Source organism: Capra hircus, chromosome 11 (genome assembly GCF_001704415.2).
Source record: "Capra hircus breed San Clemente chromosome 11, ASM170441v1, whole genome shotgun sequence".
NCBI lineage: Eukaryota > Metazoa > Chordata > Mammalia > Artiodactyla > Bovidae > Capra > Capra hircus.
The window spans coordinates 30,544,952-30,617,040 of NC_030818.1; the positions used below are offsets into that span (position 1 = coordinate 30,544,952).

The 72,089-nt window shown below is 43.6% G+C and overlaps 1 protein-coding gene across 1 annotated transcript; it reads right to left on the reverse strand.

Moving 5' to 3' along the window:
- Positions 321-59,501, reverse strand: LHCGR (lutropin-choriogonadotropic hormone receptor). The gene is given in 11 exon segments (NM_001314279.1): positions 321-1,473; positions 7,501-7,581; positions 11,344-11,529; positions 15,381-15,455; positions 21,093-21,161; positions 31,215-31,292; positions 31,381-31,455; positions 33,367-33,441; positions 36,406-36,480; positions 38,699-38,770; positions 59,338-59,501. Coding segments are annotated over 11 exon segments (2,103 nt in total).

The following is a 72,089-nucleotide window of genomic DNA, read 5'->3' on the forward strand; positions in this document are numbered from 1 at the left end:
TAAAAATTACTGCAAGGATGAAATGAGAAAAAAATTACAGTCATGCAAAACACCATCTCATTTTTGAAATAGTAGATACAGCAGACATAAAATTAATCTGTCAAAATTTCTGTAAGAGTTTCTAAACACTGTGCCAGTGACAAATAGTTTTTAGACCGCCCGTGGTCATGGACCACATTTTGAGCTAGGTGGAGCCTTTTTTTGCCTGATGTGCCTAACACATAATTTCCTGAAACCAACTCTTTGTTAATATTACTGGTAGAGAGAATTTTTTTTACATATTTAAGTATAATTCAGTAATGTGCTTACTGATACCACAGTTAACACTCCTTACAGCAAGTCTTGTCCAGGACAGCTGAATATTGACATTGTAATGTAGTCAACTTGAAGGTGGACCGGGAGGGCTTATTTGATCCAGTGAAGCCATTTTTGCAGTTGGAGATATAAGCTGAAAAATCCTTCCTCCTATAAAGTTCAGCTCGATATTTACAGCAGCCAAATTTGCTCAGCAACAGAAAGAAATCCCTTCGGAATGCCTTCGTGAAAATTGCATACAGAAACGGATTGGCGCATGAATTGACGGGATAAAAGAGAACCAGTAGAACCTTTGAGTTGGTTACTGTAATAAGGGGCACTTTGAAGGCAGCTGAGATGGCAAAGAAAGAGATTGGTGCCATGCAGGTGAAATCGGTGAAGATGAGGACCGCCATTTTCTTAGCAATCTTTGTATCTTTGTTGGTGGCCATCAGCTCTGGATTTTGAACTGCAAAATAAATTTTAATGTAGCAAGCACAAATGATGATGAAGGCCATCACGTTGAGAATCAGGATGGTTAAGATGTAGACCTGTGAGAGAGTGGTTTCCACATCCATGGGGAGGCAAATGCTGACCTTCATGTAACTGCTGACACCCATAAGAGGCAGCATGGCGATGAGAGTAGAAAAGAGCCATCCTCCGAGCATGACTGGGATGGCGTGTTTCAGCCGCAGCTTTTGGTCCGGTTGAATAGCATAGGTGATGGTGTGCCATCTTTCCAGTGTGATGACTGTGAGGGTGTAGACAGAGAGTTCACTTGCAAAAACAGTGAAAAAGCCAGCCGCACTGCATCCACTCCCTGTCTGCCAGTCTATGGCATGGTTATAATACTGGCCTTTGGTTTGGGCATCAACTGAGGCAATGAGTAGCAGGTAGAGCCCCATGCAAAAGTCTGCAAAGGAGAGATTGCACATGAGAAAGCGGGGCACTGTCAGTTTATAACGACTGGTCAGGAGAACAAAGAGGACAGTCACATTTCCCGTGATGGCTAGGATATTAATCAGCCAAATCAGGACTCTAAGGAAGTCATAGCCCATAATGTCTTCACAGGGATTGAAAGCATCTGGTTCAGGAGCACATTGGAGTGTCTTGGGTAAGCAGAAACCATAGTCATAATCCCAGCCACTCAGTTCACTCTCAGCAAAGATGGCGGAATAACTGTAAGAAGAATATTGTGACTCAGTGTAAACTTACGAGATTTCCTGTGATTCTGGGTATTGAAAAAAATTCAGAAATCGTCCCTAGTGGTTTTTTGTGTTCTTTTTTTAAGGAGAGCAAACTAAAGGAAACAAAGTCAAAACAGCCTCAATCTTATATTTATTTGTTATCTGAGAACTCTGAATTGGTGTAGGAGTTCCTTAAGAAGGGAATGAAAAGCCATTTAGATTTTTTTTTTAATGCAGATTTTACATGGTGATGCTAGGGTTTAATGAAGCTGTTTACAGAGCATTCTTTTCTTTGGAAAACAAATTTAGAGACATAGTCTATGCTTGCTCAATCTAAAAAAACGTTCTTGACATTTTCTTAGCTATTTATCTCCTTTAGTTGCTAACCAAACTGCTATCAAGCTGTTTGTCTGCAGTAGAACACAAATGGGATTGAAAGGCTCAAACTGTTGAAGATGATCAGCTTTGGGAGGGACATGCTGGCTAATTAAGTAGCCCAGTTGAGAAATGGAACCAAGGTTAGGTTACTCAGAAGAAATTTAGGAGCAGAGGAAGAACAGAGTCACGAATAATAGAAAGAAATGGCTGAAAATAGACAATTCTTAGGATATGAGTTGGATTCAAAGAGTGGACTGACTGAAGAGGGACTGTGTCCCTAGTGAAGGAATGGTCCCGCTCCGGCCCTCCCTTTCTCCCAGCCCCACTGCTACTGCTTTAGTTCAGATTTTCATTCTTTCTAATGGGACAGTACATTAGTTTTCTTCTCTGCATCCTTCCCCCAATTTTAGCCCTCTCTTAGTCCATCTGTATATTCCTACTGGAATGGCCTGTCTTACACACAATACATTAATTCAAACATTTCTTAGTTTCTCATTGGCTATGGGGTAAACTCCAGACTCCTTGTGAAGACCTCTGAGTCTCTCCTTGATCTGCATTCTGTCTCCTTTCCTAACCTCGTCTCTAAGAAGCTGTGTGTGCGTGCGCGCATGCGTGCCCAGTCGTGTCTGACTCTTTGCGACCCCATAGACTGTAGCCCACCAAGCTCCTCTGTCCGTGGAATTTTCCAGGCCAGAATACTGGAGTGGGCTGCCATTTCCTATTCCAGGGGATTTTCTTAAACCAGGGATCAAACCTGCACCTCTTCTGCCTTCTGCATTGGCAGACCTGTTCTGTACGTGTAGCTTACCTGGGAAGCCCTTAAGAAGCAGTACTTCTGTCCCTCTGGAGCAAGACTGCCTGGGTCCCAGCTTTTACACAGCTTTTACCAGCTGTGAAAACTGGTTCCAGCTTTTGCCAGCTGCGAGAGTTATTTAACATCTCTGTTCTTCAGTTCTTCATTTGCTGAATAAGGATAGCAATCACACACCCCTCACTGGATTGTGCTAAAGGATTAAATGCATTAAAACACGTACAATTTTTGGGATAATGCCTGATACCTAGTAAGTACTTGGTGACTGTTAGAGATCCTTATAATTATCTCTTGCAAATCCTTTGTGCCACCCTTTCATCACATGAAAAGACTTGTGCCTCTCAGAACAGGTTTTGCTGTTTTTTCCCTTTGTCTTTGAATGTGTTGTGTTTTCTTCCCCCTTCTCCCTCATTTCTCTGGAGAATTCCTCCTCATCTTTAAAGATAGTCATCTCTATGAAGCCTTTCTAGATGCTACACCTCTAAGGAGTTTATCACCCCTCCTCTAAGCTGCATTTACTATTGTAATTCTCAAACTAACATGGCCATCATGTGATGATACGTGCTTATTTAATAGTATATGAAACTATTCTTTAATAACCATGAAGGCAGGGGACTACGTCTTGTTTACGTCTCAGTGCCTCACACAGTTTTGTCCCAGAGTTTTCATTCAGTAAATGTCGTGGAATGAATACACCAGGGTGATGCTGGCTTGGGAAGGAATCGTGAGGCTACAGGAACAGTGAATGATGCAGTGTGATGCATGTGTGTGCTGTGCTCAGTCATGTCTGATTCTGTGCCCCCACGGACTGTATAGCCCACCAGGCTCCTCTGTCCATGGGATTTTCCAGGCAAGAATACTAGAGTGGGTTTCCATTTCCTTCTCCAGGGGATCTTCCCAACCCAAAGACTGAACCCACATCTCCTGCCTTGGCAGGCGGATTCTTTACCACCTGGGAAGCCCCATGATGCATGTAGGCTTAACAAATTTTCTCTTTGCCCACAGTCAGCTAATATAATCTTGAAAGGTGGAGAAATGGACATGATTTTTCTGTCGGGGCTGTTACAAATATATATTTCACCCCAGAGTTTCTCATACATTAAAAGAGCATTTTTCTCTACTCTCAAAACTTTACTTCTCATTTTCTGTAGAAGGGAGTGTGTACCTAATACTGTTACTGGATAAAATGATATATTTGAGCAACACAATTACCTAAGGGAAAGAACATAGATTTCCAAAACACGGGAAAAAGAAATCTATGACCTGGGACACCAAAAAATGTGCTAGAATGTCATAGAAACCAAACTGAAACTGGAAAATTACTACTGCCACTCACAGGAGACTGCATAGCAAACTCACTTGTTTGATTATTAAATATATCTAGCATATTTGCTTGTACTTATCCCGTGCACATCAGTATAACTGCCTAAGTTTTAAATCTTTAAAGAGATAATGGTGGTTATCAGAACGATGAAGGACCTGGGAAAAACCCTTCACTTTATTGGTAAGGAGACCAAGATTAAAGGAGGTAAGTGCCTTGCCCCAGGCCCCTCAGCACTGGCCACTAGTGGCAGGAGGAGGTCTTCATATGCCTAGTCCAGGGGACTTTCTTCTACTTCACAATCTCTCAGGGTTTTTTAGAGTGTGGACCTTGGGCCACTTCCATCGGAATCACTAGAGTGTTCATTACAATGCAGATTCCTTGGCTTCACTTCAGATCCAGAATCAAACTCTCTAGGGACAGAGCCCAGGAATCTGCATTGTAAGCAAGTTCTCTGGATGATTCCTACGAAATAATAACCTTTATTACATCACATGAGAACTTTCCAACTATTGTTGCCTTAGTTTCCTTTACTACATTCCCCTTATCAAAATAACTCCAGCTGCGACTAGAACCACTGATTTAAAGGCATTAACAATTCTGCCATGGTTTCTAAATAAACTCCCATCACTAAGAGATCAAACAGGTTTCCTTTTCCACTCCCCTAGTCCCTCGCTCTTTCTTTTCTTGCCCTACTGGGCATATGTCTAGGTTTTCCTCCCTGGTGATTTGTCTTCGGATTGAATAGCTATCTGCTGCTACTTACATTTGTGCCCTGGGATGACTCCTGAGGGCATCAACATGCTTATTGACAAAACCCTGCATGGCGCTGTCTTTAGTACTGAAGCTGTGCAGAGAGTGTGAATGGACTTGGGTGGGCTTAACAATATTGAGTCAGAGGAAGGAGAAACAGTAGCACCACTGCTCCAGCAACAATCAATAGATGGAAAAAAGACAGGGGTTGTAGGAGGACAGTGGGGCCAACCATAGCAGTAAGGGTACCATAATATCTTAGGGAGAGCAGATAAGACTCTGGCTGGCTCTAGAATTTCTGAACTCCAGGGACTCAGGAATAGCAATCTGGTGGAAAGGGAAGGAAGGGGATTTATCACAAGAAATGTTTTCACAGGAAGCACATTCTTTTTACTTAGATTATGTGTTAGTTTTAGGTAGTTTTGGGGGATGCTGAAGACTGCTGCTGCTGCTGCTAAGTCGCGTCAGTCGTGTCCGACTCTGTGCAACCCCATAGACGGCAGCCCACCAGGCTCCCCCGGCCCTGGGATTCTCCAGGCAAGAACACTGGAGTGAGTTGCCATGTCTTTCTCCAATGCATGAAAGGAAAAGTGAAAGTGAAGCCACTCAGTCGTGTCCGACTTCGCTACCCTGTGGACTGCAGCCTACCAGGCTCTTTGGTCCATCAGATTTTCCAGGCAAGAGTACTGGAGTGGGATGCCACTGCCTTCTCCAATGCTGAAGACTAGAGAACTTGCAGTGTTAGCATAGCAGACTCAAGATTGGATGCTTACTTTGGAAGGTGTGGAGTGGTAGGGGCTGATGGTTATTGAGACTGAGCTAAAGTCTCCCCTCCCCCTAAAACACCCCTTGATGGTACCACAGACTATACCCAAAAGTGGTTTCCTACTGATGAAAAAAAACCATATGATTGCAAAAGTGTTAGGTGGAAGGTGACAATGGAGAGAGTGTTAAGAGAGAAGAGTGGGAAGGGTGAGGAAAGGGAATGCTGGAGGATAGATGGTGTCAGACCTAAATGCAAGGGAAAAGTAAAGAAGAATAGAGACTATAATACAAGGTACCCTAGCTGTCACAGTCTTAAAAAACTCCCTTTACTCTCATGCTTCTGAGAGCCAAATGATGTTTCTATTGTCCCTTACAGTTGAGGAAAAACGTCTCAGAAAAGATAAGTATTGTCAAGGGAAACCTAATGTTACAGGAACATTAGTGCCAAGAATTCATATCCAAGTCTGAGGCGCTCCAGAGCCCAGGGTCCTTCCATCATACCACCCTGTGCCTCTATATATCTTGCAGATTGATAGGAAAAAGAGAGAAAAGACACAAAGATGTAGAAGAGAGAATGCAGATTGGTAGGGTGCCTTAGAAGGGCATCTGGTTTGGCTTTGTAGCCTGAGGGGCATGGGGGGGGATGGGAGTGGAAGGGAAGTGATAACACTTGCAAATCACAGCAAATGTGGCATCGGGACACTTTTGAGGTGCGCACCTTTACCGCTGCACCAAAGTGTCATGCCTTTGGGTGAAATTTCCCCCAACGGAAACATCATATCAAGTTATAATTTATAGCCTTTTCTGTTTTAATGTGGCTTGACTTACTGAGCCTCATTCTAGTATCAGTGGGCTTCCCTGGTGGCTCAGATGGTAAAGGGTTTGCCTGTAATGCGGGAGACCTGGGTTCGATCCCTGGAGAAGGAAATGGCAACCCACTCCGGTACTCTTGCTTGGAAAATTCCATGGATGGAGGAGAGAGTCAGACATGACCGAACAACTTCACTGGCTCCTTTACAGTTGAAGGTATATGAAATGCCAGGGCAGTAGAAAAATGTTTGTGTTTTTTTTTTTTTTTTTTAAATCAGGGGCTTCCCTGGTGGCTCAGTGGTTAAGAATCTGCCTTCCAATGCAGGGGACACAGGTTTGATCCCTTTCTGGGAAGATCCCTCATGCCACAGAGGAACTAAGCCCGTGTGCCACAACTATTGAGCCTGTGCTCCGGAGCCTGGGCGCTGCAACTGCTGAGCCCATGCGCCATAACTACTGAAGCTGGTGCATCTGAGCGCCCGCACCCTGCAACAGGAGAAGCCACCACAGTGAGAAGCCTGCCCGCTACGAGAAGGGTAGGCCCCGTTCATTACAACTAGAGAAAGCCCGAGTAGCAGCGAAGACCCAGGACAGCCCAAAGTAAATAAATCTTTTAAAAAATATCAGTCAGTAGAAGAGAAATGGAGCTCCCATCCAATATGTGTCAGCGATAGTGTAAGTCTAAATAATTTTAAGCTCTAGAGCAGATGATCAAGGTGGCCTAAGTCTCTCCGAAGGGAAGTGGCTGCTTCTAGAAGCTGTCTACGATCAGTTAATCTTTGTGGAATGCTGACCCCATGACTAGTGAAAAATCCTTACAAATGAGGCTATCATTAAACAAGGCCTTAGTGACATCAGAATACCTGCAAATAAAAATTTAATTTTGGAAGAGAATTTAATATGACTGTAAAATGAATATGTAGGTATGTTTTTACAAGTATTTTTGTAACCAGTTGAAGAGATAATTGATCACCTGGAATGCCTTGTTAAAAACACACACACACACACACACACACACACACACACGCACACACGCCCCATTTTAAAGCTATTAAAATATGCTTTGCAAACATGGCCCCAACCAAGACTTTTATCAAAAGAAAATCGTTGGCACTGATAATGATAAGGTGCCCACAGAATGAGACATGGCTTCCCGAGTTCCCTTACATGCAAATACTTACAGTGTTTCATTATTTGGTCTCCTTGCTGTGCTTTCACATTGTTTGGAAAAGTTTTTAAAAATGGAAAATGAAAAATTCTGCCTGAAAGAGGTAAAAAAAAAAAAAAAAAAAAAACTAGTTGAGCTTTTGGTCTTTAAACCTGATCATGTCTGTTTATGCTTTGTTCATCCAAATTCTTTCCCTATTACAGCAGCGTCGTGTTCTGTACCATTGTCCTAACTGAAACACTTCCAGGGGAGAGAGTCAAGGCTTCTGAGTTGTCATTAGAGTGCTTCCAGCTTAGATAAAATGCTTCTGAATGCTAAGTGTTTTGTGTAGGCTCTAGAGATGAAAAAACTTAAATTTGTCGCATTGAATCATGGATTTTTCAGTGCTCATTATAAGATAACTTTGTGGTATATTAAGGTTTTCTACTCACCACTCTCCTCCCCACATCGGCCTTGATGAACAAATAATCATTCAGAGTTCATGGCTTTGAATTATAACTGGGAATCTCTTTTGTAAAGATTTGAAGATTCTGGACCTGGCTTTAAAATGATGTGAATTTTCAGCCTTTTTGGCTTATGTGCAGAGATATAATGTGGTCGCTCCCTATTCCTCCATCTTTCCCTCTAAGAAATTTAGCCTGTGGAAAGGGGTAAATGTCAAGAAATTAAAAGAAGGCTATACTTATATTCCTAAGATGAAACCACAGAGAGGCACAAAGGAAAACTGGATGCAGAAACAGAGAAGAAGAGCAGGCTGTGCGAATTCCAGCCTTTCCTGAGGAGGAAAGAGAAATGAGGTAATTCAAGATGGATATTTCTATTTATTATTCTTCAACATTAACAGGGCTTCTCAAATGGCGCTAGTGGTAAAGAACCCTCCTGCCAATTTGATCCCTGGGTTGGGAAGATCCCCTAGAGGACAGCATGATAACCCACTTCAGTAGTCTTGCCTGGAAAAGGCCGTGGACAGAGGAGCCTACAATTGTAGCCTATAGGTGGGCTACAGTCCACAGGCTGACACAGTCGGACAGGACTGAAGCGACTTAGCATGTTAGCAATATTAACAAGACAATCCCTTGTAGGAATGACTTTGTGTAAAAGCAGGATGCTGGAGAATATGTAAGGACTATTCAGAAATTACTGGACTGACTTTCAGAAATTACTCAGCTTATTATTTCGCTTGTGAAAGAAAGCGGGAGTGAGAAAGAGAGATTGTGTGTGTGTTTGATGCTGACTCTGCATCTGATACTTAGAGATACTCCACATGAACCAGTCTACAATGAACAGGAAATGTGGTTGTTCTTGGCCTTCAGTTCTGTCTCCTCTCTCTCTTTTGGAATTTTAATCAGAGACACCAAGGAGAGTTTGGGGGCCATCTGCCTAGGCAGCTGCGTGGGTTATCCAGGCTCCGCAGCTGCAGGGCAGAGGGCTGACCCAGAGTTTGCACAAACATGCACTGGCCCAGCTTCACGCTCTCCATCCTCACTAGCATCCAAGGTTTCTGACTTCAGGGACAGAGAAGGAGTCAGTTGAAACTTGTCATCCTAATCAAGACAACTGCTGTGTGACTGCATTACCCTCTCACTTGGCGCTGGCCCACAGCTGTGTAATGTCCCCCCGGCTTTTGTTTTAACCCAGTGGTGGTAGTAGTCTCTTCTTTCATCTGCTGGAATAAAACACCCCTGAACTAAAGCTTTAACACGTCAGTAACTTCAGAAGGGATGCAGCCTCCTTTCCCACAAAAGTGGAAAAGTGCAGAGTCAGCTTTATCCCAAAGCAGCTTCTGCACCGTGTTGTCCTGGTTGTTCTCTCACCAGCTCTGCTCACTTACAGCCCAGAGTGCTACTTTACGGAAGCAAATCCGAGTGATTCTGTTCTGAGTTCTCCAGTGGTTCCTCATCCTCTCAGCAACTTGGCCTTACACTCAGAGCCCCTCATAGCTCACCTCTCTTTGGTCTCCTCTGCTCACTCATCCTCCTCTCTGTAACCATAAGTTGTCTTATTCCGGTTTTTCTGAATGACTTTCATTCCATGGCCTCTTGCCTTTGTGCCTTCACAAAAGCTATTCCATCTTCCTGGCATGCTTTCTGTCACACCTGTCTAGCTAATTGCTACCTGTTCTTCAGAGCTCAGCAGAAGTCACTTCCTGGGGAAGTCTTCCATAAGCCCTGTTGCCATTTAGAAATTCTCCCTCTGTTCTCCCAAAGTACTGTTTTCTCTTCTCAGCTCTATCATAACATTTGCTGTACTGCACCTAAGTATCGGCTGTCTTTTGTGTTGTCCCCAAATAGCTGCTCGTGGCTCTGATGGTTGGGATGAGCTCTTACTTATCTTTGTAGCTTTAGATTTTTGCACAGTGTTTTTCTGGAACACGGTGAATACTCAACTAATGTTCTCTGAAGCTCAGTTAGTGGCACACAGCTTTCTGAGCACAGTGAATGGCCCGTCTTCTTGGTTACCCCCAAAACTTCAGGTAGATCCATACCTCCCTACCTATGCGAGGTATGAAATGGGTGTACGATGATAACATGTGCTGGTTGATTGATTGTAAATAGGTTGATTCCCAAAACAGTTGCATCCTAGTGACACTCTCTTAATGCCTCATCTAATTAATTGTGTGAGGATCTTCTTAGGCTGTATAATATTCTTTTAGGGCAATGTTTTTCCAGCTGTGAGTTGTGACCCATTAGTGGGTCATGAAAGCAATAAGGTGAATCAAGACCAGCGTTGAAAGCAACCAAACATGAAATAAAATAGACAAGAGAACATCAGTGTATGCTGGATAACCAGCATAACCGACAAGGACCTCCTGTATAGCACATGGAACTCTGCTCAATGTTATGTAGCAGCCCGAATGGGAGGGGTTTGTGGGGAGAATGGATACATGGATATGTGTGGCTGAGTCCCTTCACTGTTCACCCAAAACTGTCGCAGCATTGTTTGTCAATCAGCTATACCCCAATATAGAACAGAAAGTTAAAAAAAAATTATGGAAAAGAAAGAAAAACGAGAATATCAGTGTCTCACATGTAAAATAGTTAAGTAGTGCTCTGTTTTATTTCAGTTACATGTGTTGTGTTTACTGGGTTGCAATGTAAAAAAAAGGACTTCTTTGTATGCATTACAGTGGGAAAAAAAATCTGGAAGAGAGTGCTTTAAGGAAAGAATAAAATCCTTCATACCCTGCCATTCCATTCTGGACTGAAGTGAATTAATTGAATCAGTAATACCACCCCGCCTCCCCCAACCCACCACTGGTCACAAACCCACAAACCAGCCAGGAGCTTCTGCCTTTTCCATTCCCATACCAAGCTAAGCCTTAGGGAGCTAGGATTCTGTCCTATAACAGAAGATAGTCTTCTGCCGGGAGAGAAATAGCTTTTAAAAAAAAGCAGTGAAAACCTTCTGTAGTGTTCTGTGTCTTTTTTTTTTTTTAACTAAAGATTAAGACATTAGGTAAAATTGACCTTATTGAGCTTAGTTCCCCCACTTCTTTAGAAATGATGCTCTTTGATAAGGATTAGAGCTAGCTGATCTTTGAGATACCAGTTTTGTAAGCCATTTTGCAACTGCAATTATAGCCTGATTTAAGGCTCTAATTGAATTAGCTCGGAATAAGTGACAAGGGTCTTTTAGCTGCAGGGTGAATCGACTCTTTGGAGTCAGTTTTCAGGAGGCGCAGGACAGTTCATTTTCTTGTTGTCTGTCTGAGAGTGACCCCATGACTATGGGTGACTGTGGTGCTGGTTTAGATGGCAGGCAATAAAAGGGCAGGGAGCTGCTGACCAACTGACTATTTTCAGATCCGAGTTTCTGCCACAGCTTGGCAGGCTCTACCTTTTGTTTTTTTACTTACTCTTTTGTTGGCAAGTTTCTAAAAGCACAGCAGTGGCTGGGGTAAGTCAGTGTGGCATCCAGGAGATTGGTAAATTTTTCTCTCGATGGCAGTTTTTTCAGAGAATAGGATGATGTGGCAATTAGTGTTTGAATGGACTCTAGCCCATAGCTAGGCAGGGCCTGCAGTTTAGTGGAAGAAATATCCCTGAAAAGTAAAAAAAAGAGAAAGGCTTACTTATTTATTTAATGTATTTAATTCATGGAATGAAACTTTGTCTCAACAATAGCATCATTCTAGGTTCTGAGGCATTGTTTTCTCCATCTTGCTTTCTCCCTGATTCTCCGTTTCAGTTACTCTCATTAAGATCTGAATTCAAAAAAGCTACATTGTGTTCTCCCTCATATTCACCCCACTCTCCATCTATTAGAATCCTCATTCCTCTCCTCCTTTCGTTCTCCCTCTCTCTCCCTCCCTCCACTTAGCCGAAGTGAAATAGCCACTTGCTTTATGATAGAGCAGGCACGTGCAGTAACATCAGCTTTGTGCTCTACCCCAGGCGGAAGTAGCTAGGGCTTCAGATGCCTCTCTCTGTTGATCAAGCTCCACAGAGTAGGTTTTCATGAAGCACAGGCTGCTTATGCTATTAAGAGCCACTATGTGGCATTAGCCATCCTCTATCTACCTTCTCTAAAGGCAAACTGGATTCATCAGTCCAAAGCAAGCGAACACTCAGTCATGCAAGCAGAATTGTGTGGAAAGCTCAGGGTTTTTCAAACACGGTCCTGAACCCCTTAGCTTTTCTAAACCCGAGGCAATGTGCAAGAAAACGCCAAACAAATTAAATGTGAGAAGGAAGAATAAGTGGGCATTTAAAAACCCTTCCCGTCTTCCTGTTGATACACTGTGAAGATTTTCAGGCAGCACAACCCCCTTCAGCACCCTGACCCAATACTTAGTGCCCAGCACATGGGACAGGATCAGTGGGTGATTGATGGACAGATGAACTTGACACCATGGCGTGATGACTAGGGTTGGTCCTTGGTGGAGTAATCAGGGTGGCAGAATTTGCCTCGGGGATGGCAGACTCTTACTGCTTTTCTGCCCTTATTGATTTAGGTAACCAGTGTTCTCATTCTGTTTTACAGAGTTATTCTCTTAGATGTATTAGGAATTGAGTACCTGATTCTTTACAGGACTGGTGAATTTTTTAATTTTTATTATTTTGGAGTGAAAGTAATATGTTTTAAGTTAGGATTCTATAAATGGTAAGGTCTCATTACAAAGAGTAAATCTCTGATGATAGATTTTCAGTTTCACTGAGTGACTCATGGGGGAAATATCTTGGGGGTGTGGATGGGAGGAACGCTTATAGATATGACTTAAACCCTAAGGGTATAATGCGGATAATCAATTGGGTAGCAAGAGACCTAGGACTGGTCCTACTGTTCTGAAAAAGTCAATGTAAATGCCTGCAGGGCTCACAGTCACTTCTAAGCAGGCAGGCTGAGCAGCTTTTCGAGGGAAAACTGTCACGCTGAGTGTCTTACAACCCTACTCATTCATTCTTGTACCTGACCAAAGGCAACTCTCCTTAGCCATTTATTGTCCAAGTAGGTGGCTGGTTTGCTGTAAGAACTCAGCCTGTAGGGTGTGCTAGCCCGGAGTACTTTGAATATAAGACATGTAGACAGAGACCCCTATGGTAGTATGGCAGAAGCTGAGAGACAGCAGAGAAAGCAGTGAGCAGGAGCCACAAGGAAGTGGAAGCCACGAGGAAGCAGAAATCATGAGGTTGAGTGGAGAACAGAGAAGAAGTAGGGCAGATGATGCCAGAAGTTGGGGAGGGGAGAAAGTCAGGAGTTTTGGTGGCGGGAGTTAGGATGTCGAGAGACTCAGGACAATAGGAAATAAGTAGAGTCAGACTGGTGACAGGAGTTGATAGTGGTGGGAGCTAGGAACCAAAGGAAGTCAGGAGTTGATAGGAGAGAGGCATTAGGGAGGAGTCAGGAGTTGAGAGTGGCAGGGGCTAAGAAGTAGAGTTTGGGGCTTATAACGGGGGAATATAGAAAAGCAGACCAGATCATGAGTAGATACTGGCAAGAGCGGGGTATAAAGAGTAACTGGGTCAGTTCATTCCTTCCTCTCATCAAAACCTTAGCACCTCCTCACCTCACTCAAAGAGTAGCCATAGGCCCCCTGACCTGGCTCTCGCCACCTCTCTGCCCTGCTCTGGGCCCTTCCCTTGCGTGGCTCACTCGGCCATGCTATTCTCTTCTTTGTCCTTCTAACATGTGCAGATTCTGCCCAGTTTCCTCCAGCTGGAATGCTCGTCCTGCTGATGCGCACACAGCTTTGCTCCCCCCTTTCTTTCAGCTATTTGCTTAAATACCACTTTTTCAGGACAGTCTTCCCTGACCATCCTCCTGAAAATACTAACGCCCCTTCCTGAGAACTCTCTTCACCCAGCCAGCTAAGTTTCTCCACTCCACAACCATCTGGTGTAGTGAATATTTTCTTTACTCATTTGATCCTTGTCCGTCTTCCCCGCTCTATGAAGGCAGAGACATTTGTCTTTTCTTACTCACTGCCGTTTCCCTGATGCCTAATTCAGTGCCTGGCACATAGTATGGACTTACAGTTATTGGAAAAATCAGTGAATAAACAGATGAACTATACTGTACTGCTCACTGTCTTTCTAGTGCTTTTCTCATTTTTAATAATTATATTTATTTAAGTTGATTGATGATTGCTTTATAATATTGGTTTGATTCTGTCATATATCAACATGAATTAACCATAGATATACCCATGTCCCCTCCCTCTTGAAACTCCTACCCACCTCCCACCCTTTCCCACTCCTCTAGTTTAATACAGAACCCCAATTTGAGTTCCCTGAGTCATACAGCAAATTTCCATTGGCTCTCTATTTTACCTATGTTAGTGTAAATGCTTCCATGCCACTCTTCTCCATTCATCTTAATGCTTTTCTCTTTTTAAAGTCATGTGCCTGTTTATCACTTTGCCTTTTTATCATTCTTTCCCCTCCATAGTGTAATTTTTTTTTATAGGGCGTCAACCAGAGCCCACCACTGTCTCTGCAGCATGGTGCCCGGTAAACAGGATGTGTTCAAGCCATGCTTGAAGGCATTAGTGATGGGGCGCCAGAGTAGGAAGTAGTGGGCTGGCCCCTCTGCGGAGAGGTGAGGCAGCCTCTGCTGTTAGAGATGCGGCGTGTCTGGAGCCCTCTTGCATTTCTCCCTGAAGCCTGGCTGTAGCTGCAACTGTTTTCTATAGGATGTTTCTGGCTTCCCAAGGCATTGTAAGGAGACTACTGGTTCAATCTCCTGTTCCTCTTAATGTTCCCCTGTGTCCTTATGCTCAATGCCCATTAACTGAGGGAACTTGGCTCTGCTCCTTGCATCCTCAGAGAGCCTGACACAACAGGAGCTCACTCAACCTTAATTCTTATGAGGGGATCCCAGGGAACACCGGACCCCCTCTGCCAGCACATGAAGAGGCCCGCCATATTTGATGCTGATTGAACTGTGTCTCACCCAAATTCATACGTTGAAGTCCTAACTCTCAGTACCTCAGAATGTGACCTTAATTGAAATAGGATCTTTCCAGAGGTAATCAGGTTACAATGAGATCATGAGGATGGGGCCTAATCCAATATGACTGGTATCTCTGTACAAAGAGGGAAATTTGGAGACAGAGAAACACATAGAATACCCTGTGAAGACTGGAGTTCTGCTGCCACAACCAAAGGGAGCTACCAGGAGCCAGGAGAGGTCTGGCACAAGTCCTTCCCTCGCCACCCGCGGGAGGAAGCCGGCTTGCTGACAGCCTCGTTTCAGACTTGAGCCTCTAGAACTGCAGGACAGCACAGTTCTGTTGTTTCAATCCCTAGTGGGTGGTGCTTTGTTAGGGTAGTCCTTCCCCATGCAGAGACTGGTTCCCCCGCAAACCCAGCTGGAGATGATGTGACCGGACACCCTGAGCAGGCCTGTTGGGGTGCACTGGGCAGGGAGGGGAGGCGGCACCAGCGTACTCACAAAATGCTAGGCCCCGTGGCCCCCCGGAAGGCGTCGTTGTGCATCTTCTCCAGGCGTGCATTTTCCTTTAGCTCCCTGAGGGGAAGGACAGTGCCCTTAGTGGGTTTTTCAGCTCATATGTAAACAGTCAAAGCTGTACACATGCACGTTTGGAGCAGCCCTTGTACGTGGTGCTCAGGGGTGGAGGCGACAAGAAGGGGCTGTAGGTAAAATGCAAAAACGGCATTCTTGTCTTTGGCACAACTGTGAAATCTTGGGTGTTTGGCTCTGCCCTTTCCCTGCAGTTTCCCCCTCTCTCAATGGAAACTTTTATCCTACCACTGAAAGCACTCCCACCGCTGCCCTGGAGCTGTGCACGTTTACTCCAGGCAGCTGGGCAGGGCAGAAATGCTGCTCCAGTGTTCAAGGCTGAAGGGTGCGAGTGCAGCGCACTTTGTACCAGGCTCGCAGCCATCGTGACCTTGGAAAGCTCAGTGTTCGTTAGTAGTAATATACTGATGTTTGCAAATCTTAAAAGAAAAGTAGCGTCCATTCAAAGCTACCCCCTTTCATCATGTTAATTGGACTTTTTGTTTCAGCTGTGTATTTCTCCTTGGGCTTCCCAGGTGGCGCTAGTGGTCAAGAACCTGGCTGCCAATGCAGGAGCCACAAGCGACTGGGGTTCGATCCCTGGGTCGGGAAGCTCCCCTGGACGAGGGCATGGCAACCCACTCCAGTATTCTTGCCTGGAGAATCCCATGGACAGAGGAGCCTGGCGGGCTACAGTCCATCGTGTCACGCAGAGTCAGACACGACTGAAGTGACTGAGCACGCGTGCATGTACATTTTTTCGGTGAGTGACAAAGGGGAGGAAGAACAGCCTGTACAGAAAATTGCCTCCTACGCCAGTCTGGGGTATGTGTCTGATCGTCACTAGGTATGTGTGTTATAGGGAAAAAAGGGTCGAAGGCTACTGCTCTTAAGGAACCCAAGAGCTGCAATGGGAGTAGCCACCTGAGGGCTTCTGTTCCTTTTAGGGATCCCCTGGTAGCTCAGATGGTAAAGAATCTGCCTGTAATGCAGGAGACCCAAGTTCGATCCCTGGGTCAAGGAAGATCCCCTGGAGAACAGCTACCCATTCCAGTATTCTTGCCTGCAGAATCCTACAGCTTAGAGTAAACTTCTCAGGACCAGCTTGGCCTGGCCCCACTGAGCCTGATGTCTCCAAGCAGAGGCCCTTCTGGATGGACAAGGGAGCTGGGGAAGGATTCCCTGGGCTCAGACATGCCAGCTTACTTTGGATCACTTTCTTCCTACAAGAGAAGGGTGGTATTTCAAAGAACTTTCTGGAAAACCCTGGACAATGGGCACAGTGTACGTTCATTTCTGGCATGATGGTTTTGAATATGGGACGTGATTCTTCTAGTAGCACTGTTACAGTGGTGAAAGAAATATACCAACACCCGCCGCCCCTTCCTTGCAAGATCCTTTGTAATTAGGCAGCTCATCTCGTAGCTTTACATCTTTTTATCATCTTTCTGCAAGACTCCACATCACCCTTGCCATTTAAAAACTGCAAAAGCCCCTGCATTTCACCCATTGGTGGCTGTTTTCCATATGTTTCTACTAAGCATTTTCCTTGGGAAGCCTCAGCCCTTTCATCACAATGCACCTGTCCGTCTCACATCGTCCCATCCCCTGGGTATATTTCCACTTTCAAAGCGATGAGGTTGTCAGAGTCAATTGCTATTTAAAATCTAAATCAAAAGAAATTTCCTTCCCAAACCTCCCTGGCTCTTCTTCCTGATTTGGTTTGTTTTAATTATGTTCAGTTGTGGTCATAAATCATTGAAACCAGGCTCTGTGAGCAAATAATCCTCGTGTCAGCCAGGTCAAATTAATTGTTCAAATTTTATGACAGCTTTTCGCATGTTTTATTAAAACTCGGATCTTTCTGTATAACAATAACTCTGCATTATGTAACTCAGCTAAAAAGAAATCAAATTTATCTACCACGTTTTCCATGGTCATCTAGGCATGAGAGACACAGGCAGGCAGGATGACCTTTTGAGGTACAGTGGGAAAACCCCCAAATTCCAGCCAAGGCTTCCCTAATGGGGGTGCTCAGGGAATGGTAGGGAGGGACTCTGGGACCTCTGGCGGTATCTGAGGGTAACCTTCTGAGGTTGCTCCCCTCCACCATATCTGCCTTAGTAAGCAGCATAGTTGAGGCTTTGCAGTCCTCTGATGTCATTGTTCTGGACAGCTCTGGACAGGCCTCTACAGAAGGAAGGGGTCAGAAATGGGGCTGGGTTGTATAGTTGGAACATTTTTCCCAGTTCTTTTGAAGACTATTCCCTCTGCCCTGCTGAAACCCTTCAGTGGGTCTCCTTCCCCTCAGAAGAGAATTCAGACCCCTTCCCCTGGCCCCTCCGTCCTGAAGCCTTGCTCCTGATGCATCTCCACGATGATCTCATCCAGTGTCCCTCTTGCTGATGGCCCTGCAGTCACACCAGCCTCCTCCCAAGTCTTGGAGCTTATCAACTTCTTTTCCTGCTCAACTCAGGCCCTTTGCACATGCTGTTCCCTCTTTCTGTAATGTGCTTCCTCTCATGATTGCCAGGGCTGACCCCTTGTCATCCTTAAGACTCAGCCTAGATATTATATCCTTGGTGAGGGCTGTCCCTGAGCACCTAACCTAGAGTCAGTCTCCTCGCTGTGGTCTCTCAGATCTCAGTAATGAGTTATTTCCTTCACGGTATTTATCACTGCCTACAATGAGTTCATTCATTTTTTGCCTTTTGGTCCATCTCTTCTGCTAGAAACTTCATGAGGGCAGGGACTATTTCCACTGTACCGCTGCAGACCCAGCCCTTAACACCGTGCCTTACATATTAGTGATGCTCAATAGATGTGGTGTGTTGAATGAATAAATGAATGAAATAGGTTTGTGTTCTTGGCAAACTGATTTGTGATCTTGGTTTCCTCTTTCTTGAAACTATGAGGTATGGGGCATTCATACTAATGGGACTTTGGGACCTTTTTAAGTCCACACGCATTGCAGTGCCTCTAAAGGGGCTGACCAGGACCTCCCTCCTTATGCCCTGCTTTCCCTCACCGCCCAAAGCTGCGCCCTCCTGGCTGCCTTCTCACCTCTGACTTTGCTCTGGCTTCTTTTCCTCATCTATTGCTTTCCCTTAATTTTATACTCAGTCCTCTTATTTTTCTTCCTTGTGCAGGTGACCAGGGCCACAAAGGACTTCATGTATCCCCTCTCCTCAGGTACTTCTGACTTCTGTGTCTGCCCTGGTCTGCCCCTTCCCTCTGCCCTTCCAACCCTCTGCCCTTCCTGCTAACCCATCCACCAACTTTCCCTGAGCAGCCCTCTCATACTTTCTACCCCAGGACTTTCAAAGGCTTGTTTTCTACAGCAGAGGGTCCAAATTCTTTACCCCAGCATTGAAGGTCCTTCCTGCTTTGTCCTTGACCCACATCTAGGACTTTTTAAATGCTACTATTTTCTGTGCTAGGGGCACATCCCAAGCACCTTCCTCTGGGCTTTTCTTGTCCTCTGAACATAGCGCATTTTCCTTCTATCTCTGCTTGTCCAAGTTAAGCCCAGCTCAAGGTCTGCATCTCTCATGAGGCTTTCTCTAATTCCCTTCTCTTCTGCCTCTGAAATCCCAGAGGACTTTACCTCTCTCCGGCCAGATGCCATACTTTGCCTTCTGTTTTAGGGACTACTTAGTGTACAGTTTACATACCATTTAGGAGTGTTTCTTCCTAGGCTGTAAACTCCTGCAGGGCAAACACCAGGGCTTAGTCATCTTCGTTTCATCTCAAAATATAGAAGGTTCCTTCAAACACAACTGATGCCTGGCAAACACTTGTCAATACCAGTATGAGGCATCTGGGAGTGCTGTGCCTGGAGAGGCTAGGCCTCTGATTTTAATTCAGCAGAAACAGATTCAACTGGCCAGAGTGAAACCTGCATTGAATTCAAGTCCACAAGAAAATGAGGGAAAATCTACTCCATGATAGGAAGGACAGCTTTTTAAAAAGCTGCCATTTCTTGAGCACTTAGAATGTGCCAGACCTGTGTTAAGTGCATGAAAACATAATCATATTTAGTATCATTCATTCATAATTAATAAACTATGTAATGTGACAAATAATAAGTGAGCACCTACTCTCTGCTACGCACGTGCTAAGTACTGAGGATACAACACAGAGCTTTTCATTTTGGTGGGGTATCCTCCAGGCCTATTAGCAGCTCTACTTTATGGATGAAACACTATGGTTTAGAGCGGTTAAGTAACTTGCTCAAGATTAAGGTGATAAATGATGGAATTGGAGTTTCAGTCCCAGTTAGTGACTTTTAGATCTGTTTTCATAGCCACCAAGCTACATAACATGGTATCAATATAATAGTGTCTTTAATTAATATTTATCATTAAAGTATGTGGTATACTATATATAGACTTATGCTACTCAACTTCAGACTGGCAGCATTAGCATCTCCAGGGAGCTTGGTAAAATTTCAGACTTTTAGGCCCCACCCTAGACCTACTGAATTACAATGCCTGGCGGGGTAGGGGGGGGGGCCTGGGATCTGTGTGCTAACAATCTCCATGTTATTCTTATGTTTGTTAAAGTTGGAGAAGCACTGGTGAAGACCATGATTTATACACGAAAACTGAGAGCATTAGTCACTCAGTTGTGTCTGACTCTTTGCGACCCCATGGACTGTAGCCCGCCAGGCTTCTCTGTGCATGGGATTCTCCAGGCAAGAATACTGGAGTGGATGCCATTCCATCCCCAGGGATCTTCCCGACACAGAGATTGAACCTGGGTCTCCCACATTGCAGGCGGATTCTTTACCATCTCAGCCACCAGGGGAACCCAAGTTTATACATATGACTTATTAATGATAAAAGCCTTTTCATCTGTTTGCTTTCCTCAACTTTGGCTTTAGTTGCACCTTTCACGTGTTGTAAGGTTTTACTCTCGACAACTGTAAGGTGATGGTCATCTTACTTGGTACCTGTTATTGTTCAAGCAGCGCATCCCCCCCCCCCCCCCCGTACTGCAACCTTTGTGAATGAGCCACTTTTTTTTAGGAAAGGGGCCACAGAAAGAAAGAGAGGCTGAGGACAATGAAGGAAGCAACAGGGATGCTTCTCTAGAGTTGAAGGCTGTTCACACTGGGCACCAGGGTAGGGTGTGGTGAAAATGCAGGGCTCCCTCACTTTGTGGAAAATGAGCTCCTTACCCACCCCTGCCCCCAGCCTCCAGCCCCCACAGTAGGGAGATGGGATTCTGTATGGGCCTGTTGAGGCTGATTAGGCTGGTAAATGGCCTTATCCAACATCTTTGCAGTGGGGCCAGGAGGAAGAATTTCTCCACTGAAATCGTGCTGCCTCTAACACACCATCAAGCCAAGTGAGGGGACTAGAGAGGCGGGGCTGTGAGACGGAGGAGCCTAAAGCAGGGTGTTGAATATTTCAGCAAACTGTCAACTTCAATGTATCCAGGCTGCATCTGTTTTTGATATCAGGGTGCTCTGGGGTTTCCAGTCAGCCAGTTGCCTAGTAACATGCATGCTACACTGAGGACCAGGCACTTGAAAGTTTATTTTTGTCCTGGGTTAGTTGCTGAAGATTGAATGTGATCTGGTAGGCAGAGTAATATTTCATTTTTATTCATGAGCTGGGGAAACAAGCACATACTTACAGGGAAATCAGCGTTGTCCCATTGAATGCATGACTTTGTATTTCTTCAAATCCATTTCCATATAGTTTTCTGAAGAGGGAGGAGAGAGATTTTAGAAATGAAAGAAACACAGTTTGGAATCACACATTCTCCTTTCTGTGACATTTATTACCAAGATAATTACTGGCATTTACAATATCTAGCTCAGTTTTTCTAACATTTTAGACCCCCCGGCCTACTGAGATAAGACTCTTTCCTTGCTCTAGTTTACTTCCACCTCCGCCACCAGCACCACTACTAATTTGTTAAATGTTTATGCTGATGTTGATCAGCATAATGATCAATATCTGGTACTTAGTAAATACTTAATAAAATATATGCAAAAAATTCTGCATATATTTTATGATTTAATCCTCATCGTCATTCCCACTATTCTGTCAGAAACCTAAGCCTTCATGTTGCTGTGTAGCTTGCTTAAGATCAGAGAAAACAGTGGCAGAACTGAAACTGGAGGCTTGAGCCATCTAACACTTAAGTCTTCTCTCTGGTTGTCCAGGCCAGTGTGGGTGTATGGCTTTCTGGATGGCTGAAAGCTGAGGGCAGAAGAAGGCTCCGGTACTGAGTTACTGTTTCTTTTTCTTAGATGAGTCTTTGGTGTTAGTGATGCCATATTTTGTTCCACAACCAAGATTTCAGTGTCTGTGAATAGTTATTTAAGACCCCTTCGATAGTGAAATCAATTTAGTTGGGTGCCATCAGCATTTAACAAAATGAAATGGAACAAACCAGAAAATATTAGAGTACGTTGCATGTAATCAGGGTAGTACTGTTTATGACATTGTGTGCCGCCATTGTTTATGTTGTGTACATGAAAGTATATGTATACATACATATATATTAGTCTGCCCAGACTAAGACTAAGACTTAGTGCAAGTCTTAGTTCTAAGATGCCTTAGAACACAGATGCTGGGAAATGTTAGAGCCGGAAAAGAACTGGGAGAGGAGCAAGGCGCATCCTTTTGCTTTACAAAGAAGGAACGAGGCTCAGAGAAGAAAGTGGCCTGTCTAAAGTCCACAGTTGGTAGAAATGAGACCAGAACACACTTTGACTGGGGCTGCTTCTAGCACATCACTTTTGCTGGTTGATGTGCCTTTTCTTCCCTGAAATATCCACATGGCCCCTCTTCCTCCTCCTATGGAGCTATGTTTAATGTTGTGTTCTTGGTGTGGCCTCTCCTGACTGCCCTATTTAGCACCCTTCCCTTCCCCAGCATTCCAGCATTCTCCCTCTCCCTTCTCTGATTTACTTTATCAGCATCTGACCCATGATTATATTGTTGTCTACCTCTCCCAGCAGAATGTAACCTTTATGAGAACAAGAATTCAAATTTTTCTGTTCATTACAGGATTACCTGTATATAGAACAGTGCCTGGGACCTGGGAGGATTACAGTGTATATATGTTACATGAATTGAATGGATAAATGGTAATGTATAAGATGAATTTCTTAGTGTGAACCGTAGCCAAGCAAGTTTGAAAGCCGCAGTCTCAAATGGAAATGTTTGAGTATGTTCTCCATAAACAATGACTTAAGACTCAAGTAAGAAAGGGCTGTGATGTAAAATTAAGCTTCTGCATCTGGCAAGATGCTCTCTTTGCTTTTCAGTGTTGCTGGCAGCTGCATGGGCTGTGTCAGGGACAGCCTGGAAGGGGAGACATGACAAACAGTCTCCACCTACTCCTCAGGTGGCTGCTGTCTGCAAGGTTTCCCTAGCCTTTGTTAAATAAAACTCGCACAGGATTTCACTTCATTGTATCTGTCTGTGTGTAATATGTATGTATATAGTGTGTGTGTGGAGGTGGGGAGGGTCCCTTCCTTTCCATCAACACAGCTGAAACAAACCAGCATATAATATAGGTGGGACTCAGTGTTGAAGCATGGTATTTAAGACTGAAATTCAGAAAATATAGAGATTACAAAATAATGAGTTCAGAGATTGCAGGGGATCATATTTAATTCATTTTGTAAACCCCCCAGATCTCTCATAATGCTATTATCTAGCAGGAGCTCAGTCAGCAGGCTGGTGGCAGCAGTAGCCTTGCCCTTCCACGGGAGAAAGAGCCTCGCCTGGCTCCCTCTGCTCTCACAGGCATTCTCCTGTGTTTGCAGTTTCACACACGAGCTCTTCACTGTATTCGGTAATGGATTATTGGATGCCATTTCTCAATAGTTTCCCTTCACCATTTATATTGTAGAATCTGAGGGGATTGATCTTTAGATTATGTCTGTTGTCTTGTGCAATTACACACAACCTTCTTACCTCCTCCACACAATCCCACTAGAATCCTCTTTTTATTTTACACTTAGAATATTGTTCTTTGTCACCCGCTTGTCATCTTAGGGGCTGAATGCCTTTATAATAATCTCTTTGAGATGCAGAAATCATATCTGTCTCTTCTCTGAACTTTTGAAGTTGGAGTCTAGTCTACTGTTCGTCAAATCAGTCTCCTCCATCCAGTGACTCAGCATCATCTGGAGTTGCTGGCCAGAAATGCAGACTCAGACCTCCTGACGAGGTGCCCTGCAGACCGAGAGTCAGAACCTGGCCGTGGTAGCCAATAACAGGCACATTTTTTGGAAATGCATGTTATTTTGTCATGAGTTACTTTCCTTTTTAACAAGTAATTATTTTTTGGCTGCACTGGGTCTTCGTTGCTGTGCACAGGCTTCCTCTAGGTGCAGCCAGCGGGGGCTGCTCTCTAGCTGTGGTGCACGGGCTTCTCGTCGCAGTGGCTTCTCTTGTGGAGCACAGGCATGCGGGCTTCAGTAGCTTTGGCGCCTGGGCTCTAGAGCACAGGCTCAATAGTCATAGTGCACAGAATTAGTTGCTTCATGGCATGTGGGATCTTCCCAGGTCGGGGATTGAACCCATGTCTCCAGCATTGGCAGGCAAATTCTTAACCACTGTGCCACCAGAGAAGTCTGCAAAGACTCTTTCACAGCAAGCTCTCCCAGTGAGCTTTGGGCATGCTGCTTTGCGACCTCTTGCCCTAGGCTATATGTGATAGGGTGCTGCAGCTGTCATTGTTTTCATGGTGCAAATCAGATAGTCTGTTGGACAGCACTAAGTCCAGAGTCTGGTCCTGCCTTCTTAGTGGTGGAGCTCCATTGTAGGAAAGGTAGTCCCTACTCTGCTTGCAAAGCAAAGCTGCCAGCACTTGTCTGAATGCCCAGTCCTCACCACTGTTATGTGATACCCTGATCCTACTTTTGATACGTCTTAGATCTTCCAGTTGACTTTTTTGTGGGGCCTACAGTGCCATTGCTCTAAGCACAGCCTTGCAGGTAAGTCTGCAAGCCCTGAACCCAAGCCTTCCCTGGGCTCAAATCCTAGCTCTACTCCTTACGAACTGAGTTGCTTTAGGCAAGTTACTTAACCTCTCCGCATCTCAACTTCCTGATCTGAAAATAGGGATGATAATAATAGTCTTGAGCTCAAAAGACTGTTGTATAGATTAAAACAGTATACATACATTAAGGGCTTAGAACTAGGTTCTGGAACAAAGTAAATGCTTAGTGTGTTGCTCTTATGATGATTACTATTATCATGTTTAACAGTGGCTTCCAGATCTCTGGCAGAACAGAGGGAAAGATGCCCCTTTCCATGCTCTGAACAGCCTGTCCTGAAATGCAGTGACCTGTTAAATTGAACTGTCATTCTCCTCTCCTGAGGTGGGGGCCTTTCTTCTCCTGGATGGAGTAGGTCAGCTCAAAGGCCTGGGCTGCTCCAAATGTACTCATTCCCTGGGGGCCCTCAACCACCTCTGGTCTATATTGGTATCGTTGCATTTTTGTATTTGAACATTTTTCCTGTCTTAAAAAAAATTTTTTTTTTATACTCTGGGTTCTGCTTCTTCCAACTTTCCAAATAATCTGGCTCACTGTTTCCTTTTCAGCTGCTGTTCTTCAGCTCTGTTCTTAACATTTGCAGACAATAGAATGTGCTGCCTTGTTTTGATTAAATGAGTGGAGAAATTACAGATGTGAGTGGGAAACCTCATGCTGTCAGCCTGCAGAATGCTTTAAATGCCCTTTAAAACATCTGGAGAGTCACTTCAGATCGCTTTTCTCCAAAACATCATGGTGTCAGAATTAAATGAGGAGGGCTTCCTTTGCCTTGAGGATGCTGTCACAGGCATAGAAATGAATTTTTCTCTCTCTTCTATTACAATAACTGTACCTTACTTTAAAGCATTGTCTAGGTTCTCTATTCAAATGTCAGAAATTGTGACTCAGAGAGAGTGGCACCTTTTTATTTAAAATAAGATTCGGGCTTTAGAACTTCATCACAGATGACACTCTAATTCTGAATGCTGCCTTATACCAAACCCCAACTATTCCTGGGGCTTTAAAAGTATTTCTGGGGTTATAGTAGCAGTCTCAAACATTCTGCCATAGTTCCCACTCAGATCATGTAGCCAACTTGTTTTTTAGCCAACTTTGAATGATTTCAAAGAAGAAAGCTTAATTTAGGTTTATAGATGCTCAGGGTCTCAAAGAGTGCCCCCACTGAATGGGGAAGTATCACATACCTTAGGATCTGGGGTCCTCCCATGTCTTCATTGAGGGCAAAAGATATGTAAGATCCAGTCACTGAGTCGTGTCTGGCTCTGCAATCCCATAGACTGTAGCCTGCCAGGCTCCTCTGTCCATGGAACTTCCCAGGCAAGAATACTGGAGTGGGTTGCTATTTCCTCCCCCATCCATGTCCTTGAGAGGATCGTAATCTCAGTGAGTGAAAACATGAAGTAATGAAAGAATAATACAAACCAGGAGACATTCCCTGTGAGCATGTGTGGTGTGCAGAAATGAGAAGTCTTGGAGAAGTTCTCTGGGGTTAGAGAAGTCAGAGAGGCTGCATGGTGGACTCAAACCTTGTGGAATCAGTAACACACTCTTCTAGAAAATCTGCCCTGTGGTAGTATATCTGTAAGCAAATTTTAATCAGATGCCCATGCAAACACCATCCTAAAAAGGAGGGATCCTAAAATCACCCCTTTCTTCTTACAATACTTTGCTGAAATCCTTTTATATCTGAATACTTCTTCATGCATGAAGACACTGCTTCAGTGGGTTCCCTGGCAGTGGTTGTGTGGATAACTGTCTCTGGTCACTGCTAGATGCCGCCATGACCCTGGTTTTGGGTGTTCATCAGAATTCCCCCATATTTGTGGGACTCACATTCTCTGTAGCAAGGAATTCCTCTCTCTGATATGAGCACACCTCTTGTTTTTCAGCACTACTGAGTTTTTATGTTTCCGTCCTCTACAGCCAAGTTCGTGCCAGCTTACCATATGCAACAATAAAAAGGTGACATGCATTCAAAATAATAATGAGAGCAATGGAGAACAATACATTGAATAACATTTTTGAAAAATCCATGTTTCATAGTGATACTTAAAAAGAGAGAGAGAAAGAGAGGAGAATGAAGAAAAAGAGAAACCTTTTTTATACAGAAGAGTGCTGGCTGATAAATGTAAAGGAGTGATACATTTAAAATTACCATCTTATAGCTCTCTATAATAACTGAATAATGAATGAATGCTGAAACCACTGGGTGAAAGGTTGTTGGCCAATGGATAGTCACACGAACTCAAAGTATCCCATGATGGTTTGCTGAATTATGGCAAAGGGAGAAACATGCCATATGAAGAGGTCTGGCAGTACCTCTGCAGCCAGATGGCCAAGGAGTGGCATCGTGTGACATGATGCACCTCCTGGTCTGATGCAGAGGGAGACATTTAACATCTAATCAGGACCGTATAGTTGGAGGAGTCCAGACAACTGGCCTAAGCCCTCAAAGGAATTTGTGTTTTGCAGAGCAGAGGAAGACAGGAGGGCAGTTCCCAGGGGGTGAGGTTGGGAGGACTAAGGGACATAACAGCAAAAAAGCTATGGATAATGTTTGAATTCTGAGTTTTAAAAAAATCTGTCAAAGACATTTTCATGAGAACACAGACTGTAAGTTGGATGATGTCATTAAATCCATGTTGATTTTCTTAGGTGTAATGGTGTTGTAGTTCCAGAGAATGTTTCTGTTTAGGGAAGTACATGCTGAAGTATTTGGGTAGGAAGTATCATGTCTACAAACTTCTTTTGGATGGTTTGGCAAAAGCGAAATGTGTTGTATATATTTACACATACAGAGACGGAGTGGATGTGGCAAGATGATGATAGGTGAAACTAGGTAAGGTGTGCAAGGGTGTTCAGAGTGCTGTTCTTTCCTTCCATCAGTGGGAAGACAAATGAAAAGTGATTCTATTTGCCAGTTAAATTTTTCAAAACAAACAAAAAAGTATTTAAAAAGAGATATGAGACACGTTTTCATGATGGTCTGAAATAATTGGCTTGCTGAATATGAGCTTTTAAGTGGTGGTACAGTGTGGTTGACACAATGTGACTGAACTGAATTTGCACGAGGAGGTATGAATAGTCCCATTGGAAAGTTTGTTGCGGGTCTGTGACTTGGCTTAAACTGGGTGGACTTAGAGGCAGGACTAATGCCCAGGCTTTCTACTTCAGGCCCAAGAGTCTCCCCACTGCGGCTCGTCACGGGTGCAGCCAGGGCTCTTGTCCTCCTTTGCCGGGCCACCCTCCTCTGAAGGGTCTTAGAGAATTGATTGCCATGACCTTTCCTTCTCTGTGAGGAGTTCAGATGTGAATCAAGGTTGACTCCTTTTTTGAGCCTGGTATGACAAGTCGTTTAGAACATTGTAAAGGTGGCGCAGCCAAATCCTGCTCATTCAGGGTGGGGGGCATTTCAGGGTAGCCTCTTGAGGAGATTTAATGGAAAGCCAAATGGCTTTAAAGGGACATAAGAGCATAATGCATAGTTTTAGCATTAGCCCCACTGAGCTTCTCCAGCATCAAGTGAAGTGTTTTGTTTTCATTAAAAGAGCTCACAGTTGGTAAAGATCTGGGCGGGGGAAGGGCAGGAAAGCTTCCATAAAAAGCGAAATCTCAACTACTACTAATAATGAGAAGAGAAGGCTTGCCTTCATTATTTTCTAATTAGAGAGTTGAACTTTATAGCTGAGGAAATAAGGTTTTCCTCTTTGAATGTAATACCCTTTTCCAGCGGGGTGCTCCACATGATCCTTCATGTACAGAAAGGCCCATTCAGCTGAGAATAAGTGCCAAGCAAATGACTAATCACTCCCTTCCAGATGAAGGGCCAAGGGTGAGGAGGGAGATGGAGGCACAATCCCTCATGGGCTCCCTGGGAGAGACGGAGCCGCAGTCCTCGTTAACTTCAGAAGTGGGGCAGTTACGCCCTGCTGGTAGGCACTGCTGTTCTTAAAATCACAACTAAAATAAGCTAATGGCCCCTAATAAAACACCGTGCAGCTCTGTGTACAAGATGCTGAAATGTGACGTGTAAGTAGGAATCGCTGGTTTCCCCTTGGGTTTGGTGGCGCGGCCCCATCGTGTGAACTCATAGACCCCCATGGCTTATCTCAACATTCATTTTCTTGTTGGTCTTCTTCCACATCTTCGCTCCTCCTTCCCTTCTCGTTGCCCTCCTCTCCCATGGCCGCGCTTATATCTGGGAGGAGTACTTGCTCCTGTTTTCCTGATTACTTTCAGATTTAGGTCAGAATCAAAGGAAGTCTTGGCTATTTGTGATCTTTGAATAAAAGCTCTTCTACTGAGTGGTTTCTTCTTAATACTTTTTTTCAGGGTTATTTTTAAGCTGTTAGCCCCTTAACCCTGCATTGAAAACCCTCTGCAATCTGGTGTTTCCTCCACCCCCAGCATTCATCTCAATGTCTTTTCCAACTGCCAATGGATAGGCCTCATCCTCTTTTCCTCCTTCCCACCGCCATGCTTTTGGTCACGTTCACTTGGAATGTTCACCCCCTTTTTCTCAGTATATAGTGAAGTGTAGTGTAGTGAAGTCACTCAGTCGTGTCCGACTCTTTGCGATCCCGTGAACTGTAGCCCACCAGCCTCCTCCGTCCATGGGATTCTCCAGGCAAGAGTACTGGAGTGGGGTGCCATTTCCTTCTCCAGGGGATCTTCCCGACCCAGGGATCGAACCCAGGTCTCCCGCATCGTAGGCAGACGCTTTAACCTCTGAGCCACCAGGGAAGCCCCTAATGGTACCACATTAACGGTTAAGACCATCACTCTGGAGCCAAGACTGTCTGAGACTAAAGTTTGACCTGGGCTGAATTACTTAACTTCTCAGTGTCTTGGTTTCCTCATCTAAATATGGGGTGGACAGTCTCTACCTTGTAGGGTTGCAAGATTTAAATGAGTTTTACAGAAAGTACTTTAAAACAGTGTAGGCACTTAATAAGTGCTATATAAATATTAGCCACTTTTATCATATTTACTCATACAAGTGTTACTGATTCTGCAAGGTCTCACTCAGGTCTGCAGCCTGACTTCTACAGCCCAAGAGAACCTCTCGAAGACTTCTCATTTCTGTGTACCGCACACTCGCAGTGAATGTCTACTGTCTTGTATTATTCTTTCGTGTTTTTCCCCATTGAGATTGTGAGCTTCCCAAAGACATGGATCTTATATGTCTTTTGTGTCCTTGGTAAAGACATAGAAAGACCCCAAATCCCAAGGCATGCAGTGCTCTGTAAATGCCCTGTTTCTGACAGGGGACATGATGAACGAGTAGTCAGAAAGGCTTTATGAACAGCTAGAAGAGCTACAGTACCTGAGGGAAGTGGAGGAGCAGAAAGACTGTAGAGAAGTTTTTCTAGGATCTAGTCTCCTTTCTGATGTGTAAGAGATGCAAGATAAGAATTTGAGTTATTTTGAAACTATTTTTGGTTGCCGCTCTGTATTCTTTTGATTGCAACACTCTTGAGTCCAGGCTATATTGGCTACAGCTTTGTAACATGATAACCGTATGTGTTGAATTATACTTACACACAGTAAAATTACTAATCAAGTACAGTGCACCATTGATACCAATTTCTAGAGTCCATTGTATAAAAGAGAATCCTCTGAGATGGTCTCTTGTTTCACAACTAGCTCCTCATCTCTGGGTCATCAATACATGCTCTCTCTTTCTTTAAGGACATTTAAAGTCATTGATTGTCTTATCATGATCCTGCCATGGAATGTAACCAAAGCAGAATGAGTGAGAGGATGTGGATGTGGGAGCAGAATTGAACACGGGTCACCGGGCCTTGGAGATAAATGAGACATGGTGCCCAGGATTCTGCCTCTGAATGGTGGAGCAAAGGAATGTGGCTCATGTGAAGAGGGCAGGGATCTAAAGGGAAGGAAGTCAGGCAGGTGTACAGTGAAGAGAATAAGTTGGGTTATCTTAGCATGATGCCCCTCGAACTTTAATGTGATGTGAATCACTTCGAATCTTATTAAAATGCAGATTCTGAGTCGGTAGGTCTGAGATGAGCCTGAGAATCTGCGTTTCTTCCCAGCTCTCAGAAGACACTATAGATGCTTGTCCATGGACCATATGTTTAGTAGCTAGGCCTTAGGAAAGAGCATGGAAGGGATAGGCTTGTGAGCCTGGTAACCTGATGAGTGACTACCGGATGAGAAGACATTATTTTCAAGTATGAAAGAATGTAGGGAATGGGCATAGTTGGTGTTCCTTCAGAAACAAAGTAAGCAGGTTCCAAGGAGAAGGTGAAAAATGACTGAGAGAGAGAGAGAGAGAAAGAGAAAGAGCAGGGCCCTTTGATCAGCTACTCTACCTACTTGAAGAATATCCTTCCAACCTCTTCTCAGTTGAAACTTGAAATTTTTGTGCTCTTTTTACCAGGGCAGTCACTCCCCTCCAGGCTGTCTCTTTTTAGCTTCAAAGCAGTCCATCGATGTGGTGAACAATTTCATTAGTTGGAAATTCGGTCACTGTAAATCCTCAGGGCCCATTTGATTAATTTTGAACCTAATGGGTTGGTTGGTTGTCAAATGAACAGATGACCTAGCTGCCATCCCACACGACTCCTCTCACCTTTAGCATTTTAGGTCAGAAAGAATGTCAGCAGCGAGTTAGGAACATGATGAAAGACAAGAGAGAGCCCACCTCAAGCTAGAAGTGGGAATAGTAGGAGCTGCATGGCAGGGCCTGAATTTGCACATTTACTTACAGCGTTATGGATTCGTTATTCATCCCTTGAAAAGCATTTCCTGGTACGGTGGTTATGTGTAAGTTATCACAAATTTCCCTTGAGGAATGAAATGAGAAATATTTACTTTCTAAATTTCAGCTGCAAATAGGAAACTGTTATGCATAGCAATCAGCCTGGTACTTACAGAATGAAATTAAATTCAGAGGAGAAGATCTTCGTAACATCTGGAAGCTTGCGGATGCCTGTGTTACAGATGCTTCTGTGATTTGGGGCAGGATGGGAATGTGGGCAGAGTGAGTATAGGGGATTGTTACTAAGGAATAAAGATAAAAACAGTAGAAAGACACTGTGCAGATAACTATTTTCACATTCGGTTAAAAAATGTGGAGCTTGGCTTTATCAGTAACACTTCTGGCTGTTGAGGATCAGAATTTAAAAGCCCCTAACACTATGGGGGAAGATGCTCCTTTTAGAGATCTAGGGGATGGGGCCAGACTCTTCGGCCTCTTTCATTGGCATTTGTATTTCCAGCCTGTCTTTTTCCTATTTCCTATTGTATTTCATTCCATTTCCTTTTGCTATTTAGTGTATTCTGTGTTTTTAATGGTTCTAGAAAGCATCTCTCCACTTTAGAACAGGTTTTAACTCCAACACTTCAGGAAGATTAATCTCCATGTGAAAAATCATATCCTCATTATTAAAAATCTCCCTTTATTTAGCTACCTTACAATTCAGGGAGTTCTTCCCTATATCTCACTGATCATGGAACATTCTTTTGGTTTTGGAGCTACTCAAGGCTCTTCCTCTTTTCCTCCCACCTTTTACTTAGCCTTCAAAGAGGAGTGAGACTTCAGTGATAGGTTAAATTGAAGGATATTTTATTACACAAGAATGGGACTCCTTGAGAGGAGTCTAGCATCTGGATCTTCCCAGCTGAGTTTTAAATTCACCAGTCATGGAGTGTGGACAGCTGAACTGAACTGCCCAGCACTCTGGTGATGAGGAAAAGGAATCCAGGTTTCTCTTTTGGCTCTCTCTGGTTCTCTTCATTACCTGTTACCCCAGATCACATGGAATCCTTGTCCTCTCTGTGACTGGTGAAGGCAGTGAGGGCTTGGACTGCAGTGTGTACTGGGTTGGGGGAATATTGTATTTTAGGGGTGAAGATGCTATTTAATAAAAGCAGTGATACCAAGGGGCTGCAGTGGTCAAATGTGGTTTTGGGATTTTCTTATGTTTTTCCAATGTATTTGATACTGCAGATGCTTATGCGTCCTGTAGATCCCTTGGAGGTCTGGAAAAGCAGCACACTTGGGTTAGGAATTGTCATCCAGAGTTAGAGCGGCCAAAGGGGCTATGCTCATGGTCCAGGGCAGGGCTGCTAGAGGTGGTGGACTTTGTGTCCTCTGGGGATTTTATGAAATTTAATTCATCAGGAAGAAGAGAGAATAGACATCTATATCAGAGGGTTAAATGTTCATTTTTTTTTCTCTGTGAATGATTACTTGATATGTGAGAAGATCCAGGGTGACTAATTTATAGATTTGTATCATGTTACAGGGATTCTTGTTTTGCTGGCAAGGTGATAAATCTGCTAGGCTATAGTGGTACGCAACTTATAATGCTAACTAGCGGGCTTAATAAGGTTTAATGGGCAATAGAAAATGATGATTCGGTTTATATGGCACAAGGCCTACCTCAAGGCAATATTTTAAAATTTGCTGAGTGAATGAATGAACACATGAGGGAAATGAGGTCAGGAATTTTTAACCATGGATGGGGGTCCAATCAGAATTGCCCCTCCCATTTTCACCTATGCCCTGTCTATATCACCACCTCACCTTAGAGATCCCGACTTACCCTTTTCAAAGTGTCCTGACCTCCCTGCCCTATGACCACCATCACTTTGAAAATCATTGCAAGAGGGTGATATCTTTCTTGGATGTTTGGGACAAAGAAAATGTCAGGAACCACTAACATGTATTCAAAAGCACCCAGCATAGTGGTTAATAGGAAATGCTGATTAGCTTTTAATCAGAAAGCTGAAGACAGACATGCAAATACTGCCAAGTATGTGGTTTAAAAAATCTTCCCAACCTTTTAATTGTTTAAGTTTTCATCAGATGCCCATATCCCCTGCCCCTATTGCTTAAAAAGGAAAATTCCTCACAGGTATTTTAACTGAGGGAGATTTGTAAATGCTCCAGCCTCAATGTACACCAGGTTTTTAGTGTTCTGGATCAGTCTGTAAAGAGAAATGGAAAAAGAGGCAGCAGTTTAATAGACACGCTTTATTTGGACTGCACATGGCCCTGGTCACCAGGGGATGCTGGCTGAGAGTGGCATCAACAAAATCAAGTGACTTTCTTGAGCTTGAGGGGTGCTCCTGAGACCCTCGGGATAGAAACGGGATGATGGGAGCCAGTTGGCTACTGCCAGGAAGTTCTGCTTTCAACCTCTTGCTGAGATAAGTGTAAGCACCACAGCTGGGAGTCTGTTCCATTCTCCCTGCTCTCCTTCCTGCCCCCAAGTAACAGCCAACATCCAGGGCTCCTGGCCAGCTAGGTCCTGCACATGGAGCCAGCACACTGAGGGTGATGGGCAATTTCACTCTCAAGAGAAATGAACGAATTTGCTGTTTGCTCTTGGAGACAAACTGGTCATCTTCGTAGTGGCTGGCAGTCACACTGACCAGTTATTCAGATGGGCACTCAGCCTTTGGAATAGCCCAGGGCTGACACTAGGGGCTTGCACTGGGGGGTTTTTACATCCATTCTATAGATAATTAGTTGTGTGATGATGCCAGGCCTTCTAACGTCCCTGAGCTAGTGCTCCCTACTGTAAAATTAGAATAATAATAGCACTTCCTCTGCCTCACAGGTTGGTAGGGAGTAAGTAACATAATAGGTAGAGATAATACACAAGGCAGGGCTTGGCAAAATGTAAAAGTACAGCCACAGTACTGCAGTGGCGTTATTGCCTTTCTTCCTAGTTCCCCAGTGACTTTGAAAAGCAGCTACATTTACTGAATTTTGTCTACTATGGATTCAATAAAAGGTCAGTAAATGCCTCTGGCTTTTTAAACCCAGGCAACAGCCACTGAAGGAAATGATAATTACTCTTGTTCTGTAGAGAAAATCTAGTGTATTGGTTAGGTGGATGGACTCTGGTGTCAGCTTGGTTTAACAGGCTGGTTTTACTGATTGTATGACCTTGGATGTATCACTTAAAGCTTGATTTCCTCATAGACTGGGTTTTGAACAGTAAATATGTGTGTCTGGTTCACAGTAAGGCCTTCCAGTGTTGACAATAGTGGATGAAATCAGGAAGTTGAATGACTGGTCTCTAATCTCAGAACTGAGAAGTAGCAGAACTTGGAGGTGAACACAGCTTTTCCAACTCCAAGTCTAGTGTGTATTCCACCTTACTGTAGTTTCCCATCATGGTGCCGATTTCTGTCCTTACGTCCCTTTGATTCTTTAGAGGTGAGTGACCTTTTGTTGTAATTAACTTTACAACAACTAAGTCAAGCAGTCTTGGGCCATATAAAACATTAGGTAGGTAGGATGGAAAGAACTTCTATTTCTTAAGACTCTTTTGGAATCTGACCACCCATCCATCCATTCATTGAACAAACATTTATTGACTACCTCCATGTGTCAGGCATTGTTCTAGGTGCTGGAGATCCAGCTGTAAACAAGGCAAAGAGAACTGTGGGGAGCTGACATTCTAGTCTCAGGGCCTTCTTTCCCTTAGAGCACTTTATTTTTCTTTCTCTATCAATAAATTGATACTTTATCTATCTATAAATTGATACTTTATCTTTATATCTTAAATAAAACTGCTTTACATCATGAGCAGTTTTATTTATCTCAACCTGCCGTGGTTCAACATTGCTTGGGAAGTCTGTTAAAGCTGCAGATTTTCAGATTTCCAGGTCCAGGTAGGACTGATAATGGAGATGATGTAACAGAAATGACCTTCCCCTACCCCACTCCCACCATGAAATTCTACTTCACAGCGAAGTCCAGACTATACCTTTTGCACTTAAATGCCTGTTATGTTGGATTTCCCTCTGTTTGGTGAGTTAGTCTTCCTTCCCTGGTTACACTGTTGTCTCTTGGGGGAGATGTAAATTTTACCTCCTCTGTATTCCAGGATCATTTGACCCTTAGTTGGACATGTGTACCCACGTACTTATTAATTCCTTATCTTCTCTAGATGATTGCTAATTGGACCATTCATAGGGAGGCCTTGTGGTACAGTGGAAAATGCACAAGCTTGGAGGACATGGGCTGGGGTGAATTCCAGCCCTGGCATTGTCGAAGGTGCCACTTTGGCCAAGTTAACGACCCTTCTGAGCCTCCATTCCTTCCTGTGAACAAAAGGGATAATTACCCCACTTTGCAGGGCAGCTGCAAGGATTAAATGACACAACCTAGAGGAAATAAAGGCTGAGCACAAGTGCTCAAAATATATTCGTTGCTGATATCTTTTCTGCTTTCTTAACTTTGGAAACTCCTCTGCTGATGCAGCTTGTAGTCGTTCAGATTTGGGACAAACTAGGCAGCAGTAAGAAGCCTGGTTTAGGAGTCATGTGACCTGATTTCTAGTCTTATTAACTCTGGCGCTAACTTGCTGTGTGACATCTGAAAACTGAATCAAGCTAGTCTTCTCCCATTCCCCCTTTTCTTGTAAATCGGAAGAAAATGATAATTTGGAAAGGATTATTATTAAGAATCAGTTCAAAAACATCACAACAACAAATCCAACATACACATATCAAACTTTTACATATAGGTGTCTAAGAACCATTGCCTAAGTAAATGAATATGCCCAAATAGTCCCAGTGAACTAATTCATGATCTCTAAGCTCCTTTCTAAATATTCCACCACCTCAAGGACTCCATACCCTTCCTTCCATAAGGTAAGAGCTACTTGGCAGGACTCCACAATGTCAATTTTAATTTCCCACTTTGTGTTGTGATGTTTCAGAGTTTATACAGCTCCCAGGGAGAAGCAGTTGTCACCATGGCAACCTGCAGGACACTGCAGTGACAGAAATTAGTGCCTGCCCAGACCCAGTAATTGCTGTAGTCTTTTCCTCTTGGATTCCTAGCTATGGATGCTTGAATACAAATACTGAGTGGGCTCCAGCCAGCGAGGGTAATAGTGTACAGCAATAAACTATCTGTTAGCTGATGCTTACATTTCAGACAAATTGAGGAGGTTGTCAAAGGCATTAGCTTCTATCTTTTCCAGGGAATCACTCTGAGAGATTTCACTAGGGGAGAGAGAGAAAAGAAAAAGAAGCATGAAATAAATGATTGTTTCGGCATGACCCAACAATGTGGGGGTGGGGGCTCCAGTGTGTCCTTTTTAAAAAGAACAGGGATGCCTTAAGTTGTCCTCACATCATAACGTGCTCACACCTCCCTCTAGGAGCACGAATGGGCACCTGCAACCCAGATGCAGTTGAAATGCAAGTTTCAGTACTTCCTGTTGGTGTGACAGTTTTGCTTATTTATCTATGGCCTCAGAGTTACAGATTGTTGGAAGCAGACATGCCCTCTGGGGAAATCCAGTTGGATTCCCTTGTTTTATAGCTTTGGGCATTAAAACTGAGAGGAGAGGCAAATAGTGCTTAAAAGAAGATTCGGGATCAGGATCAAAATGTCTGGGTTCCCAACTCCATCACTCTAGTGAGGATTTAATTTAGGTTAGGATTCCTGGTTTCTTAACTCTTTACCCCTCTCCCCAATCCTGTTCTGAGGCAGCTGCAGAGTGATCCACTCCTGCATGGAGTGTCCTTATTGGGTTGTGACTGTCTATTTGTATTTGACCATTTTCCTCACTTTGTTAGCAAACTAAGGACAGAGACTATGTCCTAGTCACTCCTGAATCCCTAGTGGCTTCATATAGCCTGGCATTTAGGGTATCAATGAATGAATAGATAAGTGAATGAATTGATTTTTTTTTTTAAAGAGACACAAAAGTAAAGGAACCAACTTTGCCACATATTACCCCCAAGCATGTGGGTGATGTCAGTGTTACCCTAAAATCCCCATATAAGCTACCATTTGCTGCCAGCTGAGAAAAATGTCTCAAATTCTAAGGTTCACATTCACTGAAGGTTTCAGACTTGATGAGCTTTAGCCCACAGGAAGGCTGAGTCTAAGGCAGTTAAGGTCTTTTATGAACAACATAGTAGTGGATAGTTTTAGGCTGAGTCATCTTATTCCTACCTAATAGTTTTGCCTTTTTAACTGTAGCTGCTTTTCTCACTCGGAGAAGGCAATGGCACCCCACTCCAGTACTCTTGCCTGGAAAATCCCATGGATGGAGGAGCCTGGTAGGTTGCAGTCCATGGGGTCACAAAGAGTCGGACATGACTGAGCGACTTCACTTTCACGTTTCACTTTCATGCATTGGAGAAGGACATGGCAACCCACTCTAGTGTTCTTGCCTGGAGAACCCCAGGGACGGGGGAGCCTGGTGGGCTGCCGTCTTTGGGGTTGCACAGAGTTGGACACGAGAAGTGACTTAGCAGCAGCAGCAACTTATCTCACTAGGAGGTCTTAAGGCATTCAAAGTTTTCAAAACTTAACATTTAAAATTCTTGAGAGCAGAAGAGTAAAGGTTAGCCTCAGGCAAACTGACATTTCTATAACCTGCAATGAATTTCCTATAATATGCACTAATTCTTAACAAATTATTTTTAATGTTCCTATTGCTTGCTAATACCCTAAAGAGCAGTCAGAGCTTCCCCACAGAACCAGGACTGATGATGTAGCATCTTCAGAGATGCAGATCTGTTTTTAAAGCCCTGAAAATTGTTAAGATGCTCTCTTTAAGCATCTAAATGGCCTCTGAGGCCCTGTGACTCAGACTGACATTAAGGAGGGTGCTGGAATACTGGACTCTATACTCTCTTTCCACATGTGGGCTTTTGTGTCCTAGAAGCTGACCCAGGAACATAGGATTGAAGTTACACATTGCACGGAGAGCACACTGCATTATCAGGCTGCTTTACACGTTTGATAAATGCCTTTTATCAATATAGATACAAATGCTATATTTGTCATACACTTATTATTTAGATACAAAGATAATCTTCTGATGCACAATAAACTTTCAACACATTTTCTTCTATGCAGGTGTTATCTAAAAATGTGACATGCGGGAACAGCCACTCTAGCAGAGGGAGTTTTTTATGACTGGAATCTATCTCTTTTTTTCTACTGGAGTAGTTTATCATCACCTATCAAAATGCATTCAGTTTGTTGAGACAAGGTTAATTATCTGAATTTTAATGACTCTTGAAAATCATCCCTTTTCTTCAAAGGTCCCTGGATATTATTTGTACTTTAAAGATAAAAATACTAGGGTTTCCTAAACACAGTTTCTCTCCTAGAAAAATTACTACCTTTCAACTGTGTGTTCTCTGAGAAAAAATTTTATTTCAATTATCAATGTCTTTTGATATGCAGTATCTTACTTACATTTTTATGACCTCATTAAGTCCTCTGAAAGCTTGAGATGGGATTACTTTGATAGGGAGATAGGTGAGTGATCTAGAAAAGAAAAAAGGAAAGCCAAGAGTTTAAGATTTAAGATTCGGTACCTTTTAAGTCCATGAATGAAATGTGTGTGTATGTCTGTGACCACAGAGTTCCCAATAGCTAGATTCAGGTTGAAAATTCTAACTTCTATCAATAAAGAAATGTGCCATGACTAATTCTTGGTCTTTATCAAAAAGTGTGTAATTTCGTGGTTAAGATAGCAAACCTTGGGATCAGATGCACCCAGGGTCAAATCTCCACTCTTCTACTACCTGGCTACAGGACCCTAAGCATATTATTTAGATCCTTTATTTCAGGTCCTTTGTCCATAAAATTGAAATAATAATTCCGATTTCACAGGGTCATTGTGAAAATTAATCAAGATAACCTGTATAAAGAATCGGGCTTGGTACCAAGTAAACAGTTAACACATAGTTTTAGAGTGGACATATAGGCTTGTTGGGAGGATAGAAAAGAAGCTGTCTTCCTATAAATTTTATTTTATTTTATTAAAAAAATTTTTCTTTTTACTTTATTTTACTTTACAATACTGTATTGGTTTTGCCATACATATTAGCGTTTGCCGGGTTTATTTTTCCCCATCCTTTTAATTTTAACCTATGTCATTGGGTCAACAAGAAATCTTAAAATAATGACATAGGTTAAAATTAAAAGGATGGGGAAAAATAAACCCAGCAAACACTAATAATCAAAAAAAAAAAAAAAAAAAGAAAATAAGCTGTCTTGGGTAGAGTGGAGAAATGGATGGTGAAAACACAATTGAAAACCAGGCAGGTAGGAGAAGGGAAGATTCACTAACAGCATGCTCCTATTTTGCTCTATACCATCTTCCCCAGGCAGCCTATTTTAATATTATCTCAACCAGACCACTTTGCTCCTATAGTTAATCAAATGCCACTTTGATTTAATGCCATTTAATCTCATGCCATTTAATCTCATACCATTTGAGGGAAATATCTAAAGAGACTCCTTCAGGCTCTTACTTATATCCAGAAGAACAATCTGAGTGTTTTTGAATTGAGATTAAAGTTACGCATTACAAAAAGTTGAGAAAAGAGTGACCACTCAGCGAGAGCAAAACCAGAACAGGACAACGTACGAGTGATAAAGGAACCTGGGTTAAGATAACTCAGGAGAAAGCATCTGCAAGGCAGAGATGAAGGCATTTATCAAGCATCTACACTGATTTAAGGATTTGGCCCAGGGACTGGAAGAGAGGAGGGGAGTGGACCAGGACGTTTCAGGAGGGAAGTGAATATTAAGAATGTGGAGAACAGAAGTGGGAGATGCTGCCTTGCTTTTCTGTGTATGCAGCAGAGACTGGCTTACCTGCTGGGAGAGAGCACCTCCTCCATGACGAGCAGATAAGAATCAGTGAGATGTACAGTTCCAGAAAGGACTTGCTCAAAGGACTTGCTCCTGGGACTTGTAACGTGTTGCGTAAACTATGCACACCCACCTCTAACCTTATTTCATCCACTTAACAATGGTGAGGGATGGGTATTTCCCTTCAATAGCAGAAGAAACTTGATCCCAAGAAAAGAAGTAACCTGGACCGGGTGACATGAGCAAGCTGATGGAGTCCAGACGTCCTTTCCACTGTGCGATACTGGGCTGAAGTAGACGGCTCCCAACCCACCCACTCCCTCTTCTTTTTTCCCAACTTTACTGAGGGATAATTGACAAATATAATTGTCTATATTTAAAGGGTACAACATGATAATTAGACATATACAAATTAGAAATATACATACATTGTGGAATGATTACCAACATCAAGGTAATGAACACATCCTGTTACCTCAACACATCCTGTCACACCTCAGTTAACATGTATGTGTGAGTGTGTGTGTGGTAAGAGTATTCAGCTCAGCAAATTTTCAAATACACAATAGCCACCTATTCTTTTTAAAATTAATTAATTTATTTTAATTGGAGGCTAATTACTTTAAAATATTGTAGGGGTTTTTGCCATACACTGACATGAATCAGCCATGGGTGTACATGTGTTCCTCATCCTGAACCCCCCTCCCACCTCCCTCCTCATCCTATCCCTCAGGGTCATCCCAGTGCACCAGCCCTGAGCACCCGGTCTCATGCAGAACCTGGACTGGCGATCTGTTTCACATATGATAATAATGTTTCAATGCCATTCTCTCAAATCATCCCACCCTTGCCTTCTCCCACAGAGTTCAAAAGCCTGTTCTTTACATCTGTGTCTCTTTTGAATAGCCACCTGTTCTTAACTATAGCCGCCTTGTGGTACATTAGATCCTCAGAACCTATTCTTATAACTGAATGTTTGTATCCTTTGACTTGTATCTCTTCATTTTCCCTTGCCCCCAGTCACTGGTGACCACCATTTCTATTTTCTGTTTCTATGAAATTGTTTTTTTCCCCCTAGATTTCAGAGAGAAATGATACCATGTAGCATTTGTCTTTCTCTAGCTTATTTCACTTAGAATAATGCTTTCCAGTTTCATCCATGTTGCTGCAAATGGCAAATTTCCTTCTTGTTATGTCTGAAAAATATTCTGTTGTATATATATATACACACACACACACACACACACCATATTTTCTCTGTCCATACATCTGTCAAATGACTTTAGGTTATTCCCATATCTTGGCTACTATGAATAATGCTGCCATGAATATGGGATGCAGATGTCTCCGAGAGTAGTGATTTCATTTCCTTCGGATGTATGCCAGGTCACTCACTCTTTCTCATTGAGCACAGTGAAAGGACAGGCACTGGACCCTCGCTCCTCTTGAGAAGAAGCATGTTACACTCTTGCTCTTCCTCCTGCAAAGCAGCTTACCTCTCCAGGAGCTACTGCAAAGAAATTTCATTGCAGAAAAACACTTTCACTCAACAATCTCTTAGAGGTGTTACAACCTAGAACAAGTAATCCAAACTTGGTCCTCTAATTTTATTCCTGAAGACAGTCCCACCAAGCATATCCTTCAGTACCCAAACTTAGTTAACAGAACATCTGAGAAGAACAGGGACAGGACAGGGAGAACTATTATGATGGCATGTTTGCTTCCTATATTTCTTCTGGAATCATGTCTGCTTGGCTTACTGATTAAAAACACAGTTTTATTGCTCTCTGCACTGCCAAGTCAATAAATTTCCAGAAGAGAAAGCTGTATTCTACTGTACCCCATGCAACATCAATAAAACTGACAGCCAAATTCTGATTCCAGAATCTTTATTGCTGGGGATAATGCAGTGCAGAACATATTTTGGAGAGTGTTTACATAAAAGCTTCAACTGAACCCTTCAGAGCTGTTTATTCATGCAAATGCAGCTCAGAAGCTGAAGCCTCTTAGCAGGCAGCCTTCTCCTCTGAAAGGGAGCATGTGTGGCTCCCCGGAGAGCAGTTTGGCTCAGAGCTGACCCAGGGAGGACACCTGAGTGTTTGATTGATGGAGGGATGAGGGATAAGGAGCAAGGGTTGGACAGAAGTGAGAGAAGCTGTAGATCATCACTGGCTGCTCCTGGTGACTGTGCAACAGCCCGGGTGCAAGATGAAATTTTGTAGAGCTGATGTTGATGCTGCAGGGTGGGAAAGGTGAGTGATGAGAGTGAAAACAAGAGTGCCTTCCATAAAGGAGACACCGAGTGAACAGCAGGCAGGTGGCTGGCCCCAGAAAAGAGGCCTGGGGGTCAGAGGATGGAGAGAGAGACGGGGTGAGACAGGTGCACCAAGCTTTTCACAGCAGAAGTATTGGCATGAAGTGATATGGGGAAGGTGGGCCTATGAATCCCAAACTGTTTCCCCCACTGACACATTTTTATTTTAGTGACATAATGTATCCCTTTCTGATTCATCTTCCAAGGGCAGCAGTTCTGAAGCATTCACGTGTCTGTCTCCTGTATTTAAATGTTTGTTCATGTGGCCCATGATTTGTTAATAACCATCTCAAGGTACTCCCTTTGGAGGTGATCCTTTTCCTGTTTGATGCTTCTGTGATTCTACCCATGAAGCCAGAAGCTCTTAGCAATGTGAACAATTGTCCCAATAACCCTGCAGTTCTACTCCTGTATACATCCCAGAGAAGTTCTCACACTGATACGTAAGGAAACCTGCACAAAGATTTTCTTCATAGCATCCAGGGTGTGGAAGGCAACCTGAGTGTCTCCTCCTGAGTGAAGGAATGGTGAAATGTGCACACCTACCTAATGGGTCAGCAGGTAGGAGCAAGAGTGTAAAGGTACATGGAGCAGCGTGTACGCGTCTTAGAACCATGGTATTAAGAGAAATGCCTAAGAAATTAGTGATATATATGCACAATACCACTTGCAGAATTAAAATACACGCGCACCAGACACTAGAAAACATGTGAACATGCATCAGGATGGCTGCCTATGGTGCACCTTAGTACCTGGAACTATGCTCCCCCTGTACTGGTACTTATTTTGGCCTTGATTCCTTATCCTGTACCCTGCCTGGTCTCCCCAAAGTCCATCCAGAAGGAAAGCCTCTGACCTTCCATTCTGCCAATCACCAGATCTTGAGCCCTGTATTTCTGCCTCTCGGAAGACACTGCTGACCTGGATAGGTTCCTAGGTGCTATCTGGTTCAGCTCAGTTCAGTCACTCAGTCGTGTCTGACTCTGCAACCCCATGGACTGCAGCATGCCAGGCTTCCCTGTCCATCACCAACTCCCAGAGCTTGCTCAAACTCATGTCCATCGAGTTGGTGATGCCATCCAACCATCTCATCCTCTGCTATCTGGTTAGGATCACTATAATATCTCTCACTGCTGGGTTCTCACTTGCAAACTGGGTCCCATGGCATTGATGCTGACCCTGTGCTGGGGCCACGCAGTGCAGCTGGGTTAATTCCTCTAGTGGATTCTGTGGTAGGCTGCCACAGTCTTCTTTTAGGACTGAGGTACTCTTTGGGAAGCGATAAAGAATCCACCTGCAATGCAGGAGACATGGAGACATGGGTTCTATCCCTTGGTCAGGAAAACCCCTTGGAGAAGGAAACGGTGATCCACTCCTGTATTCTTGCCTGGAAAATCCCACGGACAGAGGAACCTGGCGGACTTCAGTCCATGGGGTTGCAAAAGAGTTGGACGTGACTGAGTGACTGAGCACAGCACCCATTCCTCCAGCTATTGGGAGAGTCAGCAACTGAAGTTCTCAGCTGAGTTGCCCTCCTGGAATTCCTGTCAGCCTTAGATTGCCACTTCCCTCAATATTAGGTCTTCTTTCCTGGGTATCCTGCATCCAGTGACTGGTCATGCCCATGCTTAGTTGTGCCTGACTCTTTGCAACCCCATGGACTACATAGCCTGGCAGGCTTCTCTGTCCATGGGATTTTTCAGGCAAGAATACTGGAGCGGGTGCCATTTCCTCTGCCAGAGGATCTTCCTGACCCAGGGATCAAACCTGCATCTCCTGCATTTGCAGGCAGAATCTTTACCTGCTGAGCCATTGGGGAAGCCTGGATGCATAGACTAAAGGTCCAGCCCTTTGGTCTTGCCTAACGTGGAACTGCTCATGAGAGCCATCCTGCTTTCAGACTTCCATCAACTCTTTCACCTGGGCCCCGAATCAATGCCCTTCCTAGCCAGCCCCAATTGTCAAGGCACCAGCTTACCTTCTGTCAGAGCCCAACAGATACACAAATAGCATTCAGATGAACCTAATCCCCTTCAAGAAGATGCTGCCACGTTATCAGGTCCTCATTAATTGTTCCTAATGTCTCTTTGAGGGCCCAAGGATGGGGCTTGGTCCCCTCTTATTTTTTTTTTTTCTTCTAAGTTTAATAATACAGATGACCTTGGAAGAAGCCAGTTTGTCCAGCTCACTGGTTTAATGAACCTTCAACATAATGTTAGCAGGAGAGTTTCAGAATCAGGAGTTTCTTTTTCCCCCTTTAAAGAAGCCCAAGATTTAGAAATCCTTGCTTATAAAAACCTGTCCATTGGGAGACATTTGCATTATTAAAGAGTTCTTTGTTCTACAGGAGGATCTGATGAAAGGTTCCTTTAAATAGCAAACTCCCTAGGTGAATGAAAAATATGGTTTTACTGACACACTCTCCTTTTAAAGATAGGTATTGCCTCAAACCAATTACAACTGTAGGTTCCCCCACTTCCCCCCATGTTTTAAGAGCTTGGAGTGCACAGATGCTTTCCAGGGTAGGACCACCTGCTGAAGCTCACAGGCTGAGCAGGACCAGAGGAAGCCAAGAGCCAGGAAAGAAATCCCATGCTAATCTGGACTCCTCAAAGCCTGGATGGGGTCTTGTTCACCTTGCTGGAGCCTTCACCTCTTTTGCTCAGAATGGCAAATATGAAATGTTTTTATTCACTTCCCTTTAATCATTCAGAAAAGCCATCTGTATTACCGATTTAAGAAAGCTACGGACATCTAGCCATCTCGCATAGCTACACACCCTGAATTTTAAAACACTGAAAAATCAGAGGAAGAGAAAAAGACATAAACCAGGGATGGTCAAAGATATGTTTGCAAATGAACTCGGAAATGGGAACATTAAACACTGACTTGTTCAACTTTAAAAGAATGTTAATGTTTTTGTATTTATTACATAAGACCTCGTTCTACATTGAACAGAGACTTGAGAATTCCTGTGTTCTTTTCAAAGTCAGTCATTATAATAAACTTGCTTTCATCTTGGAATGAAATAAAAATGGCTTTTCCCTTCACAAATGATTTTAAACCTTTATGCTTTCAAATGCATTGATCTATTTGGTAACTTCATTACTGAGTATGTCTTCCTTTATTGGCCTCTTGTCTTTAGCATTTACCTGGAGGAAACTGAGACGTAAATGTTAACTGAAATATGAAGTCAGTATAGATGGACATCCAATATGTTAAAGTTTTATATCAGAAAATTTTGCAATACACTTTTAAGCACTTCCTGCATTAGATTCAGTGAATCAGAATAAACAGGATTGCTTGCAAGTGGTTTGGTCCAACCCCTCACTTTAGATGAAGAATCTTAAGCGAGGAAAAGTGAAATGACTTCCCTGAAACCGAAAGGCAGTTCAGCAGCAGATCTGGACCAGAACATAGGTTACTTTGTTCCTGGTCCAGTGCTATGTCCTGCATTAGTCAAATCACAACAGTCCTGTTCCTTAGGGGTGTGTTGATACACCCCACTACACAGTCCTCTGGTTCTTCTGCAAAAACCTTGCTTCTGTTAGAGCCACCAGCTTCTTGAAGGTGTGTGCTCACAGTCTTTAACTTCAAAGGGTAAGTCATTCAGTCATGTCCGACTCTTGGCGACCCCATGGATGGTAGCCCACTAGACGCCTCTGTCCATGGAGTTCTCTAGGCAAGAATACTGGAGTGGATAGCCATTCTCTTCTCCAGGGGATGGTCCCAACCCAGGGATCGAGCCCAGGTCTCCTGCACTGCAGGCAGCTCTTTACCAGCTGAGCCACCAGGGAAGCCCCCTAACCTCCTGTTCTCCCGTGAAGCTTTTAGGGCCTACCAGGTGCTCTTTCTTCCTCCCCCCCGTCCTCCTCAGCACTAATGACCACATTAAGAATAGTGTCTCTTTTTCTGCACTGTTCTTTGAGAATTCATCAGGTGTTTTGTATGGATGTCTCCTCTGTTCACCACTGAATTCCCAGTGTCGGCTGGATTCTGCCTTCAGACCATGAAGGCAGAATCCAGCTTCACGGCCCCTTTATTCTTTCCCCACTGTCCTTCTCCTTGGCTATTCTTCACCTTGACTGCTCCATAGTCCACATATTGGGTTCTCTTCACTCCATCCTGAGTTTCCTCTGCCCAGTATGGCCTTTCCTGATAACTCCCACCACATCACTCTAATGCTCAGATTCTTCTGTCCCTCCTCTTGACCCATCTACTTTTATACAAATGTCTCCGCCTTGCATTCAAGGCCCCTGAAACAAAGGCTGAAGCTTCATTTGCCAGTCCTATCACCCACATTCCCCTCATATAACCAATACACTAAACTTGTACTGTCCAAAGATGCAGCCACCAGCCACGTATGGGTATTGAGCACTTGAAAGATGTCCAGGCCAAACAGAGATACACTCAAAATTTCAAATACACACCAGACATCAAAGACTTGGCAAAACAAAATAAAGTATCTCATTGATAATTTTTATATTGATCGATGTTGAGATGTTTGTGGCTGAACCACACCGACTCTGTTTTTCTCAGCTCTCTCTTAGGCCCACAGTCTCACCCCTCTCCTTTCTGCATGGCTGACCTCTAGTGCACTCACAAGGAATGCACCCAAATTGGATGAGTTTCCTGTCACCTTTTACCCTTGTCTTCATCCAAAATGAAAACTGGAAGAATGCCTCCTGCTGATGCAGATGATTAATGGTCATGAAACCCCCAAGCGGAAGGAAAAACCCCTGGTTCCCATCTGGTGTGGACTTGCTTCTCCATGGCAGTCAGGTTCTATTTTCAGCTCTGGTCCCTGTAAAGCCCCCATATACCCTTTTCCACACCCTGCAGTATGGAGTACAACTGTCCATGTTGTCCACTTAATCCCACCTGTATATAAATTACCCTCAATAAGCTTCATAGTTGCACTTCATGAAGGTGCCTGTTTTGTTTTTCAATCTCAAGTTTAGAAGACATTATTTAATATAATAATTTTGCCTTCCAACAAAAATTCAGTATTGAATATTCAAAATTCAATATTGCCTTCCAACAAAAATGATTTGTACATTTGTATTAAATAAAATATTTTACCAACCTAGACAGCATATTAAAAAGCAGAGACATTACTTTGTCAACAAAGGTCCGTCTAGTCAAGGCTATGGTTTTTCCAGTAGTCATGTATGGATGTGAGAGTTTGACTGTGAAGAAAGCTGAGCGCCGAAGAATTGATGCTTTTGAACTGTGCTGTTGGAGAAGACTCTTGAGAGTCCCTTGGACTGCAAGGAGATCCAACCAGTCCATCCTAAAGGAGATCAGTCCTGGTTGTTCACTGGAAGGACTGATGTTGAAGCTGAAACTCCAATACTTTGGCCACCTCATGCGAAGAGCTGACTCATTGGAAAAGACCCTAATGCTGGGAAAGATTGAGGGCAGGAGGAGAAGGGGACAACAGAGGATGAGATGGTTGGATGGCATCACCAACTCAATGGACATGGGTTTGGGTAGACTCTGGTGGTTGGTGATGGACAAGAAGGCCTGACATACTGCAGTTCATGGGGTTTCAAAGAGTCAGACACAACTGAGTGACTGAACTGAACTGAAACTTTGTTTCACCTTTTTAAACCTTTTAAAGTGTGGCTATTAAAAATTAAAAGGACACCTGTGATTAACATATTTCTACTGGACAGTGCCTCCCTAGACAAATCAGACGTTCTCGTTTCCTGAATTTGCCTCATATTGTCCTGCCTTCCGGAGAAGGAGATAGCACCCACTCCAGTACTCTTGCCTGGAAAATCCCATGGACAGAGGAGCCCGGAAGGCTGCAGCCCATGGGGTCGCTAAGAGTTGGACATGACTGAGTGACTTCCCTTTCACTTTTCACTTTCATGCATTGGAGAAAGAAATGGCAACTCACTCCAGTGTTCTTGCCTGGAGAATCTCAGGGACGGGGGAGCCTGGTGGGCTGCCGTCTATAGAGTTGCACAGAGTCGGACATGACTGAAGCAACTTAGCAGCAAGTAGCAGTCCTGCCTTCATTCACACTGTTTCTGCCACCTGGCACATCCACGCTTCTCTGCTGGTTGGATCCTACCCTTGGTTAAGGTCTGTCTCGGGTGCTGTGTACTTTATGGGATGTGTCTTCATCGCCATTTGCATGCGCTCTCTCTGGATGGCAGCATCGTGGGAAAGTGACAGTATGGACTCAGGAGCCAGACTGCCTGGGTGCATTTCACACGTGTGAAGTGACGATGATACTAACAACTGCACAGATTTTTGAGATTCAGTAAGAAAATATTTATATAATATTAATATAGCATTTCTCACAAGATTAGAGCTCAATAAGTACTTTTAATTCCTAGCTGCTTGCTGTGAAGGGTTCAAGCTACCCCAGCCATGCCTCATGACAACTCTGCCTCCTTGCTGGGGATGGGGTAGGGTGGACTCAGTACTTTGGAATGGATTCTTCTATTTGTCCAACCCTTACATTGACAAAGTGCCTGTGACTTGTCTCCAACTCTTTACTCTGCTGATTATACATAGGACAACTGAGAGAGAGGGTGGACATTCTCACTTGGCACCTTTCCGCTGAGCTCAGGTATTCCTTATACACTGTTTCTGATAGCCTTTTAAAGAAATGATAAGGAAATGGTAAAGAACAACCTTCCATTAAATATTTCAACTCTAGGGAGCCACTCTGGAGAGTTCTCATTTGCTCATTGATTCTAAAAAGTGTGGTCAGTTGCAACTCTCCCACTGGAAAGTACAATTTCAGTGGCTCTTCTTTAAGACAGCCTTTGCAAAGCACCCAAGAAACTTGAGGAGTTTATGAATTACAATGTGAACCAAGAGTTTCAAGAAGATTCCCTGGGTAATGGATTTTCCAAATCATTTGTACAACAACTAAATTAAAAATGTAAAGCCTCAGAGAAAAATGGTCAACACATCTAAGCCCTTCCTCAAGACCCATCTAAAGTTTTCTAAAGACACAAAGCAAAATAAGCCAATCTCTACCTCCGAACTCGAATTCTTCTAGCAATAATATAACATGACAAGAATAACTCTGGTAAATAAAACTACATGTTGAACCTTCCCCAGGGAAGGTGTGCATTTTCTGTAATGATTTCTCAAAAATATTTCTTAGAAGCAGAGAACATTATGTTGTCAGGGCAGTCACATTGCAGCTATGCTTCAGGAGCCTCTCTCATTACAAGCTTCTGTTTCCAGACACTTTTTAATTTTTTTGGTGAGCCTGTGAAAGCTGGATGCAACTGATATACTACATGCTTTTAATTAATTTGATGGAATGGGTTTGAATTGCCTGAAATTATTGGCATGTGTACCTTCCCTTTTCACTAGCTCCTTAGATCTGGTTGACACCAGTTTGTGTGGTTGCCTGGTTCAAAAAGGCCCCTTCTCTGGAAGCATCTCAGTGCTGCTTGCAACAGCGTGGAAGCATCTCGTTGTCTGTGCTCTGGTCTCAGCAGTGGGATGGGGCACCATCAGATTCTACCTCTAGGAATTTGAAACTTGTGATAGGTCTTTGGAGCTGATTCATTACAAAGGTGGAATCTAGAGAAAAGTTCCCTGACCTCTTGCTGCTAAAATGCCAAATTCTCTCTAGATCTTGCTCATATCCTTCTAGCTCCTTATTCTTCTGTTAAGTTAATCTCTTATGATTAAATCTGTCACAGTTGATTTCTGGTGCCTGCAAATAAGAAAAGCCTTCATCGGAACCACACCCATTGTTTCCAGGGGGAAATCATCCAGTCTCACTGATGATCCATAACACAGACAGGGCACATGCCTGGTGGTCCATGAGAGAGCAGGAGGCTTTGAACAGTGATTCCCTGGCGGCCTCACTAAGCTGATTTCAAAGGCCAGGATGGAGCCTGTGGGATTATCCCACTGCCCCTGCAGAGAGTGAGGCTTAAAGAACTACAGTTCAACAATCCTTTCACCAAGGTGTCTTTGTTACTCTGGCTAGAAGGGACAGAATCTTTCTCTGAAATCTCACTAGACTGTGTGTGTAACCTTCATCTGGCTTTTAACATCTTCCGCATTTCCATGAGTTACCTGAGAATGAGTCCTCTCCCTCCTGTGGCTGGAAGACTGTAAGCTCTTGGGGGGCAGGGGCTGGTCTGTGGATCCTGCGCATCGCCCTATACATGTCAGTACCTAGCTCCTGAGTGGTCAGCAAGTCTGACCTGAAGGTTTTCTGTGTGTCAGGCTTAGGGAAGGGGAAAGGACCCAGAAAAGGCTTGGATGCTCTAGCTGGACAGGTAGGACTGGCCCGGTTGAATGATAGAAAACAGAGTATAATTACGTATTATGTGACATGTTTGAGAGGCCGCTCAGCCAGTGCTGAAAAGACCAGCATATATGAGTTCCAGGCAATAATGAGCTCTGGAGTTTCAGGATTCTAACTTATTTACCTTCCAGGCTGAAAAGACCCTGTGGGTCATTTTCTCTAATTAACACCTCACAGGAGCAAAACTATTCTATCAGGCTTCCCCCTTGGATGATAGGTATTTACTGTTCAACTGCATATACAGGCTGTGGGTTTTTCAGGTCTTCTCTGCATCATCAGATTATTACAATAATCCTTTGCAGTTATGGAAAACCTTTATTTCCGAGTACTTTTGGCCCTGCTGTCTTGGTTATCTTCACCACAGTCAACCCCACTCAGGGGTAAGAATCATGATGCCCCTTTTACAGACAGCACAGAGGTTTTCTTGCTGCCCTGAGCCCACACTGCAAATTAGAGCAAGGGGGACCTGGTGCTAGGACTCACATCTGCCTGGTCTATGTCCTGTTGATTGATTCAGATAATTTGGGGGATGTGCTGGGCCTTACCCTGTCGTACCAGTGTGTCTTCAGCCCTGTGGGCTCAGAAATGCTCTCTACTGCTGCTCCCAAGGTAGAGTTAGGAACCCAGGAGTCACCTCATTTTATCAGCATCAAGGACAAACTTAACAGCAGCAAGGGATAAAGCTTCCTGCTGAAAGTTGAATTTTACTTGTAGATTGGACTTTTCGGACTCTGGCTCAGGTGGCATTCAAGACTCGTGGTTCAGGGCCACCAGAGAACAGCTGTGAGCGGTGTGCCAGCATGGAGGGGGCGGCATCTCCTAGTGAGGCAGAAGCTGAGAGTAAATGAGGACCATGTGGGGAAGCAGCTAGAAGCTTCCCACTAAGTCAGGGAGCCCACCTGCCTGGTGGGTGGGATTATTTTAATTTCCTTCTTAAAAAAAAAAAAAAAAGAACTGGTGTAAAATTTGTTGAAATCTGCATTAAATGTGACTTTTTTGCACATTAAGGGGAGCTGCCAGAATGGAACACATATGCTCCCATGGAGCCAGCCCTCTCCACCAGCAGCAGGGCCTCTCTCCACCACCATGACCCTCTGGCTTTAAAATTCCATGTATAAGATCAAAGTTACACATGGCCAAGACACTGTCTGGTGCAGCCAACCTGGGAGATTAAATTTTGGAAAGAAAGCTTTTGTGTCTCATTTTTTTAAGACATGAAAAGTAGGCAAATTGAGGAGATTAGAAAGAAGGTAGAGGTGGGGAAAGGAGCAGCACCGGAGCCCTGAATTAATCTAACACACTGCTTTTGAAATAAGAAAAAGGATAATGTAGAGAAAATCCAAGGAATTATTGCTTCACAAAGGGAAGGCTGGATCCAATGCCAAAGGGATCTGTGTGTGAGCTTTTTGGCTCCACACTTCCACTGAGACTCTGGGAGCTCTGCTGCTTGCATTTTAGTGTCCTTCTAGGGGCCATCATTCACTTTCCCCAAAAGGATGATTTCTAAACTAATAAAATCTGGCCCTTGCAAAGCTTCTCCCAGGGAGTCTGTTTATAGGCACAGCCAGGTTTAAGAATTGTCTTGAAGATAATAACTGGGAGAGCTGAGTCAGAACTGAAGTTCAAGATCAACCTCTATCTTGGGGCTTTCTTTCTGTTTTTGTGGGAGTAAGGTAGGAAGGTGGAACATGAGCTTTCAGAATTCTGAGATTTTTTTTTAGTCTGGTTCAGCTCAGGGAAGCTGAAGGGAGGGCCAAGCTGTCTTACTTGAAAGAGTTTAGTAGGCTTCCCTCTGTCCTATGGACTCTTACCTGGTGCCCTGACCCGGGAACCAATAGGTCTCAATTCACGTTGCCCTGGTGGTTGTTTTGTTTTCATGGGTCCTGGGCTGGGGATTGATTTTTTTCTAGTGAATGAATTAAAACAAATTGACAACAAAAATTAGAACAATCTATGGGACTGTTGGGATATACGATCAATAATATAGGTAAGCTTCCAGTCTTGCTTCTCTGGATGGTCCTTTTAAAGGACAGATTGGGGGAGCCTGCAAAATCTGGGACCTGGATGTTGGTATAATGCAAAGAACCCCCTCTGATACCCATAGCACCTCACCTTCCCATTTTCTAGGATGGAGATATTTTTTTCATGTATTTAATTGGAGGATAATTGCTCTATAATGTTGTGTTGATTGCTGTCATATACCAGTGTGAATCAGCCATAAGTACACATATGTCTCCTCCCTCTTGAGCCTTCCTGCCACCCCCGACCCCATCCCAACCTTCCAGGCTGTTACGGAGCACTGGGTTGGGCTCCCTGCATTATACAGTAACTTCCCACTGGCCATCTGTTTGCACATGGTGATATGTGCGTCTCAGTGCTGCTCTCTCAATTCACCCCCCCCACTTCCCCTGCTGTGCCCACAAGTCTGTTCTCTATGCCTGCGTCTCTATTCCTGCCTTGTAAATAGGTCCATCAGTACCATATTTCTAGATTCCATATATATGCATTGATATATGATGTTTGTTTTTCTCCTTCTGACTTACTTCACTCCTTATAACAGGCTCTAGATTAATCCACCTCACTAGGACTGATTCAAATTTGTTCCTTTTTATGGCTGAGTAATATTCCATTGTGTATATGTAGCATAACTTTTTATCCATTCATCCACAGGTGGATATCTACATTGTTTCCATGTCCTAGCTATTGTAAATGTGCTGCTATAAATACTGGGGCACATGTGTCTTTTAAAATTATTGTTTTATCAGGGTATATGCCTAGTGGTGGGATTGCTAGATCATATGGTAGTTTTATTCCTAGTTTTTTGTTTTTTAACAAGTCTCTAGGATGGAGACTTTAAAGTAATCGTTAGGTGTGGTACATGCTTTCCTTTTGCACTGGTTCATTGTTCCTGTTCAGCTCAAGTTGATCATCATGTAGTTCAACAGACACTTTAATCATACTACCTGTGAACTTTTGGAAATCCTGAGTTGAGTAAGACCCCTTCAGGTGCTTCTCACTTTAGCACAGTGATTCAAAACCATGGTGGGGTAAAGTGGGGACTCCCACTCCCCACCCCAACACATACTCTCACCAGGGGCATCTGACTAATATCTAGAGAAAGTTTTGTTTGTCATCATCTGAGAGGGTAGTGCTACTGGCATATAGCAGGTGGAGGACAGGGATGTGCCTGACACTCTATGATGTACCAAACAGCTGCCCACAACAAATGATGATCTGGCCCCAGAGAACCGCTGTGCCGAGGTTGAGGAAGCCTGCTGTTACAGAGGAGGTCCACGTGGAATAAACAGTTTATGTGGGAGATATGCAAAAGCAGATGTAAGTACGAGGTAGCAAAGCAAGTGTGTGTATATGGGAGAGAAGAGCCATGGGGAAAACTCGTTGGGAAGTGACTTCAAATCATGATTTTTATTTAATGGCTTTATAATCAACTATCCAACAATGACTCTGAAAGTTTATTAGTCGAGAACTACATATTGGGAATTTTTTTTTTCTTTTTGCACAACTCTGGGTAATTTAATCAAACATTTCTGATAACTTTATATTTCCCCTTACAAAAAAATTTCCCCAAAGAACCAGGAAGAGGTATAAATAGGGAAGAACATTCAACCTTATTCTTGGCTTCTCAGCAAGGAAATCTCTGGTCCACTCTCCACTGTGCTTTTCTTTCACCTGGACTCTCCTTTCCTTCTCTCCTTCAAGGTTTAGCATCATAACCCTTAGTCCATGATGCTTTCCCTTGGAGATTTCAGTGCATAGGGAGTGGTCTATTCCCTGAACTCCTCAGAGCCTCGTTGCCTACACTTCTCCTGGGTTTGAGTGTGTTTCTGCCTAGACTGCGGGCTCCTCAAGGACGGGGACCATGCCCTCCACTGGTATATCCCTCTACAGCACAGAACATGCTCTGGATCCCGATTTATACTAAAGGTAGAAGGAGAAAGACATCCAGGAAAGATGTTCAGAAAATTAACATCTTCCTGTGACACTGGACTGACAGATACAGCACATTTTCTCCTTCTAAAGTCTCTGGATTGTGTCTTATAATAAAGTCTAAAAGTTTAATCTCTGTTTAGTAGGCACAACATGTAAAAAATAAACTGTCATTATTATTATTAGCAGTTTCTTACTAACAGATTTTTCAGAAGCTGTTTCCACAGAAGCAGACCAACCTTTCTGTTGTCATAGAGACAAAGATCTTTATATAACCATAGGCAAGGTGAGATTTTTTTTTTTCTCCTTTCTCTCCTTCTACTTGTCTGGAACTAATAAGAAAAGGAAAGGAAATTTTTAAAATTAATTCTTTTAGATTTTTTTTCTCCAGTTAAAATGACTGAACACATGGGAGGCTTTTTTTTTTGTATTACATTTTAGATTTTAAATACTTAAGTTTTTAATAAAATACTGTTGGGCTAGAAAGATCTGAACAACAGAATGATGTCATTTTCAAAATTTGCAAGCAGTGGGCTTATTAATGATAAGCAATTATTATCTATGTTCCCTTTTTTTTTAAACCAAATAGTGGACTTCAGATGGAAGTCTTATAAGGCAGGACTGCTGCTGTTGCTGCTGTCGCTTCAGTCATGTCCGACTCGGCAACCCCATAGATGGCAGCCCACCAGGCTCCCCCGTCTCTGGGATTCTCCAGGCAAGAACACTGGAGTGGGTTGCCATTTCCTTCTCCAGTGCATGAAAGTGAAAAGTGAAAGTGAAGTCGCTCAGTCGTGTCCGACTCTTCTCGACCCCATGGACTGCAGCCTACCAGGCTCCTCCACCCATGGGATTCTCCAGGCAAGAGTACTGGAGTGGGGTGCCATCGCCTTCTCTGCAGGCAGGACTCCCAAGGCCTGAAACAACTGAGACATAAACCAGCATCTATTGATGGACCAGGGATGAATTCTAAGGTGCTCTGTGGTATCACCTGTCCAACCCCCAGAACTGAGATAGCCACCCTTCAATCCACAGAATCAAACCCTGTGGATGACTTAGTGCAAGACTGCATCCTTCTTACCCTTTATCTCGTAATTTCAATTCTCTTCTTTTTATGAACTCCCAATAACTTATTCGTGTCATTTCCTGTCTCATAATTACTGTTTACCACTTCATTCATCATTAAGAAAAGAGGATTTCAGCATGAACCCATTCACTTTTTCTTTCCTTTGCCTCAGTGTTAAATTACATCTTTATCCATCTGTCTTCTTCCCTCAGGACTCAGAAGTAGCCCCCTGTTTTAAGAATTACCCCTTCCCCTTTGATCTGATGCCAGTGCCTTCCTCCCAGTCACACTGACATCTTAGACCACCATTCCCTGCATCTTCAATCTGTCCTTCTCCATAGATTCCTTCCTCTACTCCTTTTTGAAGACAAGACCAGAAAAATAAAACAAAAAACTTTTCTTCATCATGTTTATTTTTCCATATGTCTCAGACTTTGAGGGTTTAATCTGATCACAACTGCCTCTTTTTTTTTTGCAGTAAATAGGTATTGTCTATGTATGTGTGTGTGTGCTGGAGTGGATGTTGGAGGAGATGGAGAAGAGAAAATTATGGCACATAGAAGTTCTAAACATTCTTCTTGCTTTCCGGAAGATCACATCCTCCATGGAGAGCAACTGGGACTTCCCAGGTGGCGCTAGTTGTAGAACCTGCCTGCCAATGCAGGAGATACAAAGGATATGGTGCTCGACCCCTGGGTTGGTAAGATCCCTTGGAGTAGGAAATGGGCAACCCACTCCAGTATTCTTGCCTGGAAAATTCTATGGACAGTGGATTCTGGTGGACTGCAGTCCACGAGGTCGCAAGAGTTGGACGTGACTGAGTGACTGAGTGCTGGTGAGCAATACCTCGATGCTCAAACTTTAGCATCTATCAGAATCTCTTAGGGAGGTTGTTCAAATGCAGACTGCTGGACTATACCCTCGGAGTTTCTGATGTAGTAGATTGGGGCTGGGGCCTGAGAGCAGGCATTTCTAACATTTTCCAGGTGATGTTTATGCTGCTCGTCTGAGGAACATTGTCTTAAAGAAGCTACACTCCTATTAATTCTTATGCAACTCTCTTGTCATATGCATGTTTAAATCACCTTATCATGCTGAGAAACTTATCCCCTTTTGGCCTTTATAGGCTCCACCTCCATAGGGTTCTCCCTTGAAGGATAAAGTCATCTCTCAATTATCTGATCCTCGGGAAGCCTGGCCTTGTGAGGGTCAAAGTGTGTGCTGAACTAAGGGGTTTAAAAGTCTAGGAGAAGCTGCTGCTGGCATGTATGACAAAATAGTGCATGTGAAGGGAGGAAGGTCAAGGATTCTGTAGCATTCCCCAGGGATGGTAAGGGCTTCAGAGCCTGGGAAGTTGGCTCCTTTTGGGGGAATTCGACTAGGACTAGCGAGCCCCGGCATGCTCAGAGTGCTTATTCTGTGCTTGCTTCCTACCTTCATCCCCAAACCCAGACAACCTTATAAATCTTTCTGAGGGGTTCGAGGCTTCTCTGAACTGTGCTGTGGGGCAGTGAGAGAATCTGTTGAGTTTTAGTCTTTTCACTTCAGCCTACTCCAGGGAAGAGGTACCACCTTCCTGAAACCAGTGTGGTGTGGCAGCAGGAACTGTTGAGAGAGCTCAGTGAAAAGCTGAATCTGAAAGGAGCTGGGACTTGACTCTCTCATTCCTGTCTTCCACCAGGAGGTTCTCTGTGTGTGTGCTCACTCACTTCAGTTGTGTCTGACTCTTTACAACCCTATGGTCTATAGTCCGCTAGGCTCCTCTGTCCATGAGATTTTCCAGGCAAGAATACTGGAGAGGTTGCCATGCCCCACTCCAGGGAATCTTCCTGAACCAGGGATCAAACCCATGACTCCTGTGTCTCCTGCTTTGCAGGCGGATTCTTTACCATGGAGCCATGAAGGAAACCCACAGGAGGTTCTCTACTCAGTGCCAATTTGGCAAAACTGAGAACTCTTTTTTTTAAGGAAGGGGTAGTTTTCTTACAAAAATGAGAAAATATTAACAGCAAGTTAAGGCCTATCCTTGCAACTCAGTAGCTGCGGGACCTTGGGGAGGTTTTTCTACCTCTTTGGATCTCAGTTTCTTATAACCTGTATGATAAGTAATGTGTGAGTGAGAAAGGCACAGTGTTAGTGGCACAGTCATCCATAAAAGCAAGATGGGAGGCTTGTCAGGGAAGGACAAGGGCTGGGACTTGGAAGGCAGTTTCCATGGATTTATTTATTGATTGAAACAAATTCTATCAGCATGGTCCTTACCTTCAGGGAATTGAGCTGACAAGATAATTAATGGAAACCAATTAATATAAACTCTTCAACCTTTACACTGTATCTCTCAACCACAAATATTCTCCAAAGGCCACTAACTCTTCCATAGGAGAAGCTCAGCCCCTCAAGAGCCTGAGGGGCTGAGCTTGGGAGTGGGCTCCTCACAGACTTCTGGGAGCCCATGGAAATGGGGTAGGGGGATCTCTTTCCTCCCCCAGCATGGAATTCCATTACAGCTATTGGTTAGAACAGAACCAAGGCCTCCACCAGCCTGGTGCCTTTGGTATACTTTTATAGTCCTCCTCTTTCTCTTTCCTTTTCTCTTTTATCACCTCTACCAAGATGTAATTTATATGCAATACAATTCACCTATTTTAATTGTACAATGCAATGTTTTTTAGTTTGTTCAGGGAGTTGTGCAACCATGACCACCATCAAATTTTAGATAATTTTCATCACCTCAAAAAGCAACAGCCATTAGCAGTCACTGGGCCTTCACTCCAGCTGGATGGCTGCTAATCTCCTTTCTGTTTATCTGGACATATCATATAACTAGAACCATGTACCTTGTGCTACCTTTTTCCCAAATCAAAAGAGTCTGCTGACTCTCTGATACACTTGTACACTTGTCTCCTCTTTACCCCATTAAGTCTTTACCCCAGCTTCCCCTGCCTGCTTGCCAGCCAATGTGTCCAGCTCCCTAAGGGGTGGTGGTATGCCAGAGCTGGGACTCAGGGCATCTTACTGGTTAGGCAACCAGACTGAAACGCAAGCACATCTGGTCAGACAAGCAGGCTGAAACCCAAGTACCTCTGAGGCTGGGGTGGAGCAGTGGTTGGTGTGCTCACAGAGTTGTGGGTGGCCCTGGTGGGCCAGCAGACCTCATTGAGTGACCAGGTCACCTCTGGCCATGAGGTCCAAACACCCCATTTCTAGAGGACCACGGGGTACCAGAACTCACAGGAACCTTCGCCAGCCTGGCTGGCCCAAGGCTCAAAGACCACGCAAGACTTCTCATGTCTGACGCCCCGTCCCCTTTCAGCAGTTGCAGGGAGAGGCCTTCCCATGTGGCCTGTGGGCAGCTCCACGTCCCTGGCCACTGTCCCAACCAGGGTGAAAGAGTGGGTCTGGGGCCGCCAGGGGCTCGAGGATGCACGCGGTCCAGGCGCGGGAGAGGGTGGCAAGGACAGCTCCCAAGCTTGGGCTTCTCATCACCCTGAGAGGTGGCGGAGTGCGACAGGCACCGCGTCTTTATCCAAGCATCCAGGTAAAGGGGGTCAAAGAGCAGGGAGGCCAGGCGGCCGGAGGGTGCCTGGGCGGGGGCGCCGCGTACTCACAGTCGGCTGAGGCCGGCCCGCGGGCCGGGGCAGCGCAGGGCGCCGTCGGGCGGGCAGCTGCAGGGCTCCGGGCAGGGCGCCGGGCGCAGCGCCCGGAGCAACGGCGCTGGCGGCGGCAGCAGCAGCGCCAGCAGCAGCCGCAGCGCGAGGGACGGCCGTCCCATGGCCCGGAGCCTGAGCGCGGGCTCCTGCCGCAGGGCGGGCCGCCGCCCCAACAAGTGCGGCCCGCGCCCCTCTCCCCGCCCCCTGGCCTGCCCTCCCTCCTCCCACGCCCGCCCGCCCCGGCCCCCCGCCCCTCGACTCGCGACGGTGGCCAGAGGGACTCCATCACCTCCTTTCTGCTCTGTCCCTGGCCCATCCTGTCCGTCTGCAAGTGGCCCTAGGTACGGGAGGCAGCATGTGGAAATGGTGAATGCTTTGGATAAGGGAAGAGGACGGAGTTCTGAATTCTCCTGGCTCTGCGGTAACTGTGTGTGAAGTCCAGGGAGAACCTCTCATTTCATCTGTGAGAGGAGCGCACTGATAGTCCATACCAGCTCTGTCCACCTCAGAAGCGGAGAAAGTGCCCAGCTCAGACACCCCTCCTCCTCCTGTCTTTCATTCTCAGCCCCCAAATCCGTTCCCCTTTTCTCCCACCAACTCCCTCACCCTATAGTTAATCTGTGTCCTCCCAACATGGCCAGTAATGTCTCTGTATTTCTCTCGGTAGTAACCACTTTCCTCCTTATAGTATAGGCTTTTGAGTGTGTTCTCTATCTTCACTATAGATTGTGAAGTCCAGTTCGGGTTTATTTTATATTTCTGGTTTCTACACGGAAATTCCTCAGTAAAGATTTGCTGAATGAATGAAACTGCTATAATAATGAACAGAAGCTGCCCCAGTGGGAGGCCCAGGATAGGCTAGACCCTGTGACAGGCTCTCTTCCTCACATCATGGCTAAGTTTCACCATAAGCAGGAAGGGTGTTTGCAACGAGCAAAATGATGTCCTGAGAGGTGACGTGACTTCCTTGAAGTCACACATCTCTTAAGTGGTGGAAACGTGTTTAAACTCATGTCTATCGCCTACTTTATCTTGCCAATAAAGAAAATTAAGTGTATGATCTGCATACCAAGGACTGGGAAAGGAGACATTTTATGGTTAACTGCCATGATGTAAAATTTCCCCTATTTAACTTCATCATTAGAACCCTTGACCTTTTCTCTTTCCTAGGACTCTGGACTCTGAAAAGAGGTAGACTTTGAGAGCTAGGAAGATGTCTAAGACTACAGACAGGAAATAAAAAACGGAGTTCTTTCTGACTTGAAGCTAACTCTGAAGGTCAGACTGGCTAAGTCACTAATCTGCATCTCTTGTGAGTCTCTTGCCTGAGGAAGGTAGATTTTTTTTTTTAATTAAAAAAAAAAATCGTTTGGCTTTGTTCACATTGTGCCGGATGGCATGAAAAAACAAAGCTTCTGTCTATAATATTGGGTCCCTCTCTTTTACTGCTTATCTGATCTCCTCACCCTTTCATACTACTGTATATGCTATTCATTTACCTGGAATGCTTTTCTCTTTCTTTTCCATATTCTATTAACATGGTAAACTTCTGGCTGTCCTTCAAAATTCAGCCCAAAGTCATTTCTACCATAACACCTTCTTGAACCCAACCTAGCTGAGTACTTGTACCCATAGCACTTGATCTTATAGCCCATAATATAACACTCTGTAAGATCCCCTGGAGAAAGGAAATGGCAACCCACTCCAATATGCTTGCCTGGGAAATCCCATGGACAGAGAACCTGGTGAACTACAGTCCATGGGCTCACAAAAGAGTCGGATATGACTTAGTGACTAAACAACAACAACAATAACACTTATTGCTTTAGTTTTGCTTCCCCCTGACTATTCATCTTAGTATTGTTAGGACATGTCATAGTTTCTAGCTCCTAGTAGGTGCTGCTCAGTATATATCTGTTGAATAACAGAATGAATAAATGAAACCCAAGCACAAATCTATAGTAGATGTTTAGTAGATAATCTGAGATGAACTAAACAGACTTGCTTGATTAATTCTCAACCATTATGGATCTATCTGGTAAGTACAAAGTATGCTCATGTCTGGGGCTTCCCAGGAGGCCCTAGTGATAAAGAACCTGCCTGGCAATGCAGGAGATGAAAGAGATGTGGGTTTGATCCCTGGGTTGGGAAGATCCCTTGGAGAAGGGCATGGCGACCCACTCCAGTATTCTTGCCTGGGAAATCCCATGGACCAGGGAGCCTGACGGGCTACAGTCTACAGAGTCACACAGAGTCAGAATGACTGAAACGACTTAGCAAGCATGCATGAACTGATGACTACTTTGAGATCACATTTCCTCTCTTCTAATTTGCCAGATTTTGGTAAGGGAATTGGGGTAGCACTGGATTTTTCAAAGGTTTCCACCATGTAGCCTGAATTAAGGAGAGAAGAAATGAATAACTCAAGGTGGCCAAGTGGCGTTTGTTTCAAGTCTTATGTTTTATGTGGCTTTTTCTCTTTTTTTACTTCAAAGCACATCTGTTATGTAAAATGAACAGCTGTTCCCACCCACCCACCCATGAAGAGTCATTTGATTCTGTGCTTGGATATCCTTGGGACTTCTTGCATTCCAGTAGGAGAAGTCTTTGGCAGTCAGGATATCCTGACTGTCATCACTAGTGTGTCTTGGTCTCACTCATCTGTAGGAATGTGACTAGTGTCATCACTAGTGTGACTTGGTCTCACTCATCTTGGACTTCCTCCTCTGTAGGAGAAGGGGTTGGAGTTCACAGTCCCAAAGTCTCTTCTAGCTTTGAAGTGCAAAGACTCTATGGTTAGCACTTATGTACTGGTGGTGGAGGAGTTGGATTGTGTACACTGACTTCTTATTGCTTGTCTTGGATTGGAAATACAATCCTGTTTGTGAAGAGGTGCAATTGTTTATTTGGAAGAAAACTCACAACTATAACGAGTTTTCATAGAATGTTTCTATCTCTGATTAATTTCAGTTGAATCTTAATCATCACATTAGTTCTTGCAATGTACTTATTATAACAAAATCTTGTGGAATTGTTTGCTGTAATCGTGAAAGTTTGTTACAATGGAATTTACCTATCCTGCTCATTAATATGTGACCTATCTAGAGTGAATATTTTTAAATCTGAAGGACTTCTGTGTCATATAACTCTGCTCATAGTTACTTTTGTCATAGAACTTCAAAAGAGCATGACCCACAAGGATTGCTAATTATATTTTGCTGACAAACTAAAGTTCATGAAATTCATAAGAATTTTAATTCTACCTTAGAGATATAAAAATATCTGACACTACAACTCGGAAATCCTAGTAAAGCTCTCCAGAACGATAACAGAGCTTCTCATAACGTGCAGAAGTACAGAAGTACATTTGGGAAGTTTTAAAAACAAAGGTCCCTGGTACACTATCTAAAAAGATTCTGAATCTATTGGTATAGACTGGGGCCTGGAGTCTGCATTTTAACAAGCACATTATGTAATTTTGATGCATGGAGTCCCCACAGCACAATTCATGAAACTCCAAAATGGAAATTCTAGAATTGCTAGAGAAGACAAAGTTCAAGAATCTTTACTAAGAACTCTGAGTGAAGCCTAAGAATTGTGATGCATTGTTAAAGAAACCTGGTATAACATGCATGCAAATAGTATTGTCTGTGTGTGAGTGCATGTGCGCAAAACTGCTCAATTGGTTGTAATGCTGAAGATTTTTTCCTTTTAAGTAGCAATCGGTTTAAGTGTTTTCTTTTTTGGTGGAAGTGAGCAATTTTAGAAGATCATGGATCCTGTTTTTCTCCATGTCTTACTAGATTAACTCAACAGCACTTAATGTCATACTAAGACACTGGAGTTGGAAGAAGTCAGCAAAAAAAAAAAAAACAAAAAAACAAAACAACAACAAAAAAACCCCAAAACACCTCAGGTAGAATAGGCAAGATTTTGTGACTTTTGAACACATACCCATTAGTACCCTAACTTGTACTTCTTCCTCTTAAAAGCAGTGGTGTTAACCTTTTCCTCAGAAGAAAGGTGAATGTAAGGGCAGAGGAAGGAAAAAAAATGTGTAAGAAAAGAAAAAGCATAGAATGGTGTCTGTGAGTTGTCTACCCTTGCTACTTGAGACGAAAATCAAAACAATGAAAATTTTAAAAGGTGACCCCTGAAAGTTATACTCTGAAGCTTTGTGCAACCTCTTTGTCACTTGCTCAGAAATTTCATCATTGCCTGTGTGGTGTGAAAACAGAGATGTGGTCAGCTGTGTGCCACCTCCAGGGTGGCCCTGGGGTTCCTTGAGACGAACTCAGAACTACAGGCTGATGAGCACCTGGGCCCTGGTCCTAGTGATGGATCTGGAAATAGAGGGTGAAGGCTGATCTGGGACATGAGAATCCTTCTCCAGAGCTAACAGACAGAGAGAGAGTGAGAGCGAGAGAAGGGGCCTTGCTTTTATGATTATGTTGCTGGAAGACTGAATAAATTGAGAACTGCTATTTTTCTTGTCTCTTGGCAAAAGCCTGTCTTTTCTAGCCATGACTCAAGCTACAGAGAGAAAAGCAGAGATGAAAGACAGATGGGGCAAGCGGACCTGAGGCTAGCACTTCCGTTGGACTTGCCAATGTAATAAGCCAACACATCCCCTCTTTTGCTTAAAAGCTAATTGAAATAGCTTCTCTCTCATTTGCAGTCAAACTTCCTAATCTCTACTGTCAGCCTTGCCATGACCTTTATTTGAACTGCATGCTTCCACCACCCTTTCTCAGTTGGGAAAGAAATAGGACTTTTCTCTTTTTATATCTGTCATAGGACTCATCACAAACACCAGTGAATTTCCCCCCTTTACACTGGCAGAACTTATCACAGGGCTTCTGGGAATAAATGAGTGGAGTGAGTAAGTGAACAAATGAATGAGTGATGAATGAGTGAACAAAGGTAGTGACATAGAACCACATTATTATTTCTAGAGAAGCTGCATTTGGCTAAAGAATTCACAAAACATTCTTTGCATTTTAGGCAATGCCTCCTAGCAAATTGTGACCTTGGTTTAGAAATTAAATTTCAATCTTAAATATTAGCTAGAGTCTATATAAGGAAGGAGAGCAAACTTTCTGAGATGATGAAATAAATCCACAAGGAAACAGGATTTGATTTTTTGAAAGCAGACATAGAAGTAATCAAATTGTGTGCTATAGGATACTGGTTGCCTGCAATGCTCCTTGGAAATATTTAGGGGAAATGTGTCAAAGTTCAAGAAATTTGGTAAAAATTGGATTAAAAAGTTAAATAAGGTTCTTTACTAGACAGTTTCTCAGAACTTTTAACATGCATTCTAAATCTCCAAGAGGGTCATAGTTTATGGCCCAGTGACTGTGGAACATGTTTTGAGAATGTAGATTTGGGAAAACAGGTTGAGAAAACTGATTTATTCAGAAATGTTCAGGCACCTTTCTTTCATGGCAAAGAATCCCTTCACTGAACTAGAAGCCAGAGCTGACATTAGGATGGATAGAGCCCACTAACGTGCAGCTTCGGTGGCAAAAGGCAAGGTTGCCTGGATCCCTCTTCTCCCTTTGATGTGGATACTCAAGGTCTAGAAATCCCACTGATATCAATGTACTATTTTAGGTTAAGCATCACCTTCCCCAGGCCTCTTTTAAAAATGAAAACACAGCACAGGGTGAGAGCGCATTGATTTGATTGTATCTTCACCTGAATTATTAATTTTCAAGACTACTCTTTTATGGAGAGTGTAGGAGGTAGATACACTTCGCTAGCAGAGAGGGAAGAGTTCGCAGAAAGCTTCTTCCCATCAGAGCTGTGTCAAGAACCCGGACTCTGATCTGCCTTCAGATGCACTTAAAACACAGAGAACAGGGCTGGAGGGTGAAGAAAACCTCTGTTTTGCTCCCAGCTGCTCTGTGTGGAGGAGGTGGCCCTCTTCTCTCATGCCTCTGCTCACATCCTGTCCTGGGCGGGCATGGTGATGGGCTGGCAGGCTCACTGAGAGAGCGCTTCCTAGGATGCAGCTCTCTTAGAGATGCACAGAGAGCCACCCCATCTGTCTGCCTGCTGCTGCTATCTGTCACATTGAGTTATGCTTTCTGAACATGATGTGGCATGCAGACAAACAGAAAGGCCAGTCATTACCCTAGGGTCTCCCAGGCCTTTTATCCAAAGAAGAATCGCCTTCAAAGAATAGTTTGGAAATGGCTGTCAGTTTTGAACTGTGCATGCACGTGGGGCCCAAGACTGGAAGAGTGGTGGTTCTGTTTTCATCAAAAGGGAATACAGCAGGAGCCGATCTGCGGAGGGTGCCTGTGAGAGAAGAGCCAGGCTGCAGACGAGCAGTGCTATTAGGATGTGCGGCGTTTGAGGCCACATCAGGCTGGAGAGACCCAGGAGGCCACTGAACTGCACTGGTGCAGAGCAAAGAAAACACTGAAACGGGAGAGAGAAATTTGGGTGTCCTACATCAGTGGTTGTTTGTTTCAGAATCACTTCTGAGAAGTTGCTTAAAAGGCAGAATCAGGGAGCTTCTGCTTCTGTGCGTTTGGCATCAGGTTAGGAAATGTGCGCTTTGAAGGTGTCTCAAGTGGCTTTTTTGGGAGAAGGGACCTTGTTCTACTCTCTGAGAAACATTGCTCCAGAGTGATTAATGAAACCCTGGGAGAGATTGCTGGAAGAAAAAAGCCGTGGGCTCAGGATAGCATGGTGGTATCCCTACCAGGAAGGAGGAGGAATCAAAGGCACTCTTGGAGCCAGCTCTGCAGCAGAGAACAGATGATCCATGCAGGCGCAGAGAACAGGCGATCCATACAGGGACTGAGACAAATTATAGACAAACATAAAGGGAGAGGCTTTCTACCCTGAATTTAAAGATACCAAAAAACAAAGAAAATCCTGTGCATTACTTTATCTCTGCTAAACTAGTCAAGAGAAAGGTCAGTTAAAGGAAACACCAAATGGTGGAGAAATAACTGTAAAACAAATATACTTCTGCATTTAAAATGGTTTAAGCCTTTTGGAAAGCAACATGGTAATTCTTATCTCAGTTCAGTTCAGTTCAGTTGCTCAGTCATGTCCGACTCTTTGCAACCCCTTGAACTGCAGCACACCAGGCCTCCCTGTCCATCACCAACTCCCGGAGTTCACCCAAATCCATGTCCATTGAGTCGGTGATGCCATCCAGCCATCTCATCCTCTGTCGTCCCCTTCTCCTCCTGCCATCAATTTTTCCCAGCATCAGGATCTTTTCAAATGAGCCAGTTCTTTGCATCAGGTGGCCAAAGTATTGGAGTTTCAGCTTCAACATCAGTCCTTCCAATGAACATTCAGGACTGATTTCCTTTAGGATGGACTGGTTGGATTTGGATCTCCTTGCAGTCCAAGGGACTCTCAAGAGTCTTCTCCAACACCATAGTTCAAAAGCATCAATTCTTTGGTGCTCAGCTTTCTTTATAGTCCACTCTCACATCCATACATGACTACTGGAAAAACCATAGCCTTGACTAGACGGACCTTTGTTGACAAAGTGATGTCTCTGCTTTTTAATATGCTGTCTAGGTTGGTCATAACTTTCCTTCCAAGGAGTAAGTGTCTTTTAATTTCATGGTTGCAGTCACCATCTGCAGTGATTTTGGAGCCCAGAAAAATAAAGTCAGCCACTGTTTCCACTGTTTCCCCATCTATTTGCCACGAAGTAATGGGACCAGATGCCATGATCTTAGGTTTCTGAATGTTGAGCTTTAAGCCAACTTTTTCACTTTCTTCTTTCACTTTCATCAAGAGGCTCTTTAGTTATTCACTTTCTGCCATAAGGGTGGTGTCATCTGCACATCGATCTAGGCATATGTATATGTTCCTCAATCCGGTGATCCTAGAATTGAGGATTTTCCAAGGAAATAATTGAATAGACTAAAAATGCCATAAGAATGGAGATGTTCAGTCTGGTCAATTCTACATTACACATTTGAAATAACCTGAATATTCAGCAATATTACAGTGATTTAACGAAATGATAATTCATTTAAGCAATGTTAGTGTGCAGTCACAAAATAATTTGAGGGACATAGAAAAGTCGAATGCGTTAAAAAGTCAGATGACAAAGTCGTGCTTGGATTGTAAATCCAGTAATGCATTCCTGCTCCTTTGAGGAGAAAAGCAATTGTTGTTTTCTGTCCCAATCCTACACCTGTAAGTCTGCTCAATACATCATGCACGGTATAGCTGGTAATCCATAAAGCAAAGTGCAGATGCCGCTTGGTGTTATATGGTTCTCACATGGCCAAGGTAGCTCTGTAAACATCCTACCCCTCCCCTCCCACTAGCTTCACCACTGGTTTGGTGTCCAACTCTTCCTGCCAACTCTTGCGTCTTTTTTTTTCAATGTATTTATTTTTTACTGAAGGATAATTGCTTTACAGAATTTTGCTGTTTTCTGTCAAACCTCAACATGAATCAGCCATAGGTATACATATATTTCCTCCCTTTTGAACCTCCCTCCCATCTTCCTCCCCATCCCACCCCTCTATGTTAATACAGAGCCCCTGTTTGAGTTTTCTGAGCCATGTAGCAAATTCCCACTGGCTATCTATCTTACATATGGTAATGTAAGTTTCCACGTTACTCCTTCCATACATCTCACCCTCTCCTCCCCTCTCCCCATGTCCATGAGTCTATTCTTTATGTCTGTTTCTCCATTATTGCCCTGTAAATAAATTCTTCAGTACCATTTTTCTAGATTCCCTATATATGCATTAAAATATGATATTTATCTTTCTCTTTCTGACTCACTTCACTCAGTATAATAGGTTCTAGGTTCATCCACTTCATTAGAACTGACTCAAATGCGTTCCTTTTATGGCTGAGTAATATTCCATTGTGTATATGTACCACAACTTCTTTATCCATTCATCTGTCAATGGACATCTAGGTTGCTTCCATATTCTAGCTGTTGTAAATAGTGCTGCAATGAACATTGGGATACATGTGTCTCTTTCAATTTTGGTTTCCTCAGAGTATGTGCCTAGGAGTGGGATTGCTGGGTCATAGGGTGGTTTTATTCCTAGTTTTTAAAGGAATCTCCAACTCTTGCCTCTTTATCAAGCTTAGGGTGCCACCTCCAAGCCTCCTCACTTTATATTAGCATCTAGCTCTGCTCCTGACTTTCATCTTCCAGGCCCTGCTGTGACTGGCTGTTCCAGTGTCAGACCATCTCAGGTATTAACCCCTACTTCAATGCTCCTTTAATGCATTTAAGTTTTTACTTTAAAAGATTACATCAAAGTAATGTTCCAGCTAAAATTATTCAAATGGCTTTAAACAACTAATGTTAAAATATCTAATACTTCCTCATATTCCTCCCCCATCCACAGCCTTTGCATTTGCTTCCTTTTTAAATAATTGCTGTGTGTTTTGTTTTATATTTTCTGTGTGCTTTAATTATCTATTGTTGTGTAACAAATTACCACAAACTAAGCAGCCTGAAACAACATGTATTTGTTATTGCACACTTGCTGTGGACCAGGAGTTTAGGCCCGGCTTAGCTTGTGGAGGGTGGGCAGGATCTGGGAGAGGAGATGGTGGCCTTATCTCTCTGGATTCAGATTTTTACGGGATGAAGCTGTTTTTACCCCCACATTGCACCCTGCTCCCCGCCTTCTGCAATAAGTTGCATCTCCAAGTCCCAATTGTTTCTGGATCTGCGGGTGGAATTGGCTCAATGCCTATCAACTTTCCATTCCACTGTGCTTATGGGTCACATGGCTTACATCAGCTCCTGCTCCTCCATCAGCTTGTTATCTTCCAAATATTTCTGAAATCTTTCACTTGCAGTTATGCAATAGTCTGGTCTCCCAAGAGGCAGATTTCAAGGTGATATTAAGTGTGCAAGGGTTTTATTAGAGAACTGCCCTTTTGAGAGAATATGGGGAGGGAGTCAGAAAAGGCCAAGAGAGCATGAGACTGAGATGAGAATGAAGGAGAGGAGGGAATAAGGCTGGTTGGAGAACCCCAGACCATGGTGCAATGCAAGGGTGTTCAGCAAGGCAGGCAGGGGTCCTTGAGCCAAAGTTGGCGTTTGCAAGAGTCTGGTGTCTGCTGGGAATGGTTTTGCCTTAGTTCCTTGCCATACTCAGTCATCAGTAGGGAGCAGCCCCGGGGAAGCATGACATTGGCCCAAACTCAGCTATGGGTTGTAGGTGACTTTCAGAGCCCAGCAGCAGGGGCCCTTAGTCAATTACACTCCCATAAACCGAAGCCTGAGCAGTCTCATGGCTGCCACAAATTATTTCTTTTCTCATTCTCTCTATCCTTTGGATGATTCCTTTTTGGGGGGAGTAGGGCGACTGTGTTTTAAAAAAATTCTTATTATATTTTAGAGGCATCTAGAAAAGGAAAGGAAATGGTTTGGTGTAGTTCTATATTCATTTTCTCAATCATTTGAACTAATTTTCCCCAAAACTTAATATATTTCCATTTGAAAAAAGTTTAAAAGAAGGAGGTAAAGGTGATCAGAAGTGTCACATTCAGAAAGCTGGAGAAGGATGGAGACTGAGAAAAGGCCGTGTGATGTGCTGACTAGGAAGTCGCTGGTGGGTGGTTGTTGCTGGTTCCACAGCTGTGGGGGTGAAAGTCAGCTTGAACAAGACTGAGCAGTGAGTAGGTGTAGACAAGTCTGTCAAGAAGTCTGGTGAAGGGAAGGAGAGGAAGAGAGAGTTAACCCAGGGGTGAGCTAGGTAGAGGGAAAGGAGCTCCTAACAGGTTCATTAGTAGATATAAAGGGCTAGAATGGATGGAGAGATAGAGGGTGCAGATAAGAAAAGACATTATGAACAGGATCTAAGAGGAAGCAGGGGTCAGGGGAGAGGATCAAGAATGGATGTGCAGGGCTTATTTGGAAAGCAGAGAGGTGGGAGCAAAGGAGGAAGGGTGGTGCAGACATAAAGAAATGTTTCACTGGTCTATCAGTTAGGATTGCTTCTAGCTACAAGAGGCAGAAACTTGTCTACTGTGGTTTTGGAAGTAGGGATTTATGTGATAGGCAGTTCAGAGCAGAGATGACAGACAGCAGTAAGAGGCTGCCAAGGGCTCAAGATCCTTTCATCTTTCTGCTTCATCTTGCTCCATGAATGAATGAATGAATGAGCAAAATATCGGGAGATAAGTATCACATTCCTATTAAGACTTTTCTCATTTAATGTTTGACCCATAGACTGAATCGTAGTAAACATCTTTTAGGGAATAAATGCTACTCATATGGATTCTTAAAAAAAAAAAAAAAAAGACAACTTTTCTCTTTCAGTGAATAACAGTGTGAGTGACCAAACTATGGTGATTTGTTTAAATAATCTGGTATGCTAACAAACTGAATATCACATTACTTAAAAAGTATGTAAATGAAGTAGGGACATGAAAAAATCTAGATTCTGTGATGTTAAGTAAATAAAATCTTAAAATAATATGAGTACATTGATAGCAACTATGAAAAGTTATATCAGTACAATATTAAAGCAAGGAGGGATCATTATATCTTGATACGAGTTTAGATTTTGTGGTAAAGAAGGCTGGGATTTTCCTTTTTTCTTTTCCTTTCCCTGGTTTTATTGACACATACAATTGTGTAAGTTTGAGGTGTACAGCTTAATGATTTGACTTCTGTTCATAATGAAATGATTGCCACAATAGGTTTAGTTAGCATCCATCATCTCATGTAGATACAATACATAGAAAAAGCATAAAAAAGAGAAAAAGTATTTTTTTCTTATGATGAGCACTCTTAAGATTTACTCTCGTAATTATTTTCCTGTGTATCACCAGGCATCAGGCTGTATATTACATCCCTAGTGCTTATTTATCTTAGAACTGGAAGTTTGTACCTTTTGACCACTTTTCTCCAAGCTGCCTTCCACCGCCCAGCTGCCTTCCACCTGCCCTTCCGGCAACTATAAATCTGATCTCTTTTTCTGAGTTTGGTGGGTTTTTTTGTTTGTTTGTTTCCACATGTGGATGAGATCATACAGTATGTCTTTCTCTGTATGACTTATTTCACTTAGTATAATGCCCTTAAGTTTCATCCATGTGGTGGAAATGGCAGGATTTCCTTGTTTTCCTATGGCTGAATAATTTTCTATTTTGTACATACATAATAAATATATAAATGTGATATATATATATGGGCTTCCTAGGTAGGTCAGTTGGTAAAGTATCCACCTGCAATGCAGGAGACCCAGGTTCAGTCCCTGGTTTAGGGATTGAATGAGGAGCCTGGCAGGTTACAGTCCGTGGAGTCACAAGAGTTGAACAGGACTTAGCGACTAAACCACCATCACATGTATGTATATATGTGTATATATGTGTATATATATGTATATATACACATATATATATGTATATGTGTATATATGTATCACATTTTCTTTACCCATTCATCCATTGATGAACACTTAGGTTGCTATCATGTCTTGGCTATTATAAATAATGTTGCCATGAACATGGGGGTCTAGATATCCTTTTTAACTCAGTGTTTTCATTTCATTGTGTTATACTCCCAGAAGTAGAATTGCTGGATCATATGCTGTGCTTAGTCACTCAGCCGCGTCCAGCTCTTTGCAACCATATGGACTGTAGCCTGCCAGGCACCTCTGTCCATGGGGATTCTCCAGGCAAGAATACTGGAGTGGGTTGCCAAGCCTTCCTCCAGGGGATCTTCCCAACCCAGG